At 33.7% G+C, this 72,089-nt stretch overlaps 1 protein-coding gene and 1 pseudogene across 1 annotated transcript; one reads left to right on the plus strand and one right to left on the minus strand.

Moving 5' to 3' along the window:
- Nucleotides 1-30,176: 30,176 nt before the first annotated feature.
- Nucleotides 30,177-43,478, plus strand: LOC111909922 (nudix hydrolase 3-like; annotated as a pseudogene).
- A 12,940-nt stretch (nt 43,479-56,418) lies between these two features.
- On the minus strand, nt 56,419-60,282 carry LOC128128961 (uncharacterized). The gene is made up of 6 exons (XM_052767693.1): nt 60,001-60,282; nt 59,566-59,623; nt 59,168-59,398; nt 58,682-59,065; nt 57,425-57,490; nt 56,419-56,810 (listed from the first exon to the last, which is right to left on the minus strand). Exons 1-6 carry the CDS (start codon nt 60,280-60,282, stop codon nt 56,419-56,421), a joined length of 1,413 nt encoding a protein of 470 aa, XP_052623653.1.
- Between the last annotated feature and the right edge of the window lie 11,807 nt (nt 60,283-72,089).

Raw genomic sequence — 72,089 nt, forward strand, 5'->3', positions numbered from 1 at the left:
TTGGGTAATTACATGTCCTACTTTTACAAGTTAAAATTATATATATATATATATATATATATAAGTGTTGAGGTCATAGTATGATTTTTTAAAAAATCGTGACCCAACAAAGTTGACCAAATTAAACTATTTTGGTGTTACAAATTTTTAACCGGTAAAATATGAAAAGTACAACTACAAGTTCTTGGAATTTTTTACTAAAAATAACTTTTCTAGTAAAAATGGTTGTAATTATTGTCGTCACTATTTTGATAGGGTTAAACATAAGAATATTATGCTATTTTACCAACATATACATATTCACTATTGACCATTTATATAAAGTGTTATAAATAGTTTACACAAAATGGTATACAAAACAAATTGATGACAATATAGTTTGTGTGTCATAAGACACATGTTAAAAAACGTATGTCATGAAACTCATAAAACGCGTGTCATAAAACAACTGTCATAAATTTTTAAATAGTGAAAATCATTTCGTTATACAGTAAAAGGGAGTCGTAGTTCGTGGAAATCCGTTAATGCTCTAGTGAGAGATTCACTTCACCGTACCTACTTAGCGTACACTCCAAGTCTTGCATTATAACCAGAGTCTCCAAGAGGGAGAGCAGAGAGTTGTGTATAGATCTATACGGGGATTGACAACCCCACACCTGAGCTGTTCGCTACAGCTAGACAGACCAATCTAGGGCGACAAATAACTTACCGATTTCGACGCCTGACGAACGTCATATAGGCATAACAATCACATTTAGCATGGTTATAATAACTCATTTAGGGATTAACAATACTATCTTGATTTACGAGAAGCTTACACTTCACTGGCCGGTTTTATGAAAATATAAAACTACATATCATTTTTCAGTACACAATCGCTTACATTTATGGTCTTACGGTTAGGACTACAATTTACTTATAAGAAAATATTGGATTTTCTTAGGACATACATAGATACACTATCATCTTACAAGGAAATATACAAGAGTCATACATACATTTTCATTAGTTTTGGATATAAGACTAACAATATAGTTTATAGAAAATATCAGATTTTCTGAAAGTTTACAAAAACTATTTTAAACATTTACAAATCCATTTTTATACAAAAATGCTTAGGAACTCACCAACTTTCTAGTTGACGCTTTTCAAAATGACTTGTATTCTCAGGGAACCAGTAAGCAGATACTTAAGTCATTGGGAACTGGATTTTTGTTGCATTATGGAAATGTTACTTTTCTATCTTGGTTATGTACTTTTGAACAAATACATTATGTAAACTATGTAAGTTCGCATTCTTAATGTATGTTGTGAGGGTTGCTATGTTACTATACAATGACGTCATCCGCCCCCGGACGTTTCCACCGTCCTGGTTCAGGGGTGTGACACTTATACTGACATTTACACATTCATCTCTGTAATTAACATTTTACATCCATAAAATCATCAAGACATGTGATCATTATCACCTCCCAACGTTTTGTACCGGAGATCCTAGAAAGGATCAATGGCTTTCCTTGTAAACCATTGTGTCACCTTGTCTACCATTTCATACTTGTTTTACCTCGAACATCAAAGCCTCTCATACAATTTGGTTGGTTATTGATTGTTCATTTTTTGACCCAAACAATATATATATATATATATATATATATATATATATATATATATATATACACACACACACATGACACTCTCTTTGTATATACCTCTTCCGGGTATATATCATTAAATGATCTCTCTCTCTCTCTCTCTCTCTATATATATATATATATATATATATATATATATATATATATATATATTTATGATCTCATAGTTATCTGATATATATATAAATTGTCATATATCTACCCTAATTATGGTTGTTTTAACATAATATTTGGACAACATAACAACTAAGTATAGTGTATATTCTAAATCTTGTCTAGCATAACTCCTAGCTGATTAAAGTTTCTTAGGGATTTGACCATTATAACATCTAGGTAATACATACTCCTAGATTATCGGAAATCATATCCTTTAGACATAGATCATAGCTTAAATCTAGGCATAGTATCTACAGTTATACTATCCGAAGGCATTTTGCTTATAATAAAATGACTTTTATATTTATAAAGTAAATATTTTGATAAAATCATTTGTTAAGCATGTATTCCCCCTCCTGAAAACATTTTAAAACAGTAAAATAGGAGTCGTGAACTCACTCTAGGGTCATAATTATCTAATATATATAAATTGTCATATATATACCCTAATTATGGTTGTTTTAACAAAATATTTGGACAACATAACAACTAAGTACAGTGTATATTCTAAATCTTGTCTAGCATAACTCCTAGCTGATTAAAGTTTCCTAGGGATTTGACCATTATAACATCTAGGTAATACGTACTCCTAGATTATCGGAAATCATATCCTTTAGACATAGATCATAACTTAAATCTAGGCATAGTATCTACAGTTATACTATCTGAAGGCAATTTGCTTATAATAAAATGACTTTTATATTTATAAAGTAAATATTTTGATAAAATCATTTGTTAAACAGTATTCCCTCTCCTGAAAACATTTTAAAATAGTAAACTAGGGGTCATGAACTCACTCTAGGGTTTGAAACCGTTGATGTAGGGTAGAGACGAGCTCAGAACTCCGGGGACCGCTCCACGAGGCACCACACGAACTAAAAAGAAAGAGAAGAGTGTTTTGAAGGTGTGTTGGAGTGAACGACACAACCCTCTATTTATAGTCGAGTTTTGGGGGTGTGCGTCACGCCTTTCCTATGCGTGAAGTGCATTTGAACATCGTGGCTCCACAAAAAGTTGCCACATGTCCCCTCCCTACTCAACCACGTCTCTCGTAATTTGATCGAATATCGAATCCAGTGTCAGGTGCGTGGTGCGCGATGGCGTGCACTTGACGTGCAAGTAAAGATTTTGCAAACATTATTACTACCTCACGTGTGCTCCAATCTAGACCCTCTCTATATCTATGTGATGATCTCAACAAGTACCGCAACTTTCCTTTTGGTTGTTTTGGCCGGTTTTGACTTTCATTTTCGAGCCCACCGGGGGTAAGAATTAATGATTTTATAAAAATCATAACTTACTCATATGGATCCTGTTTTTGATGATTTTTTTTTTTCCTAAAGTTTATATCTCGATGAGTACTACGAAACTCCTTTTTGCACTTTTAGTCAAAACGCAACTAATCTCTAAGTTACATTTCGACGTAATTAATTTTAACTACGCGGTTGATTTCTACTTTTAAAAATCCATAATTCTCTCATTCGGAGTCGGATTTTACGAATCTTATATCATTGAGATCTCGTTAACGAGTACTATCGAAGTATGTTAGCTGAATCGAAAAACATCACAACTTTTTGATCACTAACTTTTAGAGCCTAATGGACGATTTTAATCAAATAGTTGTAACAGTATATCTGATTCTTATTATCTTAAAAATCGAATATTACAATGCTTTCTATTACATTTATTTTCCTATTATTTCCTAATGGTGACTAGTGGAGGAATTTCTCAGGGTTGTCATATTATTAGCTCCACTTTTAGCAGTTTTTCAATTCAGTCTAACTTCTTCCATTCGAGCTTTGTTTTTAGCCCATTTTGCTTCATTTTCGCTCTTTTAGCCCAACAATGTATTTTTCCTACAAAATATCACATATAAATATTTTAAACACCTTTTATTTTTTATTGCATCAAAACACATCTCAAAAATAGTAAGATAACATGTAAAATCCACATCTTCTAATAAAAAAAATCTTACTTTTCATTTTTTAGGACCCATTTTGCCATGCGTTGTTTTTCTATACTATCTTCTTTATTTTCCTGCTCAAACCAAAAACCAATCTCAATCTCCACTTTCTTAACTAAATTGCATATAATCATAGATCTCTAAATTATAGCTTGTAAATCAACAATAAGATTTTATGAAATTATAACACCTCATCTTATATGAATTACCCATCGCCTCCTTTTAGAAGATGCTGCTTTGTAGCCTGTAAATCAGCAATAGGATTTTGTGAAATTATAATGCCTCATCTTATATGAAGATTTACCCATCGTCTTCCTTTGAAGGTGTCATCGCTCTCTAAAACCCTAAGACCTCACATCATCTACCTCAATTTTCCACCCAAAGAATATGGATTTCTTCTCCACGCCATTCCCAACTCAATATCTCTCAATCCATAAAACCCTAAGCCAAATCTCATGTGGGAACAACCACCACCACGTAATTACCATCGCACACCCACCACTATGTTGTTGTCCTTCTATGTATCTCTTTCGATCCAAAAACCCTCAACCGCACTAGTATATATCACTCACCATTGTTGCCTTCCCTTATCTCTCTGGTGTGATAAAATACACACAGAGATCACCGATTCACCACCATTACCACTCACCTCAGCACCTTGAAAATCAGTGGAGGAGATAGATCTATGAGAGGAATTAAACGCATTGTTCTCGAGTTCTACTTATGGAGAGATATGGATGCATATGGAGGGAACGTGAGAGATGTCGAAGGAAAGTCGTGTTCCCAAGTTTCATTAATGGAAGGAAAGTAAGGGAAATGAAAGGATTTTGGAGCCATATTTTCCTTTCAAATTTTCCTCCCAAATTTGGCGGATTCCAAAAGAAAGTGAAGCGAAGGAAAATCTTTTAGTTTTACCCACCTAACTTGGGAACACATAAACTTAAAATTCTCCTTTCATTTTCTTTGAACTCAGGAAAATGGAATAATTTTTGTTCTTTCCCCTCCCTTTTTTTCTGTCAATATTTTACATCCTTTTCCTTTGTTGAATTTAAAAAAAAAAAAAAAAAAAAAAAATCAGGAACAAGACGACGCAAAGATTTTTTTTATTATTATTATTAAATTTCCATGTACGAAATTGGAGACACATTTGTGAGACAAATTACATGGTGATTATTTTGGGTAAAAAAAAATTGTGAGATAAATTACATGGTGATTATTTTGGGTAAAATGCACATGTATGGTACATAAATGGATGTCAGAAGTGGCAATTGGAACTGTTGTCTTTCTTGGAGTCTTCTTTCCATACTATACACGAATGATGATGTTGTTTCAAAATGGATAGTAAGCGATGAAAAAAATTCTTTTAGATTATATGTGGCTGAAAATGGACATTTGTTTAATTGTAGGGTTTTAAATTATTTTGGCTTCTTTGTTTTCACCTACAACATTTGCTTTAGGGTCAGTCAGTTTTGCTGATTATGAACGAACCTGTGTGGTACTTTTGGCATGCTCAAGTTCGAAGAAGTGTATTAATTATTGTAGGTCTTTTTGGCTAGTATTGTAACTGTGCATGTGTGTATATTTCGTACAAAAAGAAATGAAAATAGGACATTACATTATGCAAATAAGTATAAGTATATTTGCTATTTCTTGCATTTATCTCTTTTTTGGGTCAAATGCAAAAATAGCAACTCCTGTTGAAAGTGCAAGGAACTCCTGTGATTGGATTTCTGATCAAAATTGTTAAGCCTATATTAATTAACTCAACATTTTATGTGAAAAAAGAAACGAAGGAAAATAATTAAATTAAACAAAAGGGTGAATGCTATATTACAAAATGGCCAACTTTTGAACAACTATCACAAAATGAGCACCCAGCCTTTTCACCGAAATTGCTCTATTACTTGTAAATCTTAAATTATCGAAGAAATAGATAGCTAAGGTTAATTTGTCCCTTCCAACATTATATAACAAACATTCCAATTTTTGATATATCATCTTTACTTCAAATTTTGTCACGTTTACCCCTGCAGAATAATAGAACATCCAAAAGATGCTAACAGGTGCTTGATGTAATTCCAATGGAGGGAATAGAAGTATAACTTGTATTAACGGGGATAGAATTATATGTAAGATCAAAGAGTGTGCTTCAATGCTATTAGCAATGAAATTGAATCTGACAACTAATATGAATGTTTCAGCCGCATTTCTTGCTTTTGCGTTCATGAGGACTCGGACAAAGATGCTTCAGAAATCCAGTATTTCTGAAGGTTTTGTATACTATACATGAGAATACCATGATCCAGATATGCTCGGTTGCTTGTTACAGAATTGCTATATTGGAGGTTCAATTGAATAATATCAACAAGATCTTTGGTTTAAAAAAAAATTATTATGAGTTTTTGGGTGTGTAAGTGGATATGGGTCTTATTTACTAGGATTGAACAAGAAAACATATGAGATGGCAGGAGGTGCGAAATATTATGATTAGAGTGTCATTTATGTGGCGATATGACATCATATTGCTCTTTTTACCAATGAGGCAATGTATCACATGCATTTGGAGAAGATGATGAGTAAGCAAATAATCAGATCGTGAGCAAAAACCGCATCACAACTAAAATTAACCGCAAAAATCGTATAAACCGCAACCGCAATAAAAACCAATAGTGAGGTTTTATGTTTTTCAAAAACCGCAAATTTGCGGTGCGGTTATTAATTTTCAAAAACTGCAAAAAAACCACACCGCACTGCATATATTATACACAATTTTTTTATTAATTATTAATATATTAAATATTAAAAATAAGACAAGTTTCATAGATAAAAGATGAAAAAATATTAGAAGACAAAAGTGTTGGTTTTTTGTTATGTTTAACTTTGAAAAATAGTGAAATTAGACAATTTTAAGATATTTATTGTTAATAACTATTGATTTGACGTTTTTAAGATATTAGTTGTTTGTGATTTAAGTTAATTGTCTTATACCTTATGGTTTTTTTATTATTACAAGTAAATATGTTAAACTCTTTAAACCGTTTGAGCTCTAAACTGTGGTTAAAAACCACAAAAAAATAATTGCATCAAATCCATGCGGTTAATAACCGCAATACAAAAAAAAAAATAAACCGTACCGCAAAAATAACCGCCTATCCGCACCGTAAAAATAACCGCACCAAACGGTTTTGAAAATGGATTAACCGCATTTGCGGTTAGTGGTGAAGTTTTGACTAATAACCGCACCACGCTCACCCCTACGTGATATGTTGTAACTCTAAAATATGTGATACTTTAGGGGCGTTTTTGGAACGAATGTAATCTAGAGGAATTGGAATTTGAAGAAAATGCAATCCGTCGTCCGTTTGGATTTAATAATAAAAATTAAGTAGTTTTTAATTTTTTTAATAATTAACTTTTGTATTTAATATAAATATAATTAAAGATGGTAGTTAAATTTTGGTCTTTTTAAAAGAAATAAAAAATGAAATTGAACTCCTTCTACCCATATGGAACCCCGGAGCCAAGTTGTCATCGGTTATTTATTTATTTTTTTTTTTAACTTAGCAATCTTTTTTGTTCATTCACAAATCAAATCAAAGCTTTGAAAAAAAAAAACATCACATTTTGCGAAATGAACTTTAGACCACTTGTGATGTAAGTTTTGTTACAATTCTATATAAATAAGACCTACTTAGCAAGATTGCAGCAATAATTCAGGTCGTCAATTTGTCTGCTTTTTTTATCGTCAATTGCCAAGTTTTGTTTGTAATTTTGCTATTTGTCCGATTTTACTTTTAATATGAAACAGTTTGACGACTTGTCAGACATAACCAGAGGGTAAGTTGTTAGAGAACACGGAGGTTGTGGTTTGGAGGACAAAGTCTGTAAGTTTCTTAATATATGCTTTATGTGGATCATGATTTTGGTGGTTGCAATGGTTTCCCGGTTAAGTAATTTTTTGTGCCATTAGATGTATGCTGTGTGATTGTGTCATAAAAAAATATTCATACTTTTTAATGTATTTTGATTTGAAAATTAGGTAAATCCTGACATGATTTCAAAATTATTAATAGCATTTCTTTGATTCTATAGAACCTTTTGTAGATCAAGATGTTTCTATGATGTTGTAGAGATAAACACAAGAAATAGGGAGTTTTTAACACAAGGATAGTAGTTGAAAAAAATATTTACTAAACAATGGTAGATTAGAAATTATTTACTAAAACATTGTACAAGTAATTTTAACCAATTTTTTATAATAAAATTAAAAATACTAGTAAATGGATCCCAAGCTCCTTCATCGTTAAAGAGAGGTATTTCCTTCCTCCGCCGTCGGCATTAAATCTTCCGCTACCACTTGAGCCACTACTAACCCTTCTTATGATGGACTTCACAAGTTTGCAGATTGCAGTGTCGATGTTGACACTTGTTGAAAAAACAAGAATTGTAGTTTCAAAATTTCCATGGTCAACCACGTTTTTGTTTTTATCCACGAAAGGAAAGGATACCTATTTAAAGTCTATTGTATATCATGTGAACTCGGCCAAGATGTCAGTAATACACATAAGGCTTGAGGGAGTGGCATCACCACCACCCTCGCTAAGCCTATGTGGCTTCCTCACTATCACTTCTTAGCCAGCCACTAAGCTAATGCGCCAAACCTAGCTCGCCATCTGCTTGACGAGAAGAAAGAGAAGATTGAGAGGAACAAAGGTGGTCCCCATTTGACCATTTGACTATTTCAACATCAAATGTTTGTAATTCCAACTTAGCAACTTGTACCCTATATTTAAATAAATATTTATTTGATTTAAGAAAAAAATGGTTTACCTACTAAATATATCACTCATTAGCATCATACTATCCTTAGGTATCTATAAAAAATATGACGTGACAATGTTTTAACACATGCTAACACTCCTTATAGCCTAATATGATTCAATTCTGTTGCCAACTTCATCACATATAATCTCATTAGTGTTGTACATGTTTACCTAACAAAAGATAGAAACATAGAATATAATTGGTTGTTTTAAAGAGTCACCCGTTTCTCACCAGAGATTTCATCAAATCTCATGGGTGTTAAAGAGGATACAGAAAAAATTCAAAACATATAATCTCACTGGTTGTTATAAAACTTTACTTATTTCCTGCCGGTAAGTATCAAACTTTTTGTTCATATTGAACCAAAGAAAGATGGAAATATAATATATGGTTGTTACAGAGCAATGGTGGTGTCAAATTGTGTCACAAAGTTTCTTCATTTGATGAATTGCCATTTGCCCGTGTGGCTTTTGATAAACTATATGGAGATTAAACTTCTTTCATTTTAAAAAAAAAAAGAGTAAATTACACGATTCGTCCCTCGTCCAAGTGTAAAATTGCGCATTTAGTCCCTATTTTTAAAAATTAACTCGGACCGTCCTTCATACTATTAAAAATTGCACGTTACGTCCCTTGCAGACATAAAATGACTATCTTGCCCTTTTCTTTTTCTTTTTCATTTCTTTTTCAATTGTTTTTAATTTCTCTAATTTTTTATTTATTATAATTCTTAGAAAATAACTTCTTTTAAACTGGTTCCAAGTTCCAACCCCCAACCATCGACCACCTCCGACCACCGGTCATCTCCGGCAGCCAACCATCTCTGGCCACCAGTCACCTCTGTCAAACACCACCATTCACCACCAAAATAAAAACAGAAATTGGAAATTAAACCCGAAAATCAAACCTAAATTTAATCCTACATCTGAAAGAGATTTGGAAAATAATTCTTCTCCCCCAAATTCATGTTAACAAATCCCATAAATCTTTTCAGAATGGAGAGTTGATGGTTGTGGCTGGTATCTCGAAGACCAAATTCTTCTCCGACCAGACCTCACCTCACCCCCTCTGTCTTCTTCTTCTTCTTTAACCCTAGGTGACCTCAAATCCGAGGGTGTAATTTATTTCAGGAAAGATGGAAGGCAGCAGTGGGTGTGATTTAATTCTCCGACACCACCACCCAGAAGCACAATTTAATCCACAATGTGCAGATTTACGAACGGAGAAGCAAGATGAGTTATTTCATGAATATAGATCTGCAAACCCTAAATTGCACGAGATGGCGGGGGCACAGGTGGTGATAATCGAACGGAGAAGACAATGGTGATGTCAGAGATGGTGGTAAGCGAACCTGCAAATCAAAGATGACCCAGTAACTCCGACAATGGTGCTGTACATGTAGAGTGAAGCGATGGACTTCTCTATCTCGGTATCTCCGACGACGGTGGTGGTGGCGACGACAATCCTCTCTCTCTCTCTCTCCATAGCTCTGGTAATATAAGAACGAAGATGAACCGATGAAGACGAAGGTTGTGGGTGGAGGTAGAGGTTAAAGGTGTGACGGTGGTGGACCCTATTTTTGTTTTTCTTTTAAATTGTCAGTAATAAACAAACTAAAAAATAAATCAAAAAAGAAATGAAAAGGGTAACATAGTCATTTTGTGTCCATTAGGGACCGTTTGAGTGAGAAAAAAACATTACAGGGACGGTCCGAGTTAATTTTTGAAAATAGGGACTGGACGTGCCTTTTAGCACATTTACAAGGGACGAATCGTGATATTTACTCAAAAAAAAGTAATAAATAAAGGATCACAATCATAATATATTGCAAAGAAACTAGGTGTGAGACCCGTGTACTACACGGGTTGATTAAAATAAAAGTTAAAAATCAACATGTAAATATTAAAACTAGGTCTGAGACCCGAACCAAACCGCCCCATACACACCCCTAATTTCCAAAATGAATTAAAACATATAACTATTTTTAAAAATAATTGTTTGCAAATTATGATTAATATTTTTAAAGTTTCAGTATTGTTTTACTTTGTAAACCGTATATTATACATGTTACGACGTTATTAGTATCAATTTAATAATAAAACTTGAAAATAGAGCAATCTGATGAGTAATCGAATGAGAAGGATGAATGAATAGGTCTTTTTCCTTTTGAAGGAATATGAGAATAGCTTACACGCTAAGTTTCCATATAAATTTCTAGAAATTAAGGCAAATCATTATTTACATGTTTTGATTTCCGAACATATTTATGGTTTACATAGTTTTTGGACAGTTGGAAAGGTTCTAGACCTTTTGATCATTAACTAGTAATTTCCCCATTCTATGTTGAGGCCGTATCAATTTGTTTTGTAAATTGAATTTTGACGATTATATTGATAAAATTTAAATATTATTGTATTTGTTGGTAATAAATATACATGATCGGTATCACTAACTAACTCCAATTTATATCACCGTATAAAAACTTATTATATGTGACTAAAGTCATACATTAAAAATTTATATGAAAACGTATACAAATGTTACATCAAAACATAAAAAAGAAAAACTCGAATTTTTATCGAAACGTACATAAAAATAAGTAAGTAAGATTATTTTTTAAATTAACGAACAGAAGTCTAAATTAAAAAAAAAAAAAAAAAAAAAACGTATTATATGTGTCCTGGAAAATGTCATTTTACAAAGTAATTTAAAAAGTATAAGGATGAAAATTTTCACTTTAGAAAATATAAGGATAGCTTATTATCATTTTATAAAGTATTTTGAAAAATGAATGTGTAAAAACTATCATTTTAGAAATTATAAAACTACAGGGGTAAAAATTATCATTTTAGAAAATATAAAGATAGAAAATATCATTTTACAAAAGTATTTTAAAAAGTATATGGATAAAATTTGTTATTTTAAAAAGTATAGAATAAAATATATATATATATATATATATATATATATATATATATATATATATATATATATATATATATATATATATATATACAAAAGTATTTTAAAAAGTATATGGATAAAATTTGTTATTTTAAAAAGTATAGAATAAATATATATATATATATATATATATATATATATATATATATATATATATATATATATATATATATATATATATATATATTTTATTCTATACTTTTTAAAATAACAAATTTTATCCATATATATATATATATATATATATATATATATATATATATTAATATATATATTAATACATTTAAATTTTAAATTTTAAATTAAAAAAAGTTGTAAAAACTATTAAGGTAAATAAGCATTACCCTAATTTTGTAAATTCCTATAATTACTATATGTCGTTTTATTTTGTTGAACTAATCTCATAGAATTAGTCATCTCACCGACTCATCTCAGAGCCGGAGGAGGCCATAGAGTCAGCGGAGAAACATTTTAACCGGTCTCTTTCTCTCTCTCTCTCTCTCTCTCTCTCTCTCCATTGAATGGCGCCGGTAGTAGTAGGAGGAGCCGCCGGAGAAACATTCCACAAAGTGAACTTCGCCGCCCCAAGAAGCTTCGCGGCGACGTTTAAGTCTGATTTGAAGAAACCCTCTTCCCAGACGATCCATTCCATGACTTCAATGGGAAGCCATTGCCGATAAAAGCCAAGAAAGCTTTACTGTATTTCGTTCCGATCTTCGTGTCATCTTGAAGAATAGAAAAGAGATATTTTTGTTCTTTGAAATCGTTCTTCTGAATAACGCAAGTCGACTCATCTTGTAACTCGAAATCCTTTGCTCAAACTAAGCGAGTCTTGAGTCGATTTCTGTTCACTACTCTTATTTGATTTACTAATCGAATTTTGTTCTTGAGTCGAAATTTCTGAAAAGTATCATTCTCAAAATCGATTTTTGATTTTGTTATTTGATTATATGTTTGAATTGAGTCGATCTAATCTGTCATGTTCCAAAATTGATTTTGTTTCTTGACTGTATTGATCTGAGAAGTTAAAGATGATTTAGAGATTCGATGTTTATCGGGTATTCTTGTTGATGAATTGATATTTTGAGAACCGATGAAGAACAGATGCAGAACGGATGTAGAGTGATTGCGATTTTGGTTGAAATTTGGGTATTTGATCTAAAATCAATTTGAAGGAGGTGAATTCGGTGTTTTTCAAAAATTGAGTTTCGATGGTTAATGTTTTTCATATTCAAAGAAGGAATCAGAATTGATTTTCGATTTGAATTGTCAAACCATAGAAAGTCAAAACTGGGACCGCCATCTTAATCAGATTCGTAACCGGATGTGTAATGCGAACGATTGAAATCGGAATTTGACAATTGCTTCCATTTTAACCGGTCTCAACTTCAATTTCTTTATGATGTTCACAACCTTCGTCGCCTCCTTCTTTGATTGCTGGAATCCATGCTAAGGGTATTTTGGGTAAAATTCCTGGTACGTCCCCTGTTCATGAAACATCTCATGTTACGATTCTTATTCTTATGAAGATTGTGAAGCATTCTGGTAGTGGTAATGATGAAGTAATGAATGAGGGTTCAAATGATGATGTGAAGATGGGGTCAGATACTGGGACTGATTGAAAATCAAACAGGGAGTTAGTTTTTTGGATGTTAAATGGGATAATGAGCCGATGATTGTTGATAATGATTCCAAATCAAAATCATCCCAGTGGTTACTATTGTCAATGATGTTAGCAAAAAGGCTTATACTTCAATTGTTGAAGCTTCTTGCTCCGTGGTTGATCTTAACATCAAAGTTATTCCTAAAGTTGATGGGAAACCAAACGGTAAAGCTGAGCCAGAGGAGATTGAAAAATTGTATTGGGTTCGATGTTAATGTTAAAATGTGTATTTATTTATAAATAACAGTGTATTCATTTGTGAATAGAAGTGCATTCATGTGTGAATGAATATATTTATTTATGATTAGAGGTATTCATTTATTCATTTGTGAATAATAGGGAACTCATTTGTTAATAGCAGTGTATTCATTTGTGAATAGCAGTGTAATCATGTGTTAATGAATGTATTTATTTATGATTAGAGGTATTCTTTTTATGAAGAAATGATAATTCTTACACTCTTTTTATTTTTTAGTCGATTAAAAAAAGGAATTGGATTACTTGTAAATTGATGTGTATTCATTTGTGATTGGAGAAATATCAGGTTTTTTGAAAAAAAAAATCATTTGTGAATACAAATGTAATAATTTAGGGTTCGATTTCTATTCATTTTTTTTGAAAAAAAAAACCATGAAACTAGAAGAAAAAAATTGATTTTCTTAATTTTTTTTTCAGTTTTAAGATAAATTTTGGCAAAAATGTTTTTTATATTCCATTAATAAGAAAAATAAAAAATTAAATATTTATTTCTTTTTTGGTAACTGCTCCTAAATTTAAGGAATTTGATTGAATTTTATTTTATTTTAATTTAATTGAAATATACAATTACTAATATGTCCTTATATATTGATTGGCCAAGAATTGTTCTCGCGTTCTCAATCCTTTAGGTGTTCTCATTTGATCATTTCCCTATATATATATATATATATATATATATATATATATATATATATATATATATATATATATATATATATATATATATATATATATATATATATATATATATATATATAGGTTTAAGTTCTACGAAAAACAAAAAACCATTAAAAATCATAAAAAATGCATAAAAAATACTAAGAGATTACAATTTTTTTTTGACTTTATATATACAAAATTCGCAACTTTTTTAACAAACTCGGTGACACATTTTTTTTGTAAAAAAAAACCAAAAAAAAATATCGAATTTTTAATTTTTTTTCAGCGAAATTGTTAAAAAAAAAACTTGCGATTTTTGAATAAAATCAAAAAAAAGTTTTATGATCTCTAAGTATTTTTATGCATTTTTAGGGTTTTTATGGTTTTTTTGTTTTCCATATAACAATTCTCTCTCTCTCTCTCTCTCTCTCTCTCTATATATATATATATATATATATATATATATATATATATAGGTTTAGATTATTCTATTCAAATTAATTATTGTGTTATTGTATTCATAAATGTGGACCAATTATTTTACTTATTTTAAGAAAGTGATTAATAAATATTATTTAATTAAAAATAATCGAAAAATACCATAAAATTTAACTAGAAGAGTATTTTAGTCAACTAATATATATTTAATAAAGGAAATTTGTATATTTTAAGGGATCATAGATTTTATTAATTTCAAAAATTCGATTTTATAAATTATAAGGTTTTTAATTCGGAAATTCTAATAGAATATGTTTGAGTATGTTCAAAAATAAAAATATTCTAGAACGATAAAATAATAAAAATATTCTTGAACATATTTCTTGTAGAATAACAAATTCTCGAATCAGCAATTGAAGAATTAAAACAAAAATTATATTAATTCTTACATAATATATGTAACAATTGCTAAAAATTACATTTATTGTTAAAGAATAAAACTAAAAAACTTTCAAATCGGTAAAAAAAACATCAAAATCTAACAAATAATACTAATTCATTCTAAAAGAATAATGTTGCTAAGAGGCATTGTTCAAATTTCGTGGTCCGTTCTTCAAGCATCAGCTTCTGTGGAAACAAATCCAATGAATAAATTAGTGAGAAAATATCCATAATCTATTCCAACATAATTGGAATTAGTGATTCCATTCTGATAGAATTGGAATCCGTTTACCAATAATTATATTAATTCGTCGCATTGTAACAGAATATGTTCATTATTATCACAAAAAAACATTCTTTTCTTATAGAATACTATAAACGAAGAAATACCATTTAGTTGAAGCATTTTAGCGAGCGTTTGGTGTGCATTAAAACAACTTTCAATTTTCTGTAAAAATTAGACAATCAGAACAAATTCCAAATTCACCAAAAATATTACACCTTGAAAGAATTAGAAAATAAACCTAAACAAATCCAAATTTTTTTTTGATTTATGTCAAACAATCAACCCAAACATCCATTCTATATATTGAAATCAAATCAAATTAAAAAAACCCATTTGAAGATTAAACTTCATTGGTTTAACATTGTTCCATAACCTAAGATAGCACCTTCAAACTGTTACAGAGTTGAACAAACAACACACCTTCAAATTGTTCCAGTTATCATATAAGCATCTTAAGAATAAGATCTAGGTTCAATTTGGGGTTTGAAATTCAAACTCGCATAATGAACAAAAATTGTTATAGAATATAACTCTTTCGTATTTCAGTTCTATCTTTTATTTACAAATAATTTGTGGTCTTTTTATTGTTTGTGTGTAAACTGAAAGCCCCCTTTTGTTTTATTATCAGCAGTAATACACATCTCATGAAATTTGAAGTGAGAACACAAATGAGAGATAAAGAACAACAATATCAAGAAGAGGAAGCAAACTACGACTTAGGTCACTTCCTTCGTTCCATTTTCCTTTGAATTGAAGATCTGCAATGCATACAGAACCTATTGGAAGCTGAAAGAAGTTGCTGCATAAACCCTAAAAGATTCACATTTCGTTCTATTTTAGAGATGTTTTATGAATTTGTTATGCATTAATTGATAGAACAACAACGAAATATAATAGAAACCAGGAAAAAGAAGAAAGAGTGAAAGTTAGTAAAAAAATCGACATCAGGGAGGACTCGACAACAGGAAAAATCGGACAAAAACGAACCTTAGCTGTTGAGTGCGACAGTCTCCGGTAGGTGGTTCACAGGGGAGAATATTGGCTAACGGCGGTGAGGGCTTGCTTGAGAGGCAACGACCGAGAGAAGCGGAGGCGTAGGTTTGTGTCGCTGTGTGAGTTTGTTATGCATCCCTTTTCCTCCTTCGCACCCTATCGACGGAGAAGCAAGAACGCAGCCTCGCTGCTCCTTCCCATCTCCCTCTTCGGCCTCGTCAGTCCTTTGAGATACCCTCTTCGCCGTCGATCAGAAAGAAATGGATTAGCCGCCTACGAGATTCCTCATGATAGGATTGGTCGGAGGTGAGGGAACGAGATTTAAACCGTATAGATTAGGTTAAAAGTCAATACCATGGTTATAGGGATTATTTTTGGATGTTATTAAACAAATTACTAAATTACCCTTATTTGTTTATTTAATTTTGATTGACATACATTTATGCATACAATAACATAATAATTACTTTAAATACCTGAACCTATCTCTCTCTCTCTCTCTCTCTATATATATATATATATATATGTGTGTGTGTGTGTGTGTATGTGTGTGTGTATGTGTAAGATCAATGGAGAAGTAAATTTAGAGAGAGAGAACCAACAAACTTTTTATCAATAATGAATTTAGGTACCAAATTTTATATGTATATGTATATAAATATATATAAAACAATTGTAAAAAAATTTTAAAAATTATATGAATGTACTTATGCACTTTTTTATTTTTTTAAAATGTATATTTGCACAAAAAAATATTAGAATGCATTCAAAATGTATTTTTTTTTTAAAAAAACTTTTTTTTATTCTTAATTTCGAAATATAAGGTATATATTCGTACTTCGAAAAAAAAAAAATTTTAAATTTTAATTTTTTTTTTAAATCGACGAAGACACTCCTTACATTTCGAAATTAATGTTTCAAAAAAATGAATTTTTAATGCATATTCATTTTTTTTATTATGTATATATTTTTAAAAACATGTGCATATGCATATGCATATTTTCATAAAACATTTTTAATGCTCCTATATGTATGCATAAAAGTAAGCATATACATATACATATGAATAAATATATGTATATACATATGCATATTTATATACATATGCATATATATATATATATATATATATATATATATATATATATATATATATATATGTGTGTGTGTGTGTGAGAGAGAGAGAGAGAGAGAGAGAAAGAGACAATTAATTACATATGATTATGCTTATGTGTATGCATATGCATATAAATAAGTAAATGTATATGCATAATAATATGCATATGCATATGCATATACTTATTCATATGCATATGAATAAGTATATAAATATGCATATGAATAAGAATAAGTATATGACATATGCATATTATATGTATATTTATATGTATATACATATGCAGCATATGCATATGCATATACATATGATTAAGTATATGAATCTTGGAACATATATACATATGCATATGTATAAGGAAATTAAATACACATGATTATGCTTGTGTATATGCATATACATATGTGTAATATGATATATGCATCAGAATTAGTATATCCATATACATATAAATGTGTATGCATATGCATAACAATACACATGCATAAAAATAATTATATGCATATGCATAATAATAAGTATATGCATATGAATAAGTATATGAATATGCATATGCATAAGAATAAGTATATGATATATATATATATATATATATATATATATATATATATATATATATATATATATATATATTCATATGTGAATTTAACTACCAAATTTCATATGTGTATGTACATTCATATATCTAAGACAATTACAAACAAAAAAAATTGAAAAAAAATTATATGAATGTACTTATGCACTTTTTTTTGAAAAATGTATATTAGCAAAAAAATATGAATATGCATTAAAAATGCATTTTTTTAATTTTTTTTAATCTTAATTTCAAAATATAAGGTATATATTCCTTATTTTAAAAAAATCTAATTTTTTTTTATTTTTTTTTAAATCAGTGAAGATACTCCTTACATTTTAAAATTAATATTTAATTTTTTTTAAAAAAAATGAATTTTTAATGCATTTTTATATGTTTTTGTGTATATGCATATTTTTTAAAACATGTGCATATGCATATGCATATTAAAAAAAACATTTTTAATGCTCCTATATGTATGTATAAGAGTAAGCATACATGCATATGGTTTATATTGTAACTTTTCATTCCATTCCATTATGGAGTGAAAAAATTATACACCCCTGGCTAAAGAATGAACAATAACAATAGGAATTACATTCCTTCAAGAATGGTCCATCCCACTAACTCCAGAACGTGACCAGGCCCAATGACTAATTAAGGCCCAAAAGCTTAAAAGCCCAAAACAAGTCCAAGCCCATCTGAGATGTGTACGCCTTGCGTACCGTCCTGGTACTCGCATCGTACTGAGTCCCTGAGCTGTACGTGCTGCGTACTCTATCTTACCCCCGACATACAAACAAATTAAGCACTTTCTTCCATTAAGTGCTTTATATTTGATGTTCCAATGTCCAATATCAGATCTGAGCAATTAAGGCGTCCTAGGGCATAAAGTTGGCAACTTTATGCCCTTGCATGCTATATGGGACTTAACAACTTCACTCTTCACATTAGGACTTCATATAAGGCTTCAAACTCATGCATGGAGTCAAGATACTCCCTAAGCTAGAACCTTTATGCATCTAGCATGCATACAAGGCTCAGATCTAACCATTTTAGCCTCAGGAGTTGCTCAACTCTTAAGAGGAGGTCCAAAACTAACAAAAGGGACCAACTAGAAAACCCTAGATAGATCTAATGAATAAGATGGAAAGACCGGAATCTCTTCAAGGTGAACTTGATGTAGATTCTTGAATCTTAATGCCACTCCAAGCTTGCGTAGCAACTCCTTCTTCTTGAATGGACACTAAAATGGCCACAAATGCACTCCTTAAGGTCAAAACACAATCTCTAATGATTTTAGGGTTTTTAGGGACGTTTGAAGGTGAAGGAGGCTGATTAGGGTGAAGCTCAAATGAGATAAGGATACTTTTATAGGTCTCAAGTCCGGAAATTAGGGTTTGAACATCGGTCACGTACGCCCAACGTACGTGCTGGCCCTCCACGATCATCCATGCATGGTACGCTAAGCGTACCCATGAAGTACGCCCAACGTACTTAAGGGACTTATTATGAAACATTTGAAGTTTCAAGGGCTTCAAGGGTAATACCTGATTTGGAGTGTTACAACTCTCCCCCACTTGGACTAGACTTCATCCTCGAAGTGCGTAGATGCAAATAGATCGGGGTAATGCTCCCGCATCTCATCCTACGGCTCCCATGTCCATTTAGAGCCCCTTCATTGCTGCTATTGCATTTTTACTAACTTCACTTCCTTGTTCAGAAGAACCTTGGTCGTCCTATCCAAAATCGCAACGAGCCTCTCAATGTAGTTCAGGCTCTCATCCACCTAAATGTCGTCCAGAGAAACGACCGTAGCCTCGTCTGTGACACACTTCTGAAGCTAAGACACATGGAAGGTGTTGTGTATCTGGCTAAGTTCATCCAGTGGATCTAAACGATAGGCCACCTTGCCCACCCGGCCCGTAATCCTAAATGGTCCAATATATTGGGGTCCCAACTTGCCTCTCTTCCGAAACCTGATGACTTGTCACAACTAGCATTTTAGCTAGGGAATTATGTCCTCATGTAAACATTAACTATTGCAATACTTGTAAATATCATACTATATGCTCAATCAAAATCATACATTTGAATCAAAACTCCTGATTGAAGTTCAAAACCTAATACAATACATCTTATGTATTTAACTATGGGTCTAAAACCCTAAAAATCCCGGTTCAAATTTATTATGGATTAGGATCCTCTTATTGGGACTAATGGGCCAATAAACTTTCAAGTTGGGTATGTCGGGCCAAGGAACCCTATTTGGGCTCTAATTGGACCCACATTCATTAAGCTAAAGTATTTTGGGTCATGTTGGGCCTAAAATGACTCACTTCATTTTATGGGACTTAATGGGCCATAAATGTTTTCTTGAACGTAAATGGGCCTAAAACCTATTATGTTCACTCTTTTGGGCCGTAAACCCCTAAGAGGGCCCAATGGGCCGAAAATTTCCACCTTGGACCTTGTAGTTTCAAGTATATTCAATTCCAACCCTACATTTCTCCTCACACTATCTCATTCTCGGCCCAATATAAAAAAAATTAATAAATAAAATAACAAGATGACAAGCTAAGTGACGCCTAATCTTTGTATGGTGGACTTCCATGCTTACACACAACAAATATCAAGACAAACACATACACCCATGCAACATCATTTCAACATTTCTCTCATTCTTCTCTTTTCTTCTTAACTCTCGGCCAAAGAGTTTCTCACCACTCTCATCTTCTTTCATTTCAACTCCACCAAAAATCTCTCTAGAACATCAAGAATTCACTCATCATATCTCCAAAATTTCGAGTGTGTCTTGTGAAAGATCAAGAACTCTTCATCAAAGCTCATCACTCTTGGTAAATTCTTGTTTGACTCTATGGTTTAACTTCAAGTTTACACCAAAAATCTCTTCTTAAACCACATCATTTCATGATCTATGCTCTTAGAACTTCATAGATCTTGAAAATCTCCTCAATGAAACATCTAGGGTTGAGATCTTCTCATTTCCTCACCAAAAAACTGAAAGATTCAAAGAAATGTGAGTTCATACCCCCTATTTTCGATTTTTACTTTGTTTTGGGGGAGAATACAAGTTGTTTTGTGTAGATCTATGTGTGGATGCATGATTTTGTGTGTTTTCTAGTTATATATGTGATTAAGTGTTGTAAACTTCATGAACTTAAAGATCTACTAAAAGATGATGATATTGGTATAACATAACACTTATTTCAACTTATCTTACAAGAAAAAGGTTTTAAAAATACATACAAGTTACTTAAAGCTAAGAAAAACTTCATAAAGGGGCTAAAATTGACAAAATGATAAAAAAATGAGTTATTTATGTAACTCACAGGTAGTAGGGGGTTCAAAAAGGATTTTTTTTTTTGCTAAACATGGTTAATTTCGACATTTGAGACCTTACAAGGACTAAAAATGTAAACATTTTCATAAATGGGCCTTATTTGGGCTTCTCACGACCTTGGGCCAAAATTTGTAACTTTTTGGACTTTTGTGGGCTTAAATGTCATTTTCAACGAAGTTGTGCCAAGATGTAAGTTTTTGATAAAAGAGATTAAAGATGTGAAATTATTAAAATTTGGGCCAAAAAGATGTAATTATCTATAATGCGCCGAAAATGCACATTCTTATAAAAATCAAGCCAAAAATGATATTTTTGAGAAAAGTGAGTTAAAAATGTTATTTTTACAAAAACTAGCCTTAAATGCAAGTTTTGTTCTAAAAAGGGACCTAAAATGTTATTTTTACCACAAATGGGCCTTAATTGTAAATTTTTGGCTTAATGGGCCAAGAATGTCATTTTTACAAAAAGGTGGGCCTTTTATGTCATTTTGGTAAAAAAATTTGAACTAAAACAAACAATAAAATAACAAACGGGTTAATTTTGACAGTCTCATGTTATTGGGCCTTAGTGGCCCATTTATATGCTTGATAGGTCCTGAATACTCTTTATATGTTTATTAGGCCTTATTGACCCACTAACATGCTCAACGGACCTTGGATACTCTTTGCATGCTATTTGGGCCTGTAAAAAATACACATGTGAGATAGGCCTTAGTGTCCTTTTACCTATATTTTGGGCCCATGTTATATAATCTCATTCCTTTCGAGCCTTGAAATGACTTACATGTTTAGTGAGCCTTAGTTGTTCACTTACGTGATTCATTGGGCCTGGAGTGTGCTTTATATGTTTCTCTTCGCGTAAATTTCAATTAAGGATCTAGTGAGACGTGTCGGTTGACACCTACTGAGTGTACGATCGTAGCCTTTAGTTATAACCAGAGTCTCTTGGAGGGAGAGTGGGGATTTATGTATAGATCTATACGGGGATGACACCCCACACTTGAGCTGTTCGCTACAGTTATACTAAACCAGTCTAGGGTGACGAAAACCTTATTCTATTCTGTCGGCATCCAACAACGCCATGACAAGCAAAATTGTCATTATTTAGTATGGTTATAGTGACTCACTTAGAGGAATTAACATTATAAATTACGTGAGACCATTATCTTTTCTAAATTGATTACTCGGGAGCATACTCGCGCCGGTACTCAACCTCGGGGGTTGGTATACCAACATTCTCTTTTACAGACAAAATTGGGTTGACTAGGGGCATTCTCTTTACATTCTCTTCATTATATATTTGCATTCTAGTAAAAAATAACACACATGCATTAATACAAGATCGGACACAAACGTACTAAATTGTTTTCAGAAAATATAGGATTTTCTGGTGGTTATAAAGTTATACAAATCATTTTCTCAAACATGCTTATGAACTCACCAACATTTTTATGTTGACTTTTTTTAAATTAACTTGTATTCTCAGGAAACCGTTGAACAGGTTGGGTAGAACGAATTCCTGGATAGTTTGTCATGTTTTGTTTCACCATACTTTAACTATTTTGTCATGTAATATTCAAAACACAATACTCAATGTAAACAATGTATGTTGTTATATTACATGTGTGATGATGATGATGGTATGTTTCAATTATATACTATATGATGATACTACAACAATGGAGTCACGTGCAAGCCCCCGGACGTTTCCGCCGTCTGGTTCGGGGGTGTAACATGACTCCCTTCCATGGCGACACCTTTAGTAACACGAAGTCCCCCACCTGGAACTCAAAATTCGATCTCCGTCGATCGGCATAGCTTTTCTGACAGCTCTGCGCGACTCGTAGTCGGTCGCGCACCTGCTGAATCAGCCTGGTAGTCTTGAGCACTACCTCGGTGCTCCCCATGACTCGATGTCCAACCTCACCCCAACAAAACAGGGTCCTACATCTCTTACCATACACCATTTCAAACGGGGTTGGTCGATACTAGAATGGTAACCGTTGTTATATGAAAACTATGCTGATGGGAGATATGTATCCCAACTTCCTCCAAAATCCAACACCCTCGAATTGTGTGCCTCCTCCAATATCTTCTGTCTCACTCCTCCAGTTACCGGTAACCACACCCGGTCACACTATGTCAGAAGACCTCGGCTATCCCGAACAAACAAGGGATACTGACCCTGAATCCGCTCTATCTTCCAATTCTCCTTCTTCACACCCTTGACCTGAGCCTCTTTGATCATATCCAACAATGGAGAGATCACTGTCATCCTCAAACAAACGTTCCCAATCGGTGAACCCGCTGTCTTGCGGCACAAAGCATCAGCCACCACGTTGGCCTTCCTTGGATGGTATAAGTCTATAAGATCTCACAATCATAGTCTTTCAGCGCATCCAACCACCTCCTTTGTTGCATGTTGAGGTTCTGCTGATCCATTAAATACTTCAGACTCTTATGATCAGTATAAATAGTGCATCGTACCCCATACAAGTAGTGCCTCCAAATCTTGAGGGAAAGCACCACTGCCCCTAATTCCATGTCGTGGGTGGGGTAATTCGCCTCATGAGGCTTCAACTGCCTCAAGGCGTAAGCTATCACATGCCCCCTCTGCATCAGTATCGCGCCTAACCCCGAGATCGATGCATCGCAGTACACTACCAAGTCATCCAACCCCTCAGGTAGTACGATCAGAGCCTCGCATAACTTTTATCTCAGGGTCTCAAAAGCCAATTGCTGATCCGGGCCCCATCGAAATGTCACATTCTTCTTGGTCAAGTGGGTTAATGGCACTACGATCTTGGAGAAATCATGGACGAATCTCCGGTACTAGCCCGCTAAACCCAAGAAGCTACGGATCTCGGATGCATTCTTTGGTACTTCCCACTTCATCACTGCCTCAACCTTGGCTGGATCCACCGAAATACCCCTCCTGGTTGATGATGTGCCCCAAAAATTGCACCTCTCGTAGCCAGAAATCACACTTCGAGTACTTGGCATAAAGTATCTCCGCCATCAGTGTCTCCAAAACCTCCCTCAGAAGCTGCTCATGCTGCTCCTTGGTCTTAGAGTAGACTAGGATATCATCAATAAAAACGATCACCGACCGATCCAGCATCGGCCTGCACACTTTGTTCTTGAGATCCATGAACGCTGTTGGGGCATTGCTGAGCCCAAATGGCATCACCACAAACTCATAGTGCCCATACCGAGTCCTGAAAGTTGTCTTCGGTATATCCTCCTCCCGAATCCTCATCTGGTGGTACCCTGAACGAAGATCAGTCTTGGAAAACCAAGACGTACCCTATAGCTGATCGAACAAATCATCAATCCTTGGTACAGATAACGGTTTTTCACCGTTAGCTTGTTCAACTCTCGATAATCAATGCACATCTTGTGTGATCCATCCTACTTTTTCACGAATAGGATCGGAGCTCCCTACGGGGAACTGATCGGACGGATAAACCCTCGGTCTAGCAGCTCCTGAAGCTGCGTAGATAGCTCATGCATCTCGTGCGGTGCTAGCCGGTACGGTGCCTTCGCTATCAGAGCGGCACCCGACACCAAATCAATGCAAAACTCCACTTGCCTCTTCGGAGGCACTCTCGGTAACTCCTCGGGAAAGACATCCCGGAATTCATGTACAACCGGCACACTACCCATATCCGTCGTGGTCTCCACCCTCGTATCCAAGATATATGCCATAAATCCAGTACAACCCTGCTGCAAAAATCTCCTACCTCTTGCAGCTGAACAGGGGGTTGGCCCCTACGATGCCTTCTCACCATGAATAACCAGTTCTCCCTCACTTGGGGTTCGAACCCTCACCAACTGGCACTCGCAATCGATCATGGCCCCGTTGGCCCCCAACCAGTTCATCCCAATAATCACCTTCAACCCTCGCAACGGTATCAGAACTAGATCAACATGAAACCTCTCTCCAAGCACATTCAGGACACAGTCCCAATACACCCTCGCAGCACTCACTATGCGATCATCTGCAATCTCAACCTCAAGCGGGAAACCCAAAGTCCCTGGCGCATCCAGAAACTTCTTGCTAAGTGCAAGAGATACAAACGATCGGGTAGCCCCTGAGTCGAATAGAATGTGAGCTGGCATACCATTGACAAAAAAGGTCCCTGTACATAAGCACAATACACACACAATCAATTCAAATAAATATAGAGTAGGAGAATAAAATACGTACCAGCCACAACGTCTAGTGCTGCCCGAGCCTCCTCTGTAGTCAACTGAAATGTGCGGCTCTTCACTGCTGGAGCATCCGCCTTGGTAGGGCGGCCATCTGTAATCCTCATGGTGATAGGCATTAAGACGTCCTTGGGCATAAAGTTGGCAACTTTATGCCCTTGCATGCTATATGGGACTAAAAAACTTCACTCTTCACATTAGGACTTCATACAAGGCTTCAAACTCATGCATGGAGTCTAGATACTCCCCAAGCTAGCACCTTTATGCATCTATCATGCTCACAAGGCTCAGATCTAACCATTTCAGCCTGTGGAGTTGATCAACTCTCAAGAGGAGGTCCAAAACTAACAAAAGGAACCAACTAGAAAACCCTAGCTAGATCTAATGAGTAAGATGGAAAGATCAAAGCTTTATACCTCTAGAAGCTCTTCAAGGTGAACTAAATGTAGATTCTTGAAGCCCAATGTCACTCCAAGCTTGCTTAGCAACTCCTTCTTCTTGAATGGACACTAAAATGGCCACAAATACACTCCTTAAGCTCAAAACACACCCTCTAATGATTTTAGGGTTTTCAGGGACGTTTGAAGGTGAAGGGGGATGAGTAGCGTGAAGTTCAAATGAGATAAGGATGCTTATATAGGTCTCAAGTCCAGAAATTAGGGTTTGAACATCCGTTCGGTACGCCCCGTATACTCTTTGGTACGCCCAACGTACGTGCTGGCCCTCGGTGATCATCCATGCATGGTGCGCTAATCATACCCATGAAGTACGGCCGACGTACTTAAGGGACTTGTTATGTATCATTTAAAATTTCAAGGGCTTCAAGGGTAATACCTGATTTGGAGTGTTACATTGTTGCTCGTTTACCCGCTACGTCTATGTAAAACTTTCTTCTTTATTTAATATATTTACAAACTGAAATTTTGATTAAAAAAAAATAAGACGGGTCCCACTCCCACTCCCACTCCCAACTTCAATTCCAATCCCAACCCCTCCCCTCCCCCACCTTTCTTCATTTCGGGTTCACCTCCACCGCCTTTCTTTTCTACCTTCATCAACCCTTTGTGGGTTTCTTCAAGAACAGACGATATCTAAACCTCCAGACACCATTTGTTTAATTCTATCGCTCCAACTAAGACTCTAACCAACCGAGTTCCCTTTGAAATTGAAAATGAATCAAATTTATCATCCCTTGAATTGAAAATGCTTCATATTTTAGGCTTTGAAACAGTCACCGGATTAAAAAAAAAAACACAATAGGTTTTGATTTATTTAGCTTCAAGTTTGCAGTGGATCAGCTTGGGACGACATCTGGGAAGAACATATTTGTGAATTGTGATAGTGTTAGTGGCTCCTATTCATGTCAAACATATGAGAAACTTCTTAACATTGTCTAAATAATCAAAGGGTAAAGTGAATATGGTGTCGTTAGTTTTAACTGAAGGTCGCGTTCGGTGATCTTTGGATTTCAGACGCAATAGCCAGAAATATTCTGCTTCATCGTTGATTTGTGACTCCCGTTCCTTGATATTCTTGAAGTCTCCAACGATATAGCTCCGACATTTCCAACACTGAACAACTCGACTTGAGCAGCAACGGTGCTCCTTCTGCATCCGACCCAATTTTCTGCAACTTTGTTGTCGTGGTTAAGCAGCAGAAGCTCTTCCATGTCTAGCGAGGCAATCTAGTAATCTAGTAGCCTTGTTAAAGTCTTTTTGGTTGTTGGGAAGGGGGTCGTGAACGGGAGAGAGAATCGCTCAATCAATTAATGGTGGGGTGAGGGTGAGAGGGATGGTTAGGTGGGACCTACTTAATCAATTAATAATACAAATTTATTTAAAAAAATAAAATAATAAAAAAAATAATTTTTTTTAGCCGAGAAACTAATCTATTTTTAAATATCATATTTATGTCTCCTATTAAGACTTGAACCCATAACCTCTTATTTGAGAGAGTTATTCCTTACCGTTAGGACAAATTCCCTTTGATATATATATATATATATATATATATATATATATATATATATATATATATATATATATATATATATATATATATATATATATATATATATATATATATATATATTCATTTTATTTTTGATAAGGATGAAAGATGTGATAAAAAAAATATACCATAGGGATGGTTTGTGTTCAAACTGAAAACTCAGGACTTAATTAAAAAGAATACATAACCATAAGAACCTTTTTTGTAATTTACTTTAATAAATTTAATACTAATAGTATTATAAACATATTCTTGATATCAATGAATTTTATGATAATAGTATTATAAATATAATGTCATTATGTTTTTAGTGATATAATTAGGATTTTACTTGTCGTGTGTTGCGGCAATAGTAATAGATTTAAGTAAAATAACTCTTTCAGTGGCATTATAAGTTTTGGAGGACTTAGGTTGTTAAACCACAAAAATCAAGGATCAAAGTCATACATAAAAACTTAGGAGGACTTAAGTTGCCAAAATACAAAAATCAGTGACCACAACGATGTCCAAGAAAAATGCTTAAATATAAGCACAAAAACATAAAAGTTTTACGTAGAAACATAGATAAAGCCGGTGGATATGAAAATCAGATTATATATAGTACGGAGGGTAAACATGAAAGTTTAGAAAATAAAGGGGGTATAAGGTTGCGGCGATAATAATATATTTAAGAAGGAAACTCAGGGGTGAAAATGATATATTATATAGTAAAAATCAGATTATATACAGATTATATATACTATAGGGGTAAACTCGAAAGTTAAAAAATGAAAGGGATGGAAATGACAATTTAAAAAGTTTTTAAAAGTTAAAGGGTGTAAAAGCATAATCTTGAAAAGTAGGGGATATAAAGTATTTATATACAAACTAAAAGGAGAAAAGTGATAGAAATAAATAGTATAGGGACTAAATATTGAAAAGGAAAGTCAACCACCGACTTTCCTTTTTAGTGTAATTTATATATATATATATATATATATATATATATATATATATATATATATATATATATATATATATATATATATATATATATATATATATATATATATATTATTCTTAAGCTAAAGGAAATGGTAACATTCCCTAACATCCTGCAACATTACCTTTTTAGATAGAGAAATTAAATATCCTTCTACCTTTTGATCCTACCAATCCTCCTACCCATTTAAATGATGTCATTTTTCTTTCTTAACTTCTCATTCCTAACATTTGGTATAGAGTGATAAGACTCCTAACACTCTATTTTTTTTTTCAAATTTAGTTAAATATTATAACCAACTTCTAGCATTTCTTTTTTTTATTTTTCAAATTTAGTTAAATATTATAACCATCAAACCACTTATAATATTTTAGATGCAATGGGATAGAGAGGAACTTCGATCTATACCATTTAAAAGTGTTGCAAGAAGCATAAAAAGAATGATTTTGTCAATTAGGCATTTTACCAAACACTTTGTAGACATATTGGCATGTATATTTTTAAGTAATTTCATCACATTGGAACCCATTTAATCATAGAATATCAACAGATATGGGTTCAAAGATGCTTGCAAACTCGGTAAATACTAGAAGGGGTCGAATTTAATCCTTACCGTAAGAAGAATCAATCGATCGATCGCCAAATATTCCGCAAACATCGTCGTGATATCATCTAAATCCAGCACACATGCTCCACTCTTATTGCTCTCCAAAACCTTCAACAACCTCTTGAAGAAAATCACGTCACACCCTATCTACCGATATTAGATCTACATCGGCACCTTTCTCCAATCACAACCAAGCTCCAGCTTTTCTCTCCTCTCGCTACCTCCGTAGTGTCTTCTCCTTGGCGAGTTCCCTAGCAAGTGCTAGGGGGCGGTGTTCTTGGTCCATAGCGAGCCTTAGCGAGGGTGTATAGCATATCCACCCCTTCTAGCTAGGGGTGACAATTTATGACACTACACAATAAAAATATACGACACGAAACGAAATTGGGACGAAACTAAAATTTGAATTCGTGTTCGTGTTAACTATAACACGATATCGTATCGTGTCATGTTCGTGTTCAAATTTCGACACGAAATTGACACGATTTAGCAATTCTTTATCGTATTTTTCATTTTTGTCGTGTTATATTTGATAAAGTATTCATTAAATAAACTAATTTTTATTATATTTTATATTTGTCGTGTTGGTCGTTTTTTAATTCGTTCGTTTTCGTGTTAGTTAAAAAAACACAACATCGTGTCGTTTCGTGTTCGTGTTACATAAAACCTTATCGTGTCGTGTTGTGTCAGACAGAAACACGAAACGATAGCATGATTTGTCACCCCTACTTCTAGCGTTATTTTCTTTGAAGATAAATTTAATATATTAAAATGTTAAAGTCAAAGTCAAACTATATTGTGTTTTTATTGGAAAAAAAACTCTATTAAAAAAACAAAAGTATAAATGGAAAGTTCATTACATACTGGAGAGGTTAAAATAAAATCTTGATGATTGATATGATCAGGGGTATAGTTGGAAATTGAGGGGGCGCGCATGCCTATAAATTCAGGTTAATCGAATACTAAATTAAGCACACAATAAAAAAGGCAAAGCAAAGTAAAACACTAAAACAATGGGAGATCGCGATGAGCTGCATGAAGAAGGTCGACGCTTTGACATCTGCACTAAAGCCGGTCTGGAAACCGGTATTTCAAAATCCAGGTCGGATTTGTTGCTAAATTAATAATCTTTTGATCAGTTTTTCGTTTTCGAAAGTAACCAGATGTGAAAATAGTGTGACGTTATCACAATTTTCTATCGTGACCAGTTAAACATTTGGTTCGTGTTTCGTTACTCACTAATAAGAAACTGAGAAAAGGGAATGATTCTCAATTTCAATAGTTGTGTGATTACTGGGGTTTGGATTACAGACTAGAACGTTAGACAAGTTGTTCATGCATGACATACAACTACGATGAATTTGTAAAATACTCCATATCAAGTTTGAATTTTATAACTCATGATAGGTTTGACCTTTATTTTATTCAACACTGTCTGTCACAGTTATATTTCTTATTTTTACGTAACTATTTTTTGGTAGGTTTTCAATTCTTAAACACTTTATTATAAACTGTTTGATATGAAATTTCATGGGATATTTATTCAATGATCAAACATTGTACAGAAGCGTCGTCCAAAAAGATGAGGATTATCACCGAGGTGTTCATGTATGGATTTTTGCTGAAAGTACACGAGAATTAGTGAATTACTTCTACAAAAACGTGCTGGATTATGGGATATCTCTAGTGCAAGTCATGTATCTGCTGGAAGCACACCCCTTATCACTGCCAGGTAGATTATCAGATGCTACCGAAACTCGTTTTTAAAGTGTGCTATTATAGGTACCCTATTATATGTGACACCCCATTTTTAAGTCGTGACTATTACGTATAAATGTATAATCATTATATAATTTACGAAACGATTTTTATATCTTTTCATTTTATTTTATATTTTCCTTAACTAATTTTAATATAAAAAAGAAAAAAGAAATAAAACAATACTCCACCCCGTCCCATCCCAAGTCCCAACCCACGCATATATACTCAAACGAGAGTCACTTGTAATCATTCTATCCCTTCTTTCTATTTACTTCCAGTCCACGGCCACCTCCAGCAACATATATCCATTTAAAAGTATAATTAAAGATAATTTATTCACTAATTTTAAATGAACATATCTTAATTTTTTAAATTACGAGCTTTAAAATATATTGTTATTCTTTATATGAATTAACAAAAATATAAAGGTTTAAATATATTGTCCTTTTAAATTGAAAATCTAAATTATTCGATCCAATAGGGATAAAATTGATACAAAGTAAGAAGAAAAATATCTTCTAAAATTACGTATCTTGTTTTGATTTGAGTGCCAAAATAATTTTTTTGTAACATTTTAGATCCAAAACTATACATTAACATAATATATTTGCAATTAACTATAAACCATATAAAAAGTCATGTGTAGCTCAAAATTAAAACTTATATAATATAGAAACATAAATTGTATCTCTTTAATATCTCAATAAATTATAAATACACAAAATAGAAAATATTTAGACCAAAAGATAATAAACAATAATGAAAAAAATATTTTAATCATCATAAATTCCGTACTAATGATTTTTTACTAAAAATGTATTAGTCTTGTGACAATTTCGTTAATTAAGTCTTATAAACGCAAATTATCAAACGTGCAAATTACATCATATTAACTCTTTATTTTTAAAATTTTGATATGTTAGAAGTTTGAATCAAAATAGCTCCTTTATATATTCCTTTTGAAGTTTAGTTTCGGCCCCCTAACTACAAGATGTGTGTTCTGTCCGGTGACGCTTAAATAACTTAACATAAATGAATGATTATAAACAAATCGTAAACAAATAACATAAACATGACAACTAAATATCATGAACCTAAAATGTAAAATCAAATAAAAATAAATAAAGCAAGAAAACTAAACGAAATATTTAATATAACTCATGTGGTTAAGTCATATTAATAGGATAACCAAAACCCGAATAACAACGAATGATGATTATTAGTTGAAAAATAAAATAATATAAAATACAAAGTATTATTAAAAATAATAATAATAATTAATATAAAAAATGATAATATTCACAGAAAAAATCTAATAATAATAATTATAATAAAAGAAAAAAAAAACAACAAAAATAAGAATAAACAAAAGACAATAAAAAACTAACAGAGAGTACAATAAGTAGTGGTGGGGTCCAAATAACCGAGCTCACAATGAGCAAAAATCATAATCACACATGAAATGCAACTCTCACAAAATGATTGTCAATACTTAACCAACCAGTTTAAATGGGAATCTTTATACATATGCTATATGTGTCAAATGTTTATTTTACACTACAAATTTATGGCTATATGACTTGAAAATGTTGTATGATTGTAGGAGAGGGCTTTTAAAAGAGCTTGGTCTAAACCTCCCAAATGATGCTTTTGAATTGCTATTTGTTTTCCAGCAAGAATGGTACACCTTCTATGTAATTAGCATGTTGGTTTTATGTATATGTAGGTCACCAAATGTGAAAATACGAACCTTTTGTGATACATGGAATCTTAGATCATAACAAATTTTCATAGTGAACATTTTTTTAAGATCACTACAATTGTTTTTGAAGTACTATTATTGACCTTGAATTTGGTTGTAGTGTCACAAATGGTGAGAAGTTCATCAATAATGAATTTAATGATGTTTATCTTGTGACAACATTAGCCCCAATTCCGTTGGAAGCTTTTACTCTTCAGGTAATGTTTTGTCTAATTATACCAAAGTAGCAAATGGGACATGCATGCCCTTTAAACTTGTAAACCTTACGTGCTCATTTTTCAACAATTAGTTATGTACATAATTTCTTTTTCCTTGTAGGAATCTAAAGTTTCAGCTGTTAAATATATCTCAGTTCAAGAGTACAAGCACCTACTTCTTAAGGGAGACCCTCAATATGTACCCTACAATTTTCATGGAGAATATGGTCAACTTTTTGACATAATTACCAAAAGGTATATATTTATGCATTCATAGAAGCACTCTCATATAGTTATATGCATACACAAATAGTTTTTGAATCATAATTCACATACTATATCATAATATTGAGTTGAAGCATGAATTTGGAATTCGACACAAAGGAAATACATTTTGAACTGAAGCATATTTATATTATGTTACCACCAAGTTAAATGAAATATAATTTGAAATGAAACCATTAAATTAATATTGAGTTGGAACTCTTTATATGTACCAAGACAATGTCGAAGCAAAAAGTTTAATTCTGCAAAAAAAGCTCAACCGTTATGCTTCTATCTCACTTGATGCAGAGGTTGTTTTTTTTTAGTACTAATTATAATTTGAATTAGGAATTTAATTAAATTTTTGTATGGCAGTTGACCGGTCTTACTGAGGAGGACAAGGAAGTTCTTGTTTTAATCATTCAAGCTGCGAGATTAATGGATGATATATTCTATAACCAGGTCTAATTTATGAGCTTGTACATATATACATAAGATAGTTGTTTATAAATATGTAACTACTTTGTTGCATGATGACTGATTCACATGCTAGTGTGGATAATAACAAATAAGTAGATTTCATTTTCTTTTTATTTTGTTTTCTTTGAATCATGCTTGGTACAGCAATGCATCTTTAAGGGAATGGTTAAACCAGCAAAGTCAATTATCAAATTTTGACATGTTAAAATGGAAGTATTACTTGATAAATAAGTGTCCATGGTAAGATTATGCTCATATAAGTACTCTAGTGTCTCTCCCATTAGATCTTTTCATATACTTTGGAAAAATTATGTCATTTAATCGGAAAAGAAAAATTAACCACTATTTCTTATATATCAAAGTTAAGTTGATTTTCTTTGACAGGTCTTCTCTTGATGAAGATGAAGCATTTTTGACAACTGCAGACTCTGCTGTGAAATTGCTTCCGGAAGCAACAAGGAAGGTGGCTGGTTGGAAAGGTCTAGAATACAAAGCTGCATTTCCCCTGGAGAAACCACCCGGTGCCAGCTTTTACCCTCCAGACATGGATAAAATGGTAATTTCTTCCTGTGTTACCATTCTACTTTGATATAATTTCTTATTGAGGCATCATACTTTGAAAAGTATTTCCAATTGTAGCATTGTACTTTCAAAGTATTTCTTATTAGGGGCATTTAATTTGAAAAATCTATCCAAGTGAAAATTGATTTCTATTCAGACAGAATTGTTATACTTGGGTTAATTTTTCAATGTATAATTCTATAATAGGAACAAATGAAAGTAGGATGATATAATAAACAAATAAATGAATGTACGTTAAGGTATTTTGTGCATTATAGCATCCTACTTTAATTTCTTTCTATTTTTTTTCTTATTAAGGCATTTCAAATTATTTCTTATTATGACATTATACAGTGAGAACATACCAAATTATAACTGTGAAAAATGCTTTGTTTTTGGATGACATTGCAATAACTAGACAGATTTTCAAAGTAAAAATACTCTAACAGGAAGGAGTGAGACTAGAATGATATAATAAACTAATTAATAGAAGTACATTGCTTTTTCATGCATTTGGTTTATTATAGTATCCTACTTTCATTTATTTTCATTTTAACATTGTAATTTCATTTTATCTCTTATTAGGGCATGATACTTTGTAAAATTTATCTAGTTAAAGCAATAAACATTACTTCGTATGTAATTAACATTGCTACAACTTGGTAGAATTTTCAAAGTACAATGTTATAATAGGAAGAAAAGAAAGCATGATGCAATAATAAACAAGTAAATGAAAGTAAATTGATATATCTTGCATTTTGTATATTTGAGCATCCTGGCTTCATTTATTTCTATTTTAGCATTGTACTTTCAATTATATCTTATTAGTGCATTATATTTTTAAATTATTTCTTAATTAGACATTATACTTTGAATAATTACCCATTAATAGTAGTGAACATTTCTTAATATTTTAGGTGACATTGTTATAAATGGTTAGATTTTTCAAAGTACAAATTTTGTAATAGAAAGAAATGAAAGTAAGATGATGTAATAAAAACAATTAAAAGTGTATTGCTATTTCTTGCATTTAACACTTTCTTAATCTTGGCAAGGAATTCGAATTATGGGTGAAAGGGCTATCAGATGACGAAAAGAAAGATGCAACAGGATTTTTCAGTGTTATTAGAAGGCATAGTGACTCTTATTCCAGTAATATAACAGTTAGCAGTAATCCCACCACAAGTGATCTCTATATCCTCCCATTCTCTCAAGAATATTCCGCCTTTCTTGCAAAAGCAGCTGAATTATTGCATAAAGCAGGGGATTTAACCACTTCACCTAGGTATTTTATACATTTTATTAAATCTTATTATATCCATTAGTTCATACGTATAAAGTTAATTCACATTTTTGTAGTTTGAAGAGACTATTACATAGCAAGGTTGAAGCTTTCCTCTCAAATGACTATTATGACTCTGATATTGCTTGGATGGAATTGGTCAGTGTACAATTCACTTCATTGTATATCAATATTTTGTAACTTGAGTTGTTTTTCTTATGTTAAATATGGTTGTAATTGTTTTTCTTTCATCTTCTTAAGGATTCCAAGTTGGATGTTACTATTGGCCCATACGAGACGTATGAGGACGTGCTATTCGGATACAAGGTATTGTTTTTTATTCTTTTTTGCATCGTTCACTATGATTCATGGTAAAATAAAAATTCATCACCAAGATTTTTGTGATTTTTCTTTAGGCGGCGTTTGAGGCATTTATTGGAATTCGGGATGATAAATCAACCACTCAACTTAAAATTTTTGGGGATCATTTGAAGGTACAATGTTGGATTTACTAATGATCAATATTAATTTTATTTTTTTAGTTTATTTACAAGTCCTTAAGGCTAGGGATAAGGAGTGATGTATAAAGAAACTGTATAAGCTAAACTTGGTTCTGTTTCATTGATTTTGAAAGAATGATACAGCCGATCAATAAATAGAAAACCTAGCTAGAAAGGAGGACTAAACTAGGAAACTATAACAAAAGAATAAAGATCATATATATGACAAAAATATAGCCTTTACTCCCCCTCAAGATGAGCATGGAGATTTCGAATGTTCATCTTGACAAGAAGAGAGTTTAGTCTGTCTGAACCAAGTGGCTTGGTAAGAAGATCTGCGAGCTGATGGTTAGTGTGAATCCAAGATGGAGCTATCTCATTGGACTCCACCCTTTCGCGAACAAAAAAACAATCCATCTCCACATGTTTAGTTCTTTCGTGAAAGACGGGATTGTGAGCAATGTGTTTGGCTGATTGATTGTCACAAAATAGTGGGGTGGCTTCTTGAATTTTCACTCCAAGTTCTGACAACAACCAGCGAACCCATAAAGTTTCGCTTACTGTGGTGTCCATTGCCCGATATTCTGCCTCAGCCGAGGACCGAGACACAACTGACTGCTTCTTTGACTTCCATGAAACAGGGGAGCCACCTAAAAGTAATAAATAACCCGTCCTAGAATGTCGAGAGTAGGGGCAACCAAGCCAGTCAGAGTCGTTATAAGCTACCAAATCTAGTGATCCTTCTCGGGGTAGAAGAATACCTTGACCCAAGGTTGTTTTGAGGTAGCGCAATACTCGCATAGCTGCATGCCAATGGTTGGTTCTGGGGTCCGAGACAAATTGGCTCAGAATATTCACTGAGTAAGTGATGTCCGGTCGTGTAGCTTGAAGATATAGTAAACGACCTACAAGCCGACGATACATGTTAGGGTCAACACGTTCTTCTTTGTCTCCTTTATCAAGTTTGATGTTTTGTTCAAAACTAAACCTTCTTTGGTACGTGACACCTCAATGCCCAAGAAGTATGTGAGGCTACCAAGGTCTTTGATGCTGAACCTTGTATCAAGATCTGATTTGGTGCTTTCAATCTTTGTGGCGTCATTACCTACAATGATCACGCTGTCAACGTATATGAGAGCCGCAACAAAACTAGTTTCGGTTTTGTAAACAAACAAGGAGTGATCTGCATGCGATGGTTTGAAGCCCATGTCACGTAAAGCGGCTGTGAATTTGTGATACCAGTTTCGACTAGCCTGTTTCAAGCCATATAAGGATTTCTTGAGTTTGCACACCCGATTATCACCTTCTTTACTAAAGTCTTGAGGTAGTTTCATATAAACATCTTCCTTGAGATCACCATGCAGGAACGCATTATTCACATCCAACTGGTGAATGATCCAGTTGTTTTTGATGGCTAAAGTCAATAGAATCCGAACGGTGACCAATTTAGCCACGGGAGCGAAGGTGTCATGGAAGTCGATGCCCTCCATTTGAGTGTAGCCTTTTGCCACGAGACGGGCTTTGAATCTTTCTACAGAGCCGTCGGGTTTGAATTTGATTTTATAAATCCACTTGGAGTCGATGGCACGCTTTCCTTCCGGTAAGGTCACGAGCTCCCAAGTGTCATTTTCTTCCAAGGCCTGAACCTCCTTTTCATTGCACAACGCCATTCTGGATTTTGTGCTGCATGTTTGAAACTTCTAGGCACATGATGAGTATTAATAGCGGCTAGAAGAGCCTTGTGGGTTTGAGAAAAAATTTTATATGAGACGAAATCAGAAAGGGTATGTACCGTAGAAGCAGCGTGACCGACAGCAGGTTGCGTGTGGTTGATCGATGAGGGCAAATCAATCATGTAATCTTGATAGCGGATGGGCTGGACTCGCATATGAGTGGGCCGAACTTCATCTAGAGGCTCCGTACGATCATGAGAGTTGTCTGGGCTCTGAATGTCGGCCTGATAAACAGTGGAGTGAGGGCTTGGAATGTGGTCCTGATGTTCAGCGGAACATGGGCTCGAAATTTGATCTGATCGGATTTGACCAGGTGAATCTGGTGACAAATCTTGGGCCCCACTGTTGCCATTTATGGGTTCATCAGCATGAAGAATGGGTTGCACCAAATCGAAATCCTTTTCAAGCTGGAATAAGTCATCAGATTCCGAGTCAGTGCCTCGTTTGATTGTCTGCATAGGAAATTGATCCTCAACGAATCGGACATCTCTGGAAACAATGATTCTCTTGCTTTCTAGATCAAAGATTTTATAACCCTTGGTACCTTGTGGATATCCAACAAATACCCCGGGTCTTCCATGTGGCTCAAATTTATCACCACCTGTTTCCACACTACGACGATAAGTTAAACAACCAAAAACCCTCATGTGTTCATAGGAAGGCTTTTCTTTGAATAAGAGTTCATAAGGTGTGGCTCCATGCAAGACTTTTGAAGGCATTCGGTTTATCACATACGTGGCGGTCAAGATGCACTCACCCCAAAAACTCTTAGGCAGATTAGCTTGGAATCTTAAGGCCCTCACGGTCTCAAGAAGATGGCGATGCTTGTGCTCCACCACCCATTTTGTTGTGGGGTGTAAGGGCAAGAGGTTTCTAACACGATTCCCTCTTGGGCATAAAAGTCAAGCATGGTATTAGAAACAAACTCACCAACATTATCGCATCTAATACATTTAATTTGCTTTTCAAATTGTGTTTTGACCATTTTATAGAAATGCATGAGGCATGTGCTTGCCTCACTTTTATGTCTTAGTAAAAAAGTCCAAACTGCCCTACTGTGGTCGTCCATAATGGTCAAGAAATAAAAAGCCTTGTTTGTTGAGGGAGTCCTATACCTCCCCCATATGTTGCAGTGTATCATGTCAAAACAAAATTTTGTTTTTATTTCACTAGTAGGAAAGGGTAGTCTAGTATGTTTGGCTCTCAAACAAGCATCACAATTTAAATTATTCTTATAGGAAGGAATAAAATATAAACGAGAAACTTTCTTGGGTGAAGGATGTCCAAGTCTCTTGTGCCAAATCTCGAAGGTTGTCAGGAGAGCTTTATTTGTCTTCATTGCCCCCATGCGATACAATCCTTCAACGCGATCACCTGCTCCAATCAAGCGCTTCGTCCCCAATTCCTGCATAACAAAGAAACCAGGAAAGAAAGTGACAACACAGTTAAGCTCATCGGCCAATTTGCCAACCGAAAGAAGATTATAGTTAAAATCTGGTACGAGTAGAACTCCTTGGATTCTAATTCCTCCAGCAAGAACATGGTCTCCTTCACCCAAAACGGGCACCTTTTCTCCGGTGGGAACGATAACAGGTGTACCCTTTGGGTTGTGGGTCTCGTTTCTAAGAATGTCTCTTTTACAGGTCATGTGTTCGGTGGCTCCCGAATCGACCACCCAACTATCAGAATAATTAAACTTACCTGCCATATTTGCCCTTGGTTGTGATCCGCTCTCTGTCATACTTCTGTTGTCCTTGAAGTGGGCAACGAACATATGATACTGCTCATCCGTCAAACCGGGAATAGGACTGGCAGCAATCTCCACACACGCAGCCTTTGGTTTTTCTTTGTTCTTCGTTCCAGGCCACCATTCAGGATAACCGTTCAGTTTAAAGCATCCCTCCTTTGCATGTCCTTCCCTGTGGCAAAAACTGCACTTTTTTTTTCATTATCAGTTCTTGTGGCCTTGGCGTTCGGTTTATACGGCATGGGATTATTTTGTTTAGCTTGAGATTGTCGCTGCATTTTTTTATGCGTTGTAGTGCGCCTGAAAAGCAGCGGCTTCTGAACCTGGCCTTCTCGATCCGCCGGTGATCGCCCTTTGTTGTTCGTTTTTCGGCAACCAAATGATAAGTCGCACTAAGAGATGGTGCAGGTTTCGTGGCCAAGATTTGAGTTCGAACAACAGTGAATTCGTCATCGAGCCCCATTAAAAATTCGTAGGTTCTTTCTTTCTCTTTCACTTCATTCAATTGTTTTCCAATTGAGTAGTTGCAGCCACTACACTTACATCGTGGTGTAGGTAATACAACTGGAAGTTCATCCCAGATGGATCTTAATTTGGTATAATAGTTCGAAATGGACATACCTCCCTGTCGGGTTGTGTTTAACAGTTGTTTTAATTCATATGCCCTTGGTGCACCTTCTTTCTCAAACCGTTCTTCTAGGTCCTTCCAGATTTCTGAGGAGGTGTTAGCATATCTCACGCTTGTGCGGATCTCCTTTTCCATAGCTGTGGTTAGCCATCCCATGACCATGGCGTCCGCTCGGATCCAGGCCATGTACATGGGCGAGCTTGATTCCGGTTTCTTGACAGTCCCGTCGATGAGACCCATCTTGTTTTTCGCCAAGAGAAAGTTATTCATCTCCTGTTTCCATTCATTGTAGTTGTTGTCGTTTAATAGATCATTCACCTGCATCTGCTTCGGATAATCAGATGGGTGAATGTATAATGGCGATTTGGTGTCAATGGTTTTGCCTTCCGCCGTCTTGCTACCATCGGTCTTTTCTCCGCTCATGGTGGCGTGCAGATTTGATAATCAGGTATGGATGTCCCGCTCTAATACCATAAAGAAACTGTATAAGCTAAACTTGGTTATGTTTCATTGATTTTGAAAGAATGATACAGCCGATCAATAAATAGAAAACCTAGCTAGAAAGGAGGACTAAACTAGGAAACTATAACAAGCGAATAAAGATCATATATATGACAAAAATATAGCCTTTAATGTAGGTTAACTCAAGGGTTGCTGAAAGGCATAACCTTTGTTATTTTTCAACTTTGTTAATCATACTTTTATTTAAATAATCAATTAAAGTACATGTAGGACTTGGAGCAAAATCTTCCAATGGACGACATGTACAAATCAGAAGATGTGACATTTGCACCTATTCGCATCATCCAACTTGTTTATAATTCAGGGGTAAGTAAATGAGAAAAATGACGTGAATGCCATCATTAAAACCAAATAGCCCTAGAAAGCTTGTGTAGTTCCACTTGTACATCTATGTGTTTTGTGAACGTATTTTGTTAAAATATGAATTTCATTTATCATGTTCCTGCAGGATGTGAAGGGACCACAAATTCAAGCCTATAATCTTCCGAATGATGAGCGTATTGTAAAAGATCGTGGTACATCAATGGTCATGTTGAAGAATATTTCTGAGGCAAAGTAAAGTGAACAATCCATGATTATACACTTAAGTATATTGGAATTCATTAACATATGCGTTTATTATTGATTATACAAGTGTTGAAATATAATTTGTGAAAATGATATGATACCCAAACTTTTTTTCTAAGTAGGTTCAAGCTAATTCTTCAGCCTATAGCCGACTTGTGTATTGTAAAGGAACAAAGGGAGCTAGTTGACTTTGACTCTTTTTTCACTCACACAATTTGTCATGAATGCTGTCATGGTATTGGACCACATACAATAACACTTCCTAGTGGTCAAAAGTCTACTGTGCGATTGGTTAGTTTTTCTGATGTAATCAGGAACTGAATGGAATCGTTGATTCCTTTGTTTTTTTTTTTCAGTATGACATAATTGATTTTTTTCCCTCAATTAAACAGGAGCTACAGGAACTTCACACGGCTCTTGAAGAAGCTAAAGCCGATATTGTTGGCTTGTGGGCACTTAATTTCCTTATTTCAAAGGTCAGTTAGTAAGGGGGTATAGTTGTCACTGTCATATTGTCTTCAATAGTTTTCATGTTTGATTTTTTTCTATGGGGTTGACCAGGATATATTTCCAAAGACCCTTGTAAAGTCCATCTTTGTTTCTTTCCTTGCTATTTGCTTTCGGACAGTACGTTTCGGGTTAACGGAAGCTCATGGGTAAATCAACTAATCAGTAAATTTATCAACTTTTCATCCATATATATATATATATATATATATATATATATATATATATATATATATATATATATATATATATATATATATATATATATATATATATAGGGTTAGGTTCTTGTGAGACGACCTAATTTTGTGAGACCGTGAGACGCATTTTTCTATTGTTTTTTATTTTTTTTAGTTAATTCAAGTTCCGAAAATAATATTTAAATTTTTTTTGATTTTTCCATTTATTTTGCATTTTAAAATTATTTTTAGAATATGTACAGTGTAATATTCTATTTAGAATATTTCACGTATTTTTCAAAAAAAAATAGAATTTATTTTATTTTATTTTATTTTATTTTTATTTTTTTTAGTTAATTCAAGTTCCGAAAATAATATTTAAAAAAAGAATTTTTAGATTTTTCCATTTATTTTGCATTTTAAAATTATTTTTTAAAATATGTCAGTGTAATATTCTATTTAGAATATTTCACGTATTTTAAAAAAACGGATTTTTTTTAATTTTTTTTAATTTTTTTAGTTAATTCAAGCTCCAAAAATAATATTTAAAAAAAGAATTTTTGGATTTTTCCATTTATTTTGCATTTTAAAATTATTTTTAGATTTGGTCTCACAAAATTAGAAAGATCTCAAATGAACCTGAACCTATATATATATATATATATATATATATATATATATATATATATATATATATATATATACTATCTTATAAACAAATCCCACTATTTTTAAAAATAGATTGAATAAAATAATAATATTTTTTTAAGACGTCCAAATCATTAATCTAATTGTACAACTAATCACTAATAAAATATTATTAAAATTTAAACAAACTCCTATAAATCTTCTCTTCCAAGGTTTTGACCAGATCTTTTTTCATCCAAATAAATACTCAACACCTTATAATTTGGTCATTTCATGAGTTTTTTTTTATTTTTAATATGACATCTTTCCTAAAACAAACTAATGATTGAATTGAAAATAATCATTCTCCGTCGAAAAGAAATTAATTGTCGAAACAAACTATTTGTCGCCCGTCGCTTTGCGCGGCATGTTATATTTATATTTAGAGTGATGGATTATTATATATGTATATCAGTAAAGGACAAGCACTACAGTTTAACTGGCTACTAGAGAAAGGAGCATATGTTTTGCATCCCGATGACACATTCTCTGTTGACTTTGATAAGGTGTGATTCCTTAAAATTTGTGTTTTTTAATCAAAATATTATTTTACATTTTAATAAATTGTTTCATGTGTTGCAATAGATTGAAGGTGCGGTTGAGGGCTTAAGTAGGGAAATACTTACGATACAAGCCAAAGGGGACAAAGATTCTGCACAGAAGCTTCTGGAAAAATATGGTCAAATGACACAGCCTCTCAACACTGCTTTAGGAAAATTGGCAATTGTTGAGGTAAAATTTGACTTATATATATATATATATATATATATATATATATATATATATATATATATATATATATATATATATATATATATGTATATAACTTTAATTGATTTAATTCCTTTTTTATGTGTACCCATTTGATGAATTTTCAGGTTCCTGTTGATATAGCACCAAATTTTCCAGTTGTTACCAAATTACTACACAACAATTAAACAATTGTTGTAGTGTTTCTTGATCTTTGACGTGATAATGGTTGTGTTCGTGGAAGTACATTCATAATTGCTCTCATTGTTTTAATAAGGGTAAAACTTGTGTAGTATTGTTATGTATTGTAAACTATATAATAAAATGGCTTTGTTCCTGGAAGGGCATTCACAATAGCTCTCATTGTTGTAATAATGGTACAAATTGTGTAATATTGTTGTGTATTGTAAGCTATATAATAAAATGGATTTGTTATTAGAAGTGAATTCACACGGGCTCTCCTTGTTTTGATACGGGTTCAAATTGTGTAACACTTTTGGGTTGTGTGTTGTAAACTATATCATAAAATAGATTTGTTCCTAGAAGTACATTCACAATGGCTCCCATTGTTTTGATAAGGTTAAAATTGTGTACTATTGTTATGTATTGTAAACTATATCGTAAAATGGCTCTGGAAGTACATTCATAATGGGTATCATTGTTTGATAAGGGTACAAGTTATATAGTAGTGTTATGTATTGTAAACTATATCATAAAATTGCTTTGTTCCTAGATGCATATTCACAATGGCTCTCATTGTTTTGACAAGGGTACAAATTGTGTAGTATTGTTATGTATTTTTAAACTATATCATATGTAACACCCCTACTTTATACAACTGGAATTAACAATATTTTACATCATTTGTAGTGATGTCTTTGTCCAGCGGAAGTACAGTTTAACTTTTTGCAATTTACAAACCAATCATTATAATACTAAAAAAATGAACATAAGAAACATTTTTTAATTGCTTCACTCCTTGCTAATCTGGGAGTTATCTAACTTCTTTAAATTTATCATATCTAAGGATAAAGGCAATCAACTCTAATATCAATATATGGAAAACATGTCATAGAAAAGAATATGTAAGACAAAATAAACTGTCTCGTGAGTACATAAGTTTTAGACTCAAAACGAATATTTAACAAAAAATTTCATATCTTTATTTGGTTTTCTTTCAAAATATTTGATAACCAAAGTAACCATTTGTCACAACTCCAAATTTTAGACCTATCATGGTCTAAACCCTAACCAAGTACTAGTGTAAACTCCATTGCAATCGTTGGTGCATTGTATTCTCTATGGCCATTAGGACATGTTTATAAACTAGTAACTAAGAATAGATTGAAAACTATGTTGGATTAAGCAATTATAAGTTAATATAAGTTAAAAGACTAAGGTTTAGGTCATAAAATAACCCACCACTTTGAGTTTGTGGCCTACGAATTTATTTTCATATAGTTCACGGTCCAAGAATGATTCAAAGATGTAGTTCACGGTTTGAGAAATAAGATCCAAAGTGTTCACGGTTGGGATTCTAATTCACAAAGATGTTCTCGGCCAAAGTAAATAAGAGAATGGTAGTTCACGGTCCAAATTTTAAGACAACAATGTATTCACGGTCAAGGTATGACCGTGAACACAACCCAATGCCTTTTAGGGTCGTAAACACAATGATCCTAGTGTTCTAGAATGGAAATTGGTTGCAAACACCCTTAAATATCTCATATATTCATCATACCAATGTGATAGGATTCAATTACCAATACAATCGCCTCATGAATTCCTTCATACTTAAGTTACTTCATATATAAGCCTCATATAAGATCAATTCTTTCACTCTACGCATCCATTTAACGAAAACACTCACCTTTCTCTCTCAAACATCAACCATATTCCTTTCATCCTTAAAACATCTCGTGGAGTTTTCTTCAAGTCATTTCCATTTGGAAATCATAGTAAGTCTTTATAGTCTAATGATATACAATATTATTCACACACTATTGTGTGTTTAAAATCATAGATCACGACAACTATCATGTATCTTAATTTGAAGGTCATCGCTTTCATCTCGATATCTAGTCAAAACCACACACAAGGTGAGTTCATACCCCTTCATTTTTTTTTTACTATTTTTCATTGTTTTAGGGGGGGGGGGGGGGGGAGGGGGGGAATACAAGTCTAACACAAGGATATTGTGTTTACAAATAAATGATTTCTAAATATTTCTAAAATGACTTTAACTACTGAAACTCTTTTAAATATCGTTAAATTTCTTTAAATGTTTTATAAACACTTTTAACTTATATTTTACCAAAATCATATATATATATATATATATATATATATATATATATATATATATATATATATATATATATATATATAAGATTTATAGGGCTTAGGACTAATAATTCGCTTTATTTCCTTTTCCTTGTTTGGATGTGGGCTTAGGGTAGAGTTATTTGCCCGAATGTCGTTTCACTTTTAATTTATATATATATATATATATATATATATATATATATATATATATATATATATATATATATATATATATATATATATATATATATATATATATATATATAAAAGCTACTTCAATCAAATTCATTACCCTTTGTAACAAGTTGAGCAAAGGGGGTACTTTCTTGAATATTTCATATCAAAATAGAATACAAATATAAATTATAATAGGTATAATTTATGAAACTCTCACTCTATTTTCACTAGTCAAGTATACAGGGTTTAACTATATATATACTCTCGTACAAATTTCTTTACATATACTTTACATATTAAGTATACTAAAAATACATCGTACCGGGTTTGCACTAACAGGGTACAAATACAACGTATCGGGTTATGCACGAACGGGGTAAAAATACATCGTACCAGGTTTGCACTAATGGGGTACAAATACATCATACCGGGTTAACACTAATGGGGTACAAATACAACATACCAGGTTATGCACGAACGGGGTACAAATACAACATACCGGTTTAAAACAAAGAAAAGCATAACATTATTGAAAACAATTCTTTTATAGTTTTCTTATGAACTAAAACTATGTACACTAATACATAGTACAACAAAAACACTTATACAGTTTGGTTTTATGGTATTAAAACTACTTTTCAGTTATATAACAAAATATAGGATATTCTGAAGGAAACACATTCATCATATCAAAAGGGATCATTAACGTTAATTTTGTGATTACTTTGTGAATACGTTAGAGTTATATATAATAACTAGGCGAATGTCCGCATTGCGCAGAAATACCTATATAGTTTAAGTTTTCACAAACATATGCTTTCTTTTTAAATATAAAAATAACGTTGTTGTTAAATTTGATATAATAAATTTTGTACTAAATCGATATAATATATTGATTATTTTGAATTATATGATAATATATACATCTATTATAAATTCATAATCTCAATCGTTTGAATGACTTCCACCCGCGAGTTACACATAAATAAAATTAAATATAATATATGGTTTAATGTTGTTTATAGTTGTTGTTCTTATTAATTAATTCTTTTTAAAATTTAATTTTTTAATGTTTAATTTCTATCATTATAATTATTTAAAACATCAAACATTATTTTTTGATTTTAAATGTAACAATATAATCATTTATTTTGAGTTATTTTTAACTATTGTTATTTTAAGTTATTTTAAGCTACTTATTTTGAAATTTTAACCGATTATAAAAATACATTTACGAAATATTTTAGTTAAATTGAGATTACAATTTAGTTTTTTTACATTTATCACTATAATTTATCACTTTTAACTTTTTACAAAATATTCTTTGGTTTTTTTAGTGGAGTTGAAATTTATATTTAAGTTGACATTGTAATGTGCAGAAACACCTAATATAGTTGAAGTCTTTACAAATATATGTTTTTTTAAATAGAACAATAACGTTGTTGTTAAATTTGATATAATAATTCGTATACTAAATTGATATAATATATTGTTTGTTTTGAATTATATGATAATATATACATCTATTATAACTTTATAATCTCAATCGTTTGAATGACTTCTACCCGCGAGTTACACATAAATAAAATTAAATATAATTTATGGTTTAATATTATTTATAGTTGTTGTTATTGTTAACTAATTTTTTAAAATTTATTTGCTTAATGTTTCAATTTCTATCATTATAATTATTTAAAACATCAAACATTATTTTTTGATTTTAAAGATAAGAATATAATCATTTATATAGAGTTGTTTTTAACTATTGTTATTGTAAGTTATTTTAAGCTACTTATTTGAAAACTTTTAACAATTATAAAAATATCATTAGGAAATATTTTAGTTAATTGAGATTAAAATTTAGTTTTTGCATTTATCACTATAATTTATCACTTTTAACTATTTACAAAACATTCTTTAGTTTTTTAAGTGGAATTGAAATTTATATTTAAGTTGACATTGTAATGTTATATCTATGTTCACAATTTAAGTATTTTGTCCAAACTGTTCAAAAGTTGTAGCTTTAAATTGATAAGGGTTTACATTTAACATCATATTAAATGTAATAAATTAAGTATAATATGTTAAAAGTTAAAGACATAACTTTATAAGTAGAAGTCAAGCTATTATTTTAAAATTGAAATATGGTGTATTTATGATTTCACTTTAGGTTTGATATTTATTTAACCTTATTAACCAACTTATAATCATTATTAGAAAGACACTATAATTTATCACTTTTAACTATTTACAAAATATTCTTTGGGTTGTTTAAGTTACACTAAAATTTATATTTAAGTTGACCCTGTGATATTATATTTAAATTAATAATTTAAGTATTTTATACAAATTGTTGCAAAATTATATCTTTATAATGATAATAGTTTACATCCAACAATATATTATAATATGTTATAAGTTAAAAAACAAAACTTTATTAGTAGAAATAAATATATTATTTTAATATTGAAATTTAGTTTATATATGATTACATTTTAGGTTTTATATTTATTTAACCTAATTAACCAAATTATAATTATTATTAGAAAGAAATTGAAAAGTCATGAGAGTTTCAAATGAATGTGGTGAAAGGAAAAATAGATATGAGTTTCAAATGAATGTGGTGCAAGGAAAAATGTTTCATTTATAAGTATATAATGATAATGATAATGAAGATCCGATGGGCAGTGGAATGTATGACTTCTGTCTTACTTCCTGTTCCTTGTTTGGTTATGGGCTTACGGCAGATCCACACATTTAATTGTCTATTCAATCTGTAATATATATAATTTGTATTCACTAAATGATCGCATATGGAACGGGATACAATCATATTACTCATTAAGAAAATATAGGATTTTCTGGAGGAACATGCGAACTTTTCCAAAGAAAAAAGAGTATAATTTTTATAACAAAAATACTTATCAACTCACCAAATTTAATGTTGACACTTTTTCAAACTACTTGTATTCTCATGATCATTAGTAGACAGGTACTCTCTCAGGCGTTTCGAAGACGGAGCATAGTAGTATTATGTCTTATCTTTTACTGTAATTTTAATGTTAAACAAGTAATGTTTTGAACACAATGTAAATACTATGTTATTAATACAATGGTTGTTGTTGCTTTGATTACTATTATACAATTGTTGTGATACTGTACATGACATCCTCCGCCCCTGGACGTTTCCGCCGTTCCGGTTTGGGGGTGTGACACCATTTACCCCAAAAAACCAATTACATATCCAAGACTTCCTTTTGACACAACTAAAACACTTTTATCCAAAACAATTGTATATAAAATTCTTATTTACAAGGTATAACATTAGTCTAATACTTTATTTCCAAAAGTATGTCATAACCGAATACTTATTCCAAGAGCGTGAGAGCATCTTCTAGGTTTTGATGTTCATCCTCAAGGAAGAAGGTGGAATTTGTGGAGACTTGGAGGCTTGATTTGTTGTGGTGTTTGGGGAATGTCGGAAAAATATTCCTTAATGATCGAAAGATTCAAGCAGAAAAGCAATAAATGAAACAATAAAGAACACACAAATGGTTTAACCGATGTTGAATGATTAAACTTTCACACACCAGAAGAGCTCGATGAAGAACTTCGACTATAGAGGTGTTTAGGGTTACAATGCAAAACAATGATTATCAAAAGACTCGTGTAATTAAGGCATACATGCATGCACTATATATAGTGTAACCCTAATCTATAATTACGGATGGACAGGCCCAAACCGGATATAAAAAAGAATGGCCCATGACACAACACACAATACCCAACAATCTCCCCCTTTGCGTCAATGGAGCCGAGAACTCAGCTCGGTTGAGCTAGTGCTAATTTCTTCACGGTCTTGAACACACCCAGTATAATTGCCAAAAGAGTTTCTCTGAAAGTGATGTACCACCAGAGCATGTCTGTGAAGTTCTTCTTATCTGACTCGGAATTGCCTTGCACCGATAAATGATATTGATGATATGTTCCAGGGAGTCGGTCGAGAATAAGTGTTTGTCAACAAGAGCAAAAAAGAACCTTTCACCTTTGGCTCTTGTAAACATAATCGTGAGGTGAGCAAAAGCAATTTGACCGAGATTCATTTTGTTGACATCTCCTAGCTTTGCAGTAGGCTTCACCGTTAGTTTCTTCCTCAAGACATTAGCCACTTCCTGATCCATCTTCGCAACTTCATGGATATAGGAAGCTAACATCCTTTTCAGATGGTCTAATATTGGTCCATATTCCTTTGCATTAGTGAGTAAAATGTTGAAGAGCAAGATCCAATCATGAGGATTCAAGTTGGGAAGGTCTGCCAAGGAAATGATAGAAACCGAGTTATCCGAAACTCGGTTTATCTTGAAAGAGACATTAACAAACTTCCCTACAGGCGAAGGTTTCAGCACCTTGACCGTGGTAATCTTTTATGCACTCCAGGTCAGATACTGAGGTTGACCGAACTTGAGATAAAAATTGATTAATTCACGATCAACCTGAGGATGGGGGCGAAGGGACTTCAAATGAAGTCACAGGTTCCAGCCAAAGTGTGCTTGGAGACTCTATGGCTTCTTTGATCAGTGTTTCCCTAGTCCAAGGAGGGAACAACGTTTTCTTGCAACTCAGTGCATCTTCCTCTTCTTTCTTCTTTCTTTCTCTTTCTTCGGCTTCCTTAGCAACACGAAGAGTTTCATCTATCTCCTGATCCCTTTTCTTTCGGTTCAGGATCTCAGAAATAGTTTTTTCATCTTCGTCACTGTCATAATCTTCTCCAATAGCATGCTTCTTCTTTTCTTTGTTACTAGAACCCGAAGCTACATTAACCTTCGGTTCGGTTTTGATGATGACCTTCGATTTAGGAGGTTGTTGTTGATCTTGATCTTCTCCCCCTTGTTGCGGAGGAATAATTCTCTCCGAAACACCCTTAATTTCGCGTAAGAGTTCGATTGAGGGAAGGAGTTTGGAGGTTAAATGATTTCTAATTGTAAGCGTAAGAATGGGATCATGAGCCTGAAGCACATTGTGCAACTGAGAAAGAACATCCCCAGCACAACTGCGAAAAACGGCTCGTTCAATTTTTAATAAGGAAATCTCTTTTTCTGCCTTGGTAAGTTCTGCTTTTTGCACTTCATTGATAGCAGTCTGTTGAGAAAGATCATCTCAGATTTGCCTTTCCACCTGAAAGTCAGCATTAAGCTTTTCTAACCGAGAGTTAACAGATTCCAGAAAGGTTTTATTATCAGTAAGAACATCAGAGTGTAGAGTGTCGAACTTGGCTTGTTCCCCTTGAAGAGACTAAGATAGGGAATCAACGGAGGCAGTCACCTTTACAACGTTCGACTCAGAATGACCTTTGAGAGAGTCAAGAAAAACCTTGGAGTCATGGATGAGTTCTTTAACGTCAGAAGTGGCTCGTTTGCACAGAGAAGTAGAATCATCCACAGCAGCAGTGCATTTGTCGATGGATTCAGTGTATTGTTGCAAGGCTGTATCCATGAAAGCTTTTAGAACAACATCGTTATATTTCTTTGTGGAGTCGATTATCGTTTCAAGCTTTTCATTGACACCGTCAATTTTTTGCTTGGTTACTGGAGCAGATTCATCTTCTTCACTTGGGATTTGGTAGGGACTGTAGTAGGTGGAATCAAACTCAAATTCATCTCCTCCAAGAACTTGATTAGAATCACTAGAAGGAGTTGGGGAAATTGGTTCGGTAGTGACTTTAGGAGGTTCTTCAGTCTTCGCCCCCACATTAGATGTGTTGACGTTGACAGAAGAATCTGTGGTAGAGGTGATGATAGGTGTAGTGGTGAAGGTTGCTTGGGAGAAAATAGGAGGTGGTAATGGAGCAGTGGTGATGGAAGTAGAACTGACAGGTGGTGGTGGAGCAACTGTAGAAATAGGTTGGGATGAAGTTGGGGGTGGAGGAGCAACCGAAACTTGAACTGTTGTCTTTGGTGGAGATGGAGGGGGTGTAGGAACCGATCGTTGATGTTTTCCACCGGAGTTGGAGACCGGGGAGGTGTATTACCCCGAGGTGAACCTTCTTGCTGCTCTTCCTCTTCTTCACCTGCAGACCGCTCATCTTTCTGTTCTAAATGGGAAGGTGAAGGAGTTTGTTTCTCTATGAGCCATTTTCTTCACTTTCTTTGGAACAGAGCAATCACCTTTGTCAGCTTTCCTTGTCTTGGACTTAGATGGTCCTTCTGGTTCATCCTTCTTGAAACCTGCTTTCTTTCCTCTTTTTGATGGCTTTTCAACATCATCCAGAGCAACTTGCATTTCTGGAGTCAGCTGTCGTGGACCCTTGGGAGGAAGCAATTTGTATTTAGTGATAAGTTTACTTTCCTGAGAAACAGACCGATACATTATTTCTAGAATAGAACCATTGTGTGAAAACCTGGTTCGATCAGCCATGATTATCTTTTTGGTATGGAAGGAGGAGATAGAGGAAAGCAGAGAATCCTTCATGACCGGAACATTGAGAGAGGTTATTGCCCTTTGAGCAAAAATGGTCCAAAAACGACCACAAGATATTTCAGAATGCTTAGTAGAGGAAGATAGGCTCTACACCAGTTGAGTCCAGATCAATGAACCGTAGTCCAGGTCGAGTCCATTGTAAAGACCGTACAGGATCATCATAAAGCATTTTTTTGAACCATCGGATCCACCAACACGCTTAGTTAACCCCTTGTGAAGAAGGGTGAGTAACCCATTCCATTGAGGGGGTAAACAAGATTTATTGAATTTGGTGAAGGTGGTAAGCACCTCAGTGTAGCCCATCTCATAGAACATCAAGAACAATTTAGTCGTAGTAATGAAGTATGGGAAGATGACTGAGGCGTCAACTGCAAGCCCTACTAGAGAGCAAAATCATCCTTTTGAAATAGAATCCTTGTGAGAATGAATCTGAAAGAAGAATCTTTCTTTGTTCTTGTCATAGGTTTCCGTGGAGTACACCTGGGACAATATGACAATGGAACAGATTCCACTTGAGTTAGAGCAATTACAAGAGAGGAATACTTGATACATTCCACGACTTGAAGCATGTATAAATCATACAGAAAAGGATTTATTTGAATGATCATGTTATGATTAGGTTTTATCGCGAGCAAAGAGGATGAGGTCGTCTGATCTTGAAGAGATGAAGATTCCGCCATTGTTGATGTGAAGAAGATGAACAGTTGAATTGCGCCTGTTATATCTGAGAGAGTTGTGAGAAAGGTAAGAAGATGAAATAGTGTAACAAATCCTTTATATACGGTTCCCAGGAGAGAGAAAGAATATTTTCGTAATTATGAGACGATCTCTGAAAAAGCGCCTGGAAAGTAGGGATTTGACAGCTTGGTTTCCCTAGATAGACATCATCAGGTGTGGTATTAGGAGTCGTTTCAAATTCACGCGCCTAGTTTTGAACTTATCTGCAACGCGTTTCATCTTCTCATCCGATCAACTACCCCATTCCTTTATTCACTCACATTACAGAATACCTCTATCGCTTCCTTAAAACTGTTAGAGTAAAAACATTTCATAAGCATCACGAACAAGAATGTTGGAAAATTATGAAAATTCGCGTGCATGAGGGTGCCAAAGAAAAAGAAATAAATCAATATGTGTATGGGATGTGAGTGATGTCAAATAAGAAATAAAGCAACTGATCCCGGGCACGAATCTCTTCCTTCAAGGTCAAGAGAGACTTGAAGTGCTTGTTTGGTTTCGCGTTAGAATACAATCAAATGTCTGTTAAGAAACATTGAAAGGCATCTTTTCATGCATAGGCTCTAGTATGTGGCTAAAATTCAACCGAACTTCAATACTCAACATGAGATCGAAAGTTGGCCGAAGTACTTGTGAGACCGATGTGGTCTGTTGAACAAGTAGGTTTGATAAATTATGAGGTGACAATAAGTGGGATTTAAATCTCAAAAAAAAAAAAAACTAAACTGGATCTTTTGGGAAGAAATGTCTTGGTTGTAGACAATTTCATCAAGATCACACAAGAAAAATAAAATGAGACTTCTTTAGGTAACAAGTTAAAGCTTGAATGTTAAAATTCACCATCAATTCAATATAGGTGTTGGATTTTGGGTTTCACTTAGCACGTGGTGTATGCAACTAAGATCACAAACATAGATATTGTGTAACCATAAACCTCAGTGGTTATTTCTGAGAGTCTCAAGGGTTACGTTAATGAAATGATATTTGATGGAGAATTTGTAGAGAAGGGGTTGAAAGAACTGAAAGTACCTCTGCTATATAAAAGCGACAAAGCAGAAAACTCCTAACTTATTTGAGAGGAGAAAAGTAGCTCAGGACTGGAGTGAGTTTAATAGCCTGATTGGGAAGAAACGATAGGTATAATCGGTTCATTAAGGCTTCACTCAAAGTCATCGAGGCTTCAGTCTACATGCAACAGCATGCTTCTAGGGACGCTTAACTAGTTCAAGATAAGAAATTCATACCTGCCTTAGCCCCAAATTATGTAGCCATGAAATGCATGATTCCTAGAGAATGTACATAAACAAGCAAACCATACACACAAACAAAAGAAACAAAAGATAAAAATAAATAAAAAATCTTTGCAATAAAAAAAATATATATATTTTTGGATTTTTGATTTTTCAAAAAAAAAATGAAAAACAGAAAAATAAATAAAACAGAAAATGTAAATAAAGCAGATAAAATAAATAAGAGAGAGATTACGAAGAATACAACCGAAAACAAACCTTAAAGAAATGAAGCGAAATAAGCCGAGCGATCGGTTCATTTCTGTTCCTTAAAATTCCGGAGCTGAAATGGACCGAGCGATCGGTTCATTTCAGTTCCCGAAAATTTTGGAGCAGAAATAGACCGAGCGTTCGGTTCATTTCGGTTCCCAAAAAATCCGGAACCGAAATAGACCGAGCGTTCGTTCTATTTCGCTTGTCTTAATTTTTAGAGAGAGGTTTGAGGATTCGGTACTGACTCGGCTTCCATCATTCCCAAACCTTGTAAAATTTTGTTGAAGCTTGCTTCAGGTAAGGCTTTAGTGAAGATGTATGCAAGTTGATCTGAGGACCGAACAAATTGAACTTCCACGTTTCCTTCTTCAACATGGTCCTTGATGAAATGATAATCAGTGCAATATGCTTAGTCTTTGAGTGCTGCACCGGATTGTGACATATTCTTATTGCACTCTCAGAATCAAAATAAAGAGGTATTTTCTTCATACTTAGCCCATAGTCTCTCAATTGGCTTTGTATCCAGATTACTTGTGAGGTACATGAGGCAGCAACAATATACTCAGCTTTGACTGTTGAAAGAGACACATAAGTTTGCTTCCTGGACTGCCAGCTAACAAGTTTACCATCAAGGAATTGGCATCCACCTGTTGTGCTCTTTCGGTCCAGGCCTCATCCACCCAGATCAGCATCAGAAATGGCTTGAATAAAGAACCTTGATTTTGCTGGATACCAGAGACCGAGCGACGAGGTTCGCTTTAAATAGCGAAAAAATTCTTCACTGCCACCATGTGAGGTTCTCTAGGATTAGCTTGAAACCTGGCACAATAACAAACCGAGAACATAATATATGGTCTACTAGCAGTTAGATACATGAGAGATCCTATCATTTGAAGATAGAGAGTCATGTCAACAACAGGCTTTTCCAGTGATGATGTTAACTTAGTGCCAAATGTCATGGGGACCTTCACCTTTGAGTCACCCTTCATACCAAATTTTGCCAATAGATTCTTCGTGTAGGCCTCCTGATTAATAAAAATGCTTTCTGGTCCCTGTCTTATATTTAACCCAAGAAAAAAAGTTAATTGGACCCATTGCGCTCATTTCAAATTTAGTCTCCATCAGCTTCCGGAATTCAGCTGTTAAGCTTGGATTCGTGGAGCCGAAGATGATATCATCGACATAAATCTGAACAATCATAAGATGTTCGCCTTCTTTCTTGTGAAAGAAGGCTGGGTCAACCGAAACTTGCTTAAATTTAGACATTTTTTAAAAAGCGAGTTAATGTTTCATACCAGTCCCTTGGTGCTTGCTTCTGTCCATACACAACTTTATCCAATACATCGCAATGATCAGGGTATTTCTCATTCATGAACCCGGGTGGTTGCTCAACGTACACAGTTTCTTCTAGTTCTCCATTTAGGAAGGCACATTTCACATCCATTTGAAAAACTTCGAAGTTTTTATGAGCAGCATATGCTAGAAAGATTCGAACCGATTCCAATTTGGCTACAGGAGCGAAGGTCTCCTCATAGTCTATTCCTTCTTCTTGGCAATATCCCTTTACCACCAGCCGAGCCTTATTCCTAATAACATTGCCTTCTTTATCCATCTTGTTCCTAAAGACCCACTTCAATCCAACCATAGAAGCATCCTTTGGTGTGGGTATTAGTCTCCAAACTCGATTGCATTCAAACTCATGGAGTTCATCTTGCATTGCATGTACCCAATCAGCATGATCAAGTGCAGTGTTGACCGTCTTTGGTTCGATTTTGGAGACAAACAAATTAAACATGTAGAATTCAACGTGAGATAATAATGCAGTTTGTTTCGCTTTTAGTTGAGAGCATGTGAGAACTCGCTCAGATGATTCTCCTATTATTTGTGTTTTGGGATGATCTTTATTCCACTATGTCATAGGAGGGTAGTTCGGGTCATAGACAGGATCCAACTCTGCATCTACCTCTTCTTCGAGTTCTGATCGATCATCTTCGCCATTTGAATTTTCATTCTCCCCCTCAAATGGCGAAGTGTGTTCCTTTTCAGGTTCAGGATCCTCCCCATTGGTTGGAGTTGGATTCTCCTCCTCGGTTGGAGTTGGAATCTCCTGCTCGGTTGTATGAGACACAGAAGAACACTCCCCCTCGAATATTGAGCTGTTATTTGGAGGGTTAATAGAGGTTCGATCAACAGTTGGTTTTGAAGGATCCTTCACCATGTCTTTCGCAGCTTCTTCGATAATCTTTTTCAGATGGTCGATTTTGTTGTCTGCTGCTTTTGCCTCCGAGTGTATAGCTTTTTCTGGTTCATCAAATAGCCTCATATATTCTTCAAACAAATTGGAAAATAGGAACCAAGACTTGTCCTGATTCTGTAAATATTTTCCCCATGGCATTTTCACTTGCTTGAGCTTTCATTATATAGGAGTCATCAAAGGTTATGTAATAGGTTTCTTCAATACGTTTGGAGTGTTTATTCAAAACCCTATAAGCATTTGAAGTAAATGAATAACCCAGAAAAATTCCCTCATCTGCTTTAACATCAAACTTGTTTCAGTTCTCTTTAGAGTTGAAAATGAAGCACCTGGAACCGAACACGTGAAAGAACCTGACGTTGGGCTTTCGGTTGTTCATAATTTCATACGGAGTGATTGAGAATCGCTTGTTAAGTAAGGATCTGTTTTGAGTGTAACAAGCAACAACAACAAAATTATCCTAGAAGTATAATGGAAGAGAAGCGAAGCTCAACATGGTTATGGCTGCTTCACACAAGGAACGGTTTTGTCTTTCAACGATTCCGTTCTATTGTGGAGTATAGGGAGCAGAGAAGTTATGAGATACTCCCTTATTGGACAGAAAGTCTTCAAACTCTTTATTCTTGAATTCAAGCCCATTGTCGCTTCTGATGTTCCTTACCACCTTGCGTAGCTGCAGTTCCACTTGCTTGATAAACGTCTTTAACTTGGAAGTCGCTTCTGATTTCTGTTTAAGAAAGTAAACCCAGGTGAAATGTGAGAAATCATTACAATGACAAGTATGAACTTACTACCACCGATGCTTTCGATAGCCGAGGGTACACATAAATCAATATGCAGAAGTTCAAGGGCTTCAATGATTTTGGTATTGATATGTGTTAGATGGCTCTTTCAGCTTTGTTTGCCCTTCGCACAAGCTGCACACAGATGTTCCTTGTCAAATTTGAGAAGAGGGAGGCCTCGAACATGATCTCCAAGCACTAACTTATTAAGGTCTTTGAAGTTTAGGTGCGATAGTCGTCGGTGCCATAACCAGCTTCCATCAGAATTAGCTTTGGACAGCAGACAAATAGCTAGTTTTCCTTTAATTGGACTGAGGTTTAGGGGGTACATTTCTCCCTTTTGTTCATATTTTAACAAAATTCTTTTGGATTGCTTTTCAATAATTTCTTATCCATCATCATCGAATGAGACTTTCAGCCCTTTTCCCACAACCAATTGAGATACACTAATGAGATTGTGCTGCAATCCTTCTACATATACCACCTTTCGAATTGTGAAATATCCATAGGTTATCATGCCATATCCTTTGATTGTGCCATAAGAGTTTTGCCATACTTCACACATCCGCCATCCTTAAGGGATTGAAACTCCCTCAGCTCTTCCTTCCTTCCTGTCATGTGACGCGAGCAGCCACTGTCTATGTACCATTCATTATCGAACTGCTCATCACTTATAACCTGCAAAATCAAGCAAATTTAGGAACCCAAAGTCTCTTGGGCCCAGGTAAGTCTTTTACAGAGAAAGGAATCACAACAGAAAGATCAACCAAATAAGTTCTTTTTATTAAGGTTGTTTCATCTTTTCTTTTGATGGTGTACACTTTGATTTTATTTTTGTCTTGTTTAAATTGTAGTCTTTTCAGATGATGTATTGTTAGAAGGTTTTGGAACGTTCTTTGGAGTCGTGGGTTTGGCTGGCTTTTTCGTATTATTTATGTTAGTGTTCGAGTCAAGCTTTCCTTTTCCTTTAACATCCTTCGTTGAATGAGGCTGTTGACGACTTGGAGTAGGCCCGAAACCTGACTTTCGGTTCTCTTCCTTGGTAGAGGAACCGAAACCTGAAGTTCGGTTCTGAGTTAAATAGGTTCCGAAGCTGGGCTTATTGTTTCGTGAATAGTAAGAGTTTGGACCGAAACTGGACTGTTGGTTGTTCTTGAATTTGTAATTTCCTTTGAAATTTGTTTCTTTCTTGGTAGGAACGTGGTTAGGGTTTTGAGACTGCCAAAATTGTTTTGGCTCATTCATATTTTTCATGTATCTTCGGCTTATTTCCCGTTTTTGTTTAGCCAACTGCTGTTGAGATTTATGAATGTTGAAGCTTGACTTCGGCTTCTCCTTTTGAGCTTTGGTTGTCTTGGAAGATAGATTCGAAGCTTCCGGTTTCTTTCCCATTTCTTCCGGTATCTCTTTGGTTCCACTTGTGCTTGGTTTGTCAAAACTTGATGGTTTGTTGATGGGTTCGGCAACGTACCTACCCTTTACCCTACATGATGTTCGCTCTGACAAGCCAACAGTTTCGTCTACATTATTTATTGGGGCAAACCAGAAGTAGTTGTCACATCCGTCAGCATTATCTTTGTCAACCAAGTTCCTCAGTTCTGCTGTTTGTTTTCATGTGACACATTTGACAACATAAACCTGATTTGGCACTGTTTGAACCTTTTGGTACACCACTGCTTTTTCTTTCAGTTTCTTTGACTTGTCTTTTGACAAGCGAGCATACTCAACATATTTTTCAGATATAAGGGGACTTTCAGTCTCGGTTTCTCTCTTTAAGAACTCAGAACATTCAATTACATCTTCCACCAAAATTTCACTCATCTCACTTTCCTCATCAAATTCAGATGTGTTTTCTACATTTATTTTATGTTCTGAACAAAGCTTGGCATTTGACGAGTCAAATGTTTGTATGGTTTCGGTAATTTTCAACCTATCATTTTCATCCAACAGATTTTTGAGCATACTTTTATGCGCTTTGGAGTCAATAACGGTCTCAATCTTGTCTAGTCCATATTTGTACGTGACTGAATCTCATCTGAGGACATTATTGATTCACATTCATCGATAACTTCATCCTCCTTATCAAGGAAGGGTAAAATCATCTTATGAATCTTTTTCCCTATTTCACAATCTAGGTGTAACTGAGTTATGTTAGTGTATAAGCGTTTTGCAATTAAACAAAAAACATTACGTTGTTTCAAAAACTTTAAATTGTCTCTTTGCAAATAAATAATCTCATCACTAGCCCTACCTCATTCCTGCTCCTTTAGCTGTATCCATGCTCTCCTTCCTCACTCTTGGAAAACTCCCTGCTGAGTTGATCAGTTAGGTTAGAATTCACTAGTCGAGTTTGCATGAGACTACCACTTAAGTTAGAAAATTTAAATTTTAGTTCATTTAGTTCTTCTTCATAATTATTGACGGGAACTTTTAGTGATTCTAGGATGGATTGTACCTTTTTGATAAACCGATCGCAGTCGTTGATCGTTTTGCTCACGGGCTTGGCTGCAAAACACTTGTCCCTATTCAGATCCGGCTCCTTATCCTCACCTTCGGTTGGTATTTCTGCAGACACCATCAGGCACTTCCCAGCTGAACTACTGACTCCTTCGCTAACCACATAGGCACTCCCATGCGAAGGCTTTCTTACTTCTTCATCCTCAGATTCGGTTGACCATATTTCAACACCACTGAACTCATCTTCGACCAGATTCTCCTGCAAAATCAAAGCATTCATTGAACTATTTGTTGCCTTCTATTTCTTTATCTCTTCCAACTTTCACAGGTAATATGCTTTATCATCTTCACCATCCTTTTTCTCAGCCATCTTTCTCAGCATACAGTCCTTGGCGAAGTGGTTCTTGCCATGACAATAATTGCAATCGTATCTAGAATATCCTGCTAACTTGCTTTCTTTCTTATCATCATCCTTTTGAGAGACGTTCTTTGATTCTTCTTTCACCTTCTCGGAGCTGTAACTCCCTTGCCAATTTCCGATCTTATTGGCAGGGAATTTCCTTCTTGCAAACTTCTTAGGGTTGGAGACCATCTTTGCATATTCTTCACCTATAAGGTCACCCTCAGACAAATCTGAGTCTTCTTCTTCTTCCATCAAATTCTTCCCTTTTGAGATAAGGGCTAAAGAGCCCATGCCAGACACAACCTTCGCTTCTTTTGTTACTGTGCTTTCATGGGTTTTTAAGATGCCCATCAGTTTTGCCAGCGAGTAAGACTTGAATTGTTCATGAGCCTTTATAGTTGAGACCACTACCATCCACTTAGGTCTCAAGCCATTCATAAACATGACTTTCTGTTCAATCTCCTTTCTTTCAATACCGTGCTACATCATCTTGTTGAGCAGATGATTGTAGTGATCAAACGTCTGAAGAAGAGTCTCCTCGGGTTTTTGAGCAAAAGCACCGAACTCAGAGAGTAACAAGGTTTGTATTGAGTGCTCTAGATCCTTGGCGGTTGAATACAGTTCTTTCAGTCTGTTCCATATCTCTTTTGCAGTAGTGCATGAACTGACTAGACGGAAGGTATTGGCTTGCAGGGCAAATCATATCATCCTTAAAGCTTCGAGATTACACATCAGCTTATCTTTTTCGTCTTGTGGTATCTTTTCTACGTCCAAAAAAAGCTGATGATACTCTTTTTGAGTCTTCACTGTCCTGTTTGTTCCAGAATGAATGAACGGACCGATCATGATAGCTTCCCAGATGAGATAGTCATTATCTTCAGAACCAACCACGTAATCTTCAAAGTGATGCACCCACACTTCGTAATCTTGGGTATAGAGAATGGGAACCCTTGTAGTGGATCCAATGCTGTTTGAGATGTTAATGGGATTGGATTGAGAGTCGTCGTGTGACATCATGAGCTTATTTCTCGGATCTGCTAGAATCAGGCTTGTAAACTTAAGATTAGGGTTTTATCAAACACTAAAGAGTATCGTCAACTAAAAGAAGACAATCTTTATATAATTGATAAAAGCGGAAATCCTAAAGAATTTTCACATAGAAGGAATGCGTATGAGTAACACAGTCTCCTGATCTGATACCAATTGTCGGAAAAATATTCCTTAATGATCGAAAGATTCAAGCAGAAAAGAAATAAACAAAACGATAAAGAACACACAAATGGTTAAACCGATGTTGAATGATTAAACTTTCACACCCCAGAAGAGATCGATGAAGAACTTCGACTGTAGTGGTGTTTAGGGTTACAATGCAAAACAATGATTATCAAAAGACTCGTGTAATTAAGGCATACATGCATGCACTATATATAGCGTACCCTAATCTATAATCACGGATGGACAAGCCCAAACCGGATATACAAAAGAATGGCCCATGACGCAACACGCAATACCCAACAGGGAAATTTTTCTTCAACAAACATCTAAGGTAACACTACATTTCCATAAGTGTAGTGCTCTCCTTAAGTTCATTTCTATTGTCCATTTAAACCATACACAAGAAGGAAGCCATGAATGATGCAAAAATCCTTGGTTTTAGTGTATTGATTGTTCCAACTCGTGTCCCAATCGCCCTAGTCACTTAGAAATGGTCTTAAGGGGTTAAGATCACCCCAATATAGATTTTGATCAGACCCAAACTGAGAAGAAGAGGCTATCAATCGATGATCAAAATCTGTAACTGCCCAATTCTCACGACGTGAGCACCCACTTGCCATGTCGTGACAATGAGACTTTGAACGTCTATGGTTGCGTTTGATTTTTGACCACGACGTGAGCATCCATTTGCCACATCGTAACGATGGGGAGTTGATAGGTCAAATCTTAATGGTTATTTTGATCACGACATGGACATCCTTATGCCACGACATGACAACATAAATTGATCGGGATAGAATCATGATGAACAACACTAAGCTCACGACGTAACACCCTTTTGGTCACAACATGAGACCAATATGGACATAATTGTTTTTATTTTATAATATGTTTTTGATCAGTTTTTTGGGTATTCTTTTAGGTGTATTATAGTACCTGTATGAAGGTGGTTTTCCTCTATTCATAGCTCCATATAACTTGGACTAGAGGTGAGGCATTTCTTGTGGTGGTTTAAGCACTTGTTTGAAAAGATAGCATGCACCTATGCTTGTGTTCATGTCTAATTGATATTGTGTGATGTTATAAACTAAATGTCAAGAGTTAATTATACGTTGGACATGTAAATTTATTGATGATGCAATCGTATTTAGGAATCCTTTATATGCTAGAATTCTTAAATTAATCATTTGTATGCTAGAATTCTTAAATTAATTATTTAGTGAAAATTGGGAGAGTTAGGACCATGCTAGTGATGGGTTTTAAGCAATACAACAATCCTATGGTGTACATGCAAACCCTAATTGCTTTGGATCTGGTTTGTCTAATGAACATGCAATTGAATATCCAAAGCTCTAAACCCCAGATCTAACATATTGAAATCTGAATTAGGGTTTAGAGAAATACCTTTGACTGTTATGTAGTAATAAAAATCAATTCCTTGCTTTGGTTGGATTCAGAAAGCTTAGTGCCTCAAGTGTTGCACCTCTAATGGAGTCACAAACACCACTAAGCAACTTGGATGAATAGGGAGGAGAGAGGAGGCACCAAAAACGGCTGGAAACCCTAAAGGAACAGTTATCCGTGTTTTGGGTCTCAAGGGTTCTTTAAATAGGTAGGCAATTAGGGTTATCTAACAAGGAAACCCTAATTTGACTGCTTAAGCCCTAAGTAGCCCATAGACCCCTTCTGGAACATGCCTTGGACGATTTCTAATGGGCTTCCCCGTAGAATTCCTCCAACGTATTATTCCAAGGTGATCCATAGCCCAATTGCAATTATCTTATAATTACAATTCCAGTCCCCTAAGTTTAATTAATCTCTTTTAGCCACAAAATTAATTCTTTATTAATTATTTACTAATATTAATTAAACAATATGATTTCTCCTTTAATATATTATTCTCATAATATATTAATAAATCATAATTAAACCTTTCTCTCCTTAATTCATCCTACATATTGCTATGGTGAAGGCAACCCAAAAGGATCATGCTCATAATCGGGTCAAGTACATACCAAAATAGTTATGGACTTACACACTAATCCAACAACTAGAAGTGAGGATTATTTGTGTGGTTAAATTGTGATGATATGAATGTTATATTTATGTTTTGTTACTCATAAATGAAACTAGGATATGCATGCTAGAAGTTGTTTTGTTGAAAGGTGTATCACTTTGTTGGATTAGTGTCTAAGTCCATAACTATTTTGGTATGTACTTGACCCGATGGTGCATGGTCCTTTTGGGTTGCCTTCACCAAAGCAACTTGATAGGATGAATTATGGAGAGAAAGGATTAAATATGATTTATTAATATATTATGGGAATAATATATTAAAGGAGAAATCATATTGTTTAATTAATATTAGTCAATAATTAATTGGTAATTAGTTTTGTGACTAAAAGAGATTAATTAAACTTAAGGGACTGGAATTGTAATTATAGGATAATTGCAATTTGGGCCATGGATTGCCTTGAATCAAGAGGTGGACGATTTCTATGGGGAAACCCATAAGGAAATCGTCCATGGGCTTGATTAAAGGAGTTTATGGGTTGCTTAGGGCTTAAGCAACCAAATTAGGGTTTCCTAGTTAGATAACCTTAATAGCCTTGCTATATATAAGACCCTTATGACTCAAAAACGTGGGGAACTTCTTTTCTAGGGTTAGAACACGTTTTGGGCAGCCTCCATCCTCTCTCCTCTTCATCCTCTTGCTTATGGTGTTTGTGAACCATTAGAGGAGTGACACTTGTGATTCTAAGCCTTCCAAAGTCAATTCAAGGAGGAATTGGGATTGTTATTGCTACATAACAATCAAGGTAACATTATAAACTTATTCTAATATCTAATATGATTACTTGTATGCTAGAATTAGGGTTTATAGTCTTGGATTCAAAGCATGTACAATAGAGAAACCTAGATCCAAGCATTAGGGTTTGTATGAGCACATAGGATGTCTTATGACCAAAACCCATCACACTTTTCATGCTATTAATTAATGTTATGTAGTGTTTATGTGAATATACTTTTGATGTATGATTTTAGATGTAGTATGCCATGAATTAATTATGATAATAATTCACTAGCATGATTACATAATGATATTGGTGAGGTGTGTGTGCCCATGTGAGTGAATTAATTAATTATACCAATTAATTAATAAAGGGGAATGCACATATTAGGGATAAAAGGGTAGGAACCTAACCTAAGTGCATACCCTTACGAGATATCACGATGGAAGGATATTGTTGGAGGAGAAAGATCTTAAGACAAGTCGAAATCGAATGGTTTTCTAGTTGGCCATTTTGAGGCATGGTTCTGGTGCACTTAGTGTACAAGAACTTGAGTGATGTTGGCTACATGGAGACGCTACATCAAGCATCATGTTTGGGTGTAGGTATGCCCGTGGAGGTACCAAATACTACCCTCGAACGACAATGCATCATGCTCGTACATGCAAAGTCGAATTATTGAAGACAGAGAATCAGGATCAATGTTACGGGTGAGAGTTGCACCCCATTTGGTGCACTTGGTCGCCAGGTCACGTTAGTATCGAACATGGTCTTCATTTAGGGACTATTAGCGATTTAATAGACCCTAGTTAGTGATGGACATTACTAGTAGTTAAAGCAAAGAAAATAAATTAATAGTTACTGCGATGAAAGAATGTTCGGATTAATGTATACATGTATATATTAATAATTATCAACGTATGATGCATAGATTGATGTGATTGCATGACTTGACATAGTGTATGTGTATGTTTTGTTTCCATTCTTACATGCTTGAGATTGACACACTGTGTTGATGCTGACACTTGTTTCTTGATGTTCTTGTGGCTTTTTCATTGGTACATGTATTTTGGCATTGATGGCCTGGTGAGTTTGCGAGCTTTTGGGTAGTTATAGTCTTTTGGTTTCTATTATTAATATCAGTTTGAGACTTGATGTGATGTTTAATTTACACTTAGTTTTGATACTTGTTTTGGTTGGGTTTTACAACTTTGGATTCTAATGGATTATTTTTGAAAGATTTTCTAAGTATCACTAGTGATGTTTTCTTAATAAGACTTTTGCTAACGTTTTCTGATATAAATTTGTTAAAAATAAAAAGATAATTTTTTTTTGGGTAAAAACGGTGTTACAAAAGTACTTGTGTAACACCCTATTTTCTCCTTACACTATAAAAGTTTTTGATAGAAGACTATTTAGGATAAATATACTTGACGAAAGTCATAGTAATCATAAAAACCGAGAGCATGTATATAGAGAACATCCAAATGTAACATCCCAAAATACGAGGGTAAAAATTTCATTTTTAAAGCATAATAAAAAAAACTCATTTACCCTTTATTCAAACATTTAGAGTATTTCGAAATAAAAACAATTATCAGAGTTCATTCCCAAAATCTCGAATTGCGAAAGACACAGGTGTATGCGCTGCGATCAAGCCGGGCCCTTCCCTTTCGAACCGAAAGTACCTGAAACCATAAACCATAAACTGTAAGCATAAAGTTTAGTGAGTTCCCCAAATACCACATACCATACATAACATACGATCCATACATATCAAACATATAATAGGAGGTGCTATGTGCCAACCATAGTCTTGTCATTATGCCACAAGTCGTATCATGGTCTTTCCTTGCCAAGCCAGCGGCCAAGACCCTGGGTCTTATAGAAAAGGGCTAGGAGACACCTCCCGGTCTTCCATGCAAGCATCACAAAGACAACTAGATACAAACTACAACTACTTAACTAATTAACCGCCAGAGTTTAGACTTTGGTCTTGCATACAGATTGCCAGGAGCCACCTCCTGGTCTTTCATACAAATACCAAGCAACACCCCCAGGTCTTCCTATAATGCATAAAACAAATGGGATGCTATTGGTGCCTTCGACCCATAGTAATTAGTACAGTGAGGAGACTCACCTCGACTGCTGAACATACGATTAAATTTGTGACCGCTGATCCGCTAGAATCCCCATGCTATCAAACAGATAACACCTAATTAACAATTGGGATTTATACCAAAACCAATGATCCATATATGGGGTAAAATGACCATTTTACCATTCACCTAGTTTGGTCCAATACTAAGGACCAAACTCTCCATCATAAAGGCCCATAAACTAATAATCATTCAAATTCTATTAAAAAATTCGGTCAAAAAATTGTTTGACTAGTTACAAGAGACACTCCTAGCTAAGGACACGAGGTTAGTTCTCTAAAATGGTTCCGGTTCATGTTCCTGTTCCAGTTCTAGTTCTGTTTTTCAATACAAACATGCATCCCTATTTTCTATTGGTGCAGGGTCTGGTAGTCATGAAGATGAGAAAACAGACTTATGATTTGGTAAATAAAGGTGATTCAAATTTATGTGGGAGGTTAAATATATTGGTTTTTATCATGTAATTGACAGTAAGAAGCTATGTTATTAGGTTTTAAATCATACATACTTATAAAGGTAGCATTTTTTCTTGAATCTCATGCATTTGAAACCCCCATTCTTTTTCCTTTCACCACATTCATTTGAAACTCCCATGACTTTTCAATTTCTTTATAATAATAATAATTATAATTTGGTAATTAGGTTAAATAAATATAAACCTAAAGTGTAATCATATATAAACTAAATTTCAATATTAAAATAATATATTTACTTCTACTGATAAAATTATGTTTTTTTAACTTTTAACATATTATACTTAATTTATTAGTTTTAATATATTTTTGGATGTAAACCATTATCATTTTAAAGGTATAATTTTTGAACAATTTGTATAAAATAATTAAATTATTAATTAAAATATAACATTACAGGCTTAACTTAAATATAAATTTTATTTAACTTAAATAACCCAAATAATATTTTATAAATAGTTAAAAGTGATAAATTGTAGTGTCATTCTAATAATGATTATAAGTTGGTTAATAAGGTTCAATAAATATCAAACCTAAATGTAATCATAAATAGACTAAATTTCAATTTTAAAACAATATATTTATTTCTATTTATAAAGTTATGTCTTTAAATTTTAACATATTATACTTAATTTATTGGATTTAATATGTTATTATATGTAAATCATTATCAATTTAAAGCTACAACTTTTGAACAATTTGGACAAAATACTTAAATTGTTAATTTAAATATAACATTACAGTGTCAACTTAAATATAAATTTTAGTTCCACTAAAAAAACCAAAGAATATTTTGTAAATAGTTAAAAGTGATAAATGCAAAAAATAAATTGTAATATCAATTTAACTTAAATATTTCCTAAAGATATTTTTATAATCGTTAAAAATTTTCAAATAAGTAGCTTAAAATAACTTACAATAACAATAGTTAAAAATAACTCTATATAAGTGATTATATTTTACCTTTAAAATCAAAAATAATGTTTGATGTTTTAAATAATTATAATGATAGAAATTAAAACATTAAGCAAATAAATTTTAAAAAATTAGTTAACAATAACAAAATCTATAAATAATATTAAACCATATATAATATTTAACTTTATTGATGTGTAACTCGCGAGTAGAAGTCATTCAAACAATTGAGGTTATGACGTTACAATAGATGTATATATTATCATATAATTCAAAATAATCAATATATTATATCAAATTAATATACAAATTATTATATCAAATTTAACAACAACGTTAGTGTTATATTTAAAAAAATATATATATATTTGTAAAGAGTTCAACTATATAGGTTTTACTGCGCATTACAATGTCAACTCAAATATATATATTTCAATTCCATTTAAAAAACTAAAGAATATTTTGTAAATAGTTAAAAGTGATAAATTGTAGTGATAAATAAAAAAACTAAATTGTAATCTCAATTTAACTAAAATATTTGCTAAATATATGTTTATAATTGTTAAAACTTTCCAAATAAGTAGCTTAAAATAACTTACAATAACAATAGTTAAAAATAACTCTATATAAATGATTTTATTTTTAGTTTTAAAATAAAAAAAACAATGTTTGATGTTTTAAATAATTATAATGATATAAATTAAAACTTTAAGCAAATAAATTTAAAAAAATTAATTAACAATAAAAACAACTATAAATAACATCAAATCATATATTATATTTAATTTTATTCATGTGTAACTCGCAGGTAGAAGTCATTCAAACGATTAAGATTATGAAGTTATAATAGATGTATATACTATCATATAATTCAAAATAATCAATCTATTATATCAATTTAGTATATTTACAAATTATTATATCAAATTTAACATCATTATTGTTATATTTAAAAAAAACATATATTTGTAAAGACTTCAACTATGTAGTTGTTTCTGCGCAACGTGCAGGCACTCGCCTAGTTTTGTATAAGGTGACTAGGAATACCATGAATTTCCTATTTTTTTTGTTATTCTAAACAAAATGATATGTGATTCGAGGATGGTGGACTGGGCCCTTTATCTTTTAGAAAGGAAGTAAGGAATTCGAGTATGTCTCAAGATATAATTCATGTTTTTTTTTCATCATCTAAATGTGAGCCTTATTTCATATTTTTTATATTTTAATTTTTCGTAACATTATATTAAATAAAAAAACATAATTTATAACATAAATAAATTATTTGAAAACACAAAAAAAAACCACATTTCATTAATTAAAAACATAGATATTTAAAACATAAATTGTTAAAATAAACATCAAACATAATATATAAAACATTACACTACTTAAAAAACATAAAAACTATAAACAAATACTACTCGTCAGCATCACCGTCCTCACCCGCCTCATCGTCGTTGTCCGCATCCGCCTCGTCGTCATCGCCCTCGTCTTCTTCGTCTCCATCGTCATTTCCCCCTTGGAATTGTCTTGCATATATGTGCTCAGTCAAATCGTGACATAGATTGTGATGTGTTTCACAATTTTGTATTTCCAAAACCCTAGAGAAGTATGTTAGGCTGCCAACTTGTATTACTGCAGGTGGGTTAAGTATATCGTTCCCGGTATATGAACAAATAACCTTATCCTCTTCTTTTATTATCATGTTATGTAAAATAACACAAGCATTCAACATCGTCGTTAGTTTTTTCGTATCCCATGTTTGTGTCGGATGTTTGATTATGTGTCACTTTTGTTTTAGGACTCCAAATGCTCATTCCACTTCCTTCTGTACAGATTCATGTGTTAACTTAAATAATTTTTGTTTTTCATCATGTAACATACACGTTTAGTTATCGTGTTTTGTAGTTTAAAAGTAAATAATATTATGAAATATTATATGATTTTGAGTATTGAGTTCTAACAGATAGTTTTCACTATAATTGAAGTAAACCTATGTTTTGAAACCTATGTTTCCAATCAAATGTTAGTTACTGAAATTAACAAAAATATGAAGTTAGAAATAAGTGAAAATAATGTTAATGAAAGTTGTAAAGAATCTCGTTAGAAACATTTAGACGAAAACCTCATCGAAATCCGAGTTATAACGAAGAAGTTATGGCTTATTGCAGTTTCGCGACAGAACCAACACGACACCGTATGACGTAAAAAGTGAGTTTTCGATAAACTACTTTTTAGCCTATATGATCTAAATGAAAGTTGTAGTATTCATTAAACCGAGAACTTTCATAAAAAGAACGTTCAAATCTGACTTCGTATGAGGAAGTTATGATTTTTCTAAGTTTTGGTATAACAGTAGACAGCTAAGAACTCGAAATAAAGATCGAGTGATTTTTAGCTGATGTAACCTAAACGAGAATTGAAGGTCTCGTCAATAGTAGTACAACGGTAAAAAGACAGACGAAAACGGACGTCCGATGAAGAAGTTATGAATTTTTAACGAATTTTTCATGTCTCGGCCCGTTAAATATATAATAATAAAAAATAAAGTCAAAATTAGCCAAAGGAATTTAAATGAAAGTTGTAGAGCATAATTTCACCTACGCGTGGATATAAAGAATGTCAAAAATAGAGTCCGTATGCAAAAGATACTAAATTTTGAAGTTTATGGCACAAATTTGGAGGCTGGTCCGAAGGGTACGCCCAGCGTACAGTACTTACCCCCAGCGTACTTGATCCGATGAACACGTATCATGCACTCTTGACACGTCCGAGGCTCAGGTTCCGATCAGTCGACACCTCGCAGGTACCCCCCGCGTAGAGAACCGCCAAGCAGTACGCCCAACGTACCGAGGAACTACGCCCCGCGTAGTGAGCTACTTCGGACCCTATATAAAGGATGCGAAGGCTGCCGTATTTTGTTTACAAAATCTCTCATTTTACACCCTCTACTCTCTCTAAATTTACCCTAACACCACCGAAGTCCCGGTATCATATTGGACACCCGAAGCAAGTCCCGACACTCCGAAGTTCCCGAGAAAATCATATTTTCAAGTTGAAACTCTGCCCGAGTAAGGACTATTTTCAACTAAAATCCCCGATTTCGTCACAAAAAGTCATATTTAGAGTCGAAGTGCTGCCCAAATTAATCCCCGATTATTTCACGGCGAGTTCAATATATAGGAACAATTGTATGTAATGTGTTATATGTGCTATGTGCTTTTCTGTGTTATTAATATGTGCTATTATGGTAGCAAAGCTGTACCTTTGACCATGTGATTAGTGAAAGGACTTAGATTCACAATGGTATTGGTATGTAGCCTCTGGCCATGTAGAGCATGTCTCGTAAGAGAATGACTTCTACCCATATGGCATTGGCAGAAGATTAGACATGGCTAAAAGTTTGAAATCTACCAAAATGTTTAAATCAGAAAGTGTATGTCTTTTGTGCCATTTGGGCCGAAGCTTTATTGATGTATATCCAGTATTGAAATTATTACGTCCCATTGATTGTATATATTTGAATCAAATCATTGATTGATATAGAAAGCTTGTCACATGATTCATATATATATATATATATATATATATATATATATATATATATATATATATATATATATATATATATATCTTTGTTGTTCCTTGTTCCTTTTTGCTTCTGCCATATTGAAGTATATATATGACATAACGTTATATTGTATCTATTATTGAACTCACTAAGCGTCACCGCTTGTCCCTCTCAGTGTTTAACCATTACAAGTAAAAAGGATCCAATATAAACATATACTGTTAGAAGATTTTGAATAGATAATACTATTACTTTTGTAATTAGTGTTCATGTATGTATAAAATTATAATATCCTGGGTAGCTATGTAATATATAACACTTCATAATAGTTTAAATAATCGGTTTGTGTCTTTTGTAATCAAATTATCAATGTAAAATATTATTTATGAATATGCATGTAGCATGTTTTGGAGTAATATAATATTGTAGCTTTAAGTTCTATTGAAAGTGGTTCTCTCAATCATATGAAAGTGTGGGTCTTTCACATCGCCTGGAAATGAATATGACTTGACAATTGTAGCATACTCTTGATATATCCCATCACTTATGTAATATCCAT

The sequence above is a fragment of the Lactuca sativa genome, chromosome 9 (genome assembly GCF_002870075.4).
Source record: "Lactuca sativa cultivar Salinas chromosome 9, Lsat_Salinas_v11, whole genome shotgun sequence".
Lineage (NCBI taxonomy): Eukaryota > Viridiplantae > Streptophyta > Magnoliopsida > Asterales > Asteraceae > Lactuca > Lactuca sativa.

Excerpts from the sequence above, each read along its gene's own strand:
- LOC128128961 (XM_052767693.1), bottom strand. The coding sequence starts at position 60,282 with ATGAATGCTTTGATTTTGCAGGAGAATCTGGTCGAAGATGAGTTCAGT. Across the intron at positions 59,624-60,000 it reads GCGATCGGTTTATCAAAAAG|GAGGATGAAGTTATCGATGA; the intron begins GTACAATCCATC and ends TTCCTTGATAAG. Across the intron at positions 59,066-59,167 it reads TCAGGTTTATGTTGTCAAAT|ACGAAACTGTTGGCTTGTCA; the intron begins GTGTCACATGAA and ends TAAATAATGTAG.